We start from the raw sequence: 72,089 nt of genomic DNA on the forward strand, positions 1-72,089 counted from the left end.
TATACAGACTGTTTCAAGCATTGCTCCCCCTGGGCGTAAGTCGGCATTGTGCCTACTATATTCAATCCCGATGCAATTTCTGTGTTTCATCGTCAATATGAAGCTCCAAGGGTTACAGTAAAGACCCAGTGGTGCTTCGCAATCTAATACTGGCCTCTCAGTAACGGCACATATACAGACTGTTTGAGGCATTACTCCCCCTGGACGTAAGTCGGCATTGTGCCTAATATATTCAATCCCGATGAATTTTCTGTGTTTCATCGTCAATATGAAGCTCCAAGGGTTACAGTAAACACCCAGTGGTGCGTCGCAATCTAATACTGGAACCTCAGGAAAGGCACGTATACTACTATATGAAGCATTGCTCCCCCTGGACGTAAGTTTGCATTGTACCTACTATATTCAATCCCGATGCAATTTCTGTGTTTCATCATCAATATGAAGCTCCAAGGGTTACAGTAAACTCCCAGTGGTGCGTCGCAGTCTAATACTGGCCTCTCAGGAAAGGCACGTATACAGACTGTTTGAAGCATTGCTCCCCCTGGACGTAAGTCGGCATTGTGCCTACTAAATTCAATCCCGATGCAATTTCTGTGTTTCATAGTCAATATGAAGCTCCAAGGGTTACAGTAATCTTCCATTGGTGGGTCGCAATCTAATACTGGCCTCTCAGGAAAGGCACGTATACAGACTGTTTGAAGCATTGCTCCCCCTGGACGTAAGTCGGCATTGTGCCTACTAAATTAAATCCCGATGCAATTTCTGTATTTCATAGTCAATATGAAGCTCCAAGGGTTACAGTAACACCCAGTGGTGCGTCGCAATCTAATACTGGCCTCTCAGGAAAGGCACGTATACAGACTGTTTGAAGCATAGCTCCCCCTGAACGAAAGTCGGCATTGTGCTTCCTATATTCAATCCCGATGCAAATTCTGTGTTTCATCGTCAATATGAAGCTCCAAGGATTACAGTAAATTCCCAGTGGTGCGTCGCAGTCTAATACTGGCATCTCAGGAAAGGCACGTATACAGACTGTTTGAAGCATTACTCCCCCTGTACGTAAGTCGATCTTCTGCCTACTATATTCAATCCCGATGCAATTTCTGTGTTTCATCTTCAATATGAAGCTCCAAGGGTTACAGTAAACACCCAGTGGTGCGTCGCAATCTAATACTGGCCTCTCAGGAAAGGCACGTATACAGACTGTTTGAAGCATTGCTCCCCCTGAACGAAAGTCGGCATTCTGCCTACTATATTCAATCCCGATGCAATTTCTGTGTTTCATCGTCAATATGAAGCGCCAAGGGTTACAGTAAACAGCCAGTTCTGCGTCGCAATTAAATACTGGCCTCTCAGCAAAGGCAAATATACAGACTGATTGAAGCATTGCTCCCCCTGGACGTAAGTCGGCATTGTACCTACTATATTCAATCCCGATGCAATTTCTGTGTTTCATCGTCAATATGAAGCTCCAAGGGTTACAGCTAACTCCCAGTGGTGCGTCGCAATCTAATACTGGCCTCTCAGTAACGGCACATATACAGACTGTTTGAAGCATTGCTCCCCCTGGACGTAAGTCAGCATTGTGCCTACTATAATCAATCTCGATGCAATTTCTGTGTTTCATCGTCAATATGAAGCTCCAAGGGTTACAGTAAACTCCCAGTGGTGCGTCGCAGTCTAATACTGGCCTCTCAGGAAAGGCACGTATACTGACTGTTTGAAGCATTGCTCCCCCTGGACGTAAGTCGGCATTGTGCCTACTATATTCAATCCCGATGCAATTTCTGTGTTTCATCGTCAATAGTAAGCTCCAAGGGTTACAGTAAACACCCAGTGGTGCGTCGCAATTTAATACTGGCCACTCAGTAACGGCACATATACAGACTGTTTGTGCATTCCTCCCCCTGGACGTAAGTCGGCCTTCTGCCCACTATATTCAATCTCGATGCAATTTTTGTGTTTCATCGACAATATGAAGCTCCAAGGGTTACAGTAAACACCCAGTGGTACGTCGCAATCTAATACTGGCGTCTCAGGAAAGGCACGTATACAGACTGTTTGAAGCATTACTCCCCCTGGACGTAAGTCGGCATTGTGCCTACTATATTCACCTCGATGCAATTTCTGTGTTTCATTCTCAATATGAAGCTCCAAGGGTTACAGTAAAAACCCAGAGGTGCGTCGCAATTAAATACTGACCTCACAGTAACGGCACGTATACAGACAGTTTGAAGCATTGCTCCCCTGGGCGTAAGTCGGCATTGTGCCTACTATATTCAATCTCGATGCAATTTCTGTGTTTCATCGTCAATATGAAGCTCCAAGGGTTACAGTAAACACCCAGTGGTGCGTCGCAATCTAATACTGGCCTCTCAGGAAAGGCACGTATACAGACTGTTTGAAGCATTGCACCCCCTGAACGAAAGTCGGCATTGTGCCTACTAAATTAAATCCCGATGCAATTTCTGTATTTCATAGTCAATATGAAGCTCCAAGGGTTACAGTAACACCCAGTGGTGCGTCGCAATCTAATACTGGCCTCTCAGGAAAGGCACGTATACAGACTGTTTGAAGCATAGCTCCCCCTGAACGAAAGTCGGCATTGTGCTTCCTATATTATATCCCGATGCAAATTCTGTGTTTCATCGTCAATATGAAGCTCCAAGGATTACAGTAAATTCCCAGTGGTGCGTCGCAGTCTAATACTGGCATCTCAGGAAAGGCACGTATACAGACTGTTTGAAGCATTACTCCCCCTGTACGTAAGTCGATCTTCTGCCTACTATATTCAATCCCGATGCAATTTCTGTGTTTCATCTTCAATATGAAGCTCCAAGGGTTACAGTAAACACCAAGTGGTGCGTCGCAATCTAATACTGGCCTCTCAGGAAAGGCACGTATACAGACTGTTTGAAGCATTGCTCCCCCTGAACGAAAGTCGGCATTCTGCCTACTATATTCAATCCCGATGCAATTTCTGTGTTTCATCGTCAATATGAAGCGCCAAGGGTTACAGTAAACAGCCAGTTCTGCGTCGCAATTAAATACTGGCCTCTCAGCAAAGGCAAATATACAGACTGATTGAAGCATTGCTCCCCCTGGACGTAAGTCGGTATTGTACCTACTATATTCAATCCCGATGCAATTTCTGTGTTTCATCGTCAATATGAAGCTCCAAGGGTTACAGCTAACTCCCAGTGGTGCGTCGCAATCTAATACTGGCCTCTCAGTAACGGCACATATACAGACAGTTTGAAGCATTGCTCCCCCTGGACGTAAGTCAGCATTGTGCCTACTATATTCAATCTCGATGCAATTTCTGTGTTTCATCGTCAATATGAAGCTCCAAGGGTTACAGTAAACTCCCAGTGGTGCGTCGCAGTCTAATACTGGCCTCTTAGGAAAGGCACGTATACTGACTGTTTAAGCATTGCTCCCCCTGGACGTAAGTCGGCATTGTGCCTACTATATTCAATCCCGATGCAATTTCTGTGTTTCATCGTCAATATGAAGCTCTAAGGGTTACAGTAAACACCCAGTGGTGCGTCGTAATTTAATACTGGCCACTCAGTAACGGCACATATACAGACTGTTTGTGCATTCCTCCCCCTGGACGTAAGTCGGCCTTCAGCCTACTATATTCAATCTCGATCAAATTTTTGTGTTTCATCGACAATATGAAGCTCCAAGGGTTACAGTAAACACCCAGTGGTACGTCGCAATCTAATACTGGCGTCTCAGGAAAGGCACGTATACAGACTGTTTGAAGCATAACTCCCCCTGGACGTAAGTCGGCGTTGTGCCTACTATATTCACCCCGATGCAATTTCTGTGTTTCATTCTCAATATGAAGCTCCAAGGGTTACAGTAAACATCCAGAGGTGCGTCGCAATCTAATACTGACCTCACAGTAACGGCACGTAAACAGACTGTTTGAAGCATTGCTCCCCCTGGGCGTAAGTCGGCATTGTGCCTACCATATTCAATCCCGATGCAATTTCTGTGTTTCATCGTCAATATGAAGCTCCAAGGGTTACAGTAAAGACCCAGTGGTGCTTCGCAATCTAATACTGGCCTCTCAGTAACGGCACATATACAGACTGTTTGAGGCATTACTCCCCCTGGACGTAAGTCGGCATTGTGCCTAATATATTCAATCCCGATGCATTTTCTGTGTTTCATCGTCAATATGAAGCTCCAAGGGTTATAGTAAACACCCAGTGGTGCGTCGCAATCTAATACTGGAACCTCAGGAAAGGCTCGTATACTACTATATGAAGCATTGCTTCCCCTGGACGTAAGTTTGCATTGTACCTACTATATTCAATCCCGATGCAATTTCTGTGTTTCATCATCAATATGAAGCTCCAAGGGTTACAGTAAACTCCCAGTGGTGCGTCGCAGTCTAATACTGGCCTCTCAGGAAAGGCACGTATACAGACTGTTTGAAGCATTGCTCCCCCTGGACGTAAGTCGGCATTGTGCCTACTAAATTCAATCCCGATGCAATTTCTGTGTTTCATAGTCAATATGAAGCTCCATGGGTTACAGTAATCTTCCATTGGTGGGTCGCAATCTAATATTGGCCTCTCAGTAACGGCACATATACAGACTGTTTGAAGCATTTCTCCTCCTGGTCGTAAGTCGGCATTGTGCCTACTATATTCAATCCCGATGCAATTTCTTTGTTTCATCGTCAATATGAAGCTCCAAGGGTTACAGTAAACTCCCAGTGGTGCGTCGCAGTCTAATACTGGCCTCTCAGGAAAGGCACGTATACAGACTGTTTGAAGCATTGCTCCCCCTGGACGTAAGTCGGCATTGTGCCTACTAAATTAAATCCCGATGCAATTTCTGTATTTCATAGTCAATATGAAGCTCCAAGGGTTACAGTAACACCCAGTGGTGCGTCGCAATCTAATACTGGCCTCTCAGGAAAGGCACGTATACAGACTGTTTGAAGCATAGCTCCCCCTGAACGAAAGTCGGCATTGTGCTTCCTATATTCAATCCCGATGCAAATTCTGTGTTTCATCGTCAATATGAAGCTCCAAGGATTACAGTAAATTCCCAGTGGTGCGTCGCAGTCTAATACTTTCCTCTCAGGAAAGGCACGTATACAGACTGTTTGAAGCATTGCTCCCCCTGAACGAAAGTCGGCATTCTGCCTACTATATTCAATCCCGATGCAATTTCTGTGTTTCATCGTCAATATGAAGCGCCAAGGGTTACAGTAAACAGCCAGTTCTGCGTCGCAATTAAATACTGGCCTCTCAGCAAAGGCAAATATACAGACTGATTGAAGCATTGCTCCCCCTGGACGTAAGTCGGCATTGTACTTACTATATTCAATCCCGATGCAATTTCTGTGTTTCATCGTCAATATGAAGCTCCAAGGGTTACAGCTAACTCCCAGTGGTGCGTCGCAATCTAATACTGGCCTCTCAGTAACGGCACATATACAGACTGTTTGAAGCATTGCTCCCCCTGGACGTAAGTCAGCATTGTGCCTACTATATTCAATCTCGATGCAATTTCTGTGTTTCATCGTCAATATGAAGCTCCAAGGGTTACAGTAAACTCCCAGTGGTGCGTCGCAGTCTAATACTGGCCTCTTAGGAAAGGCACGTATACTGACTGTTTAAGCATTGCTCCCCCTGGACGTAAGTCGGCATTGTGCCTACTATATTCAATCCCGATGCAATTTCTGTGTTTCATCGTCAATATGAAGCTCCAAGGGTTACAGTAAACACCCAGTGGTGCGACGTAATTTAATACTGGCCACTCAGTAACGGCACATATACAGACTGTTTGTGCATTCCTCCCCCTGGACGTAAGTCGGCCTTCTGCCTACTATATTCAATCTCGATCAAATTTTTGTGTTTCATCGACAATATGAAGCTCCAAGGGTTACAGTAAACACACAGTGGTACGTGGCAATCTAATACTGGCGTCTCAGGAAAGGCACGTATACAGACTGTTTGAAGCATAACTCCCCCTGGACGTAAGTCGGCATTGTGCCTACTATATTCACCCCGATGCAATTTCTGTGTTTCATTCTCAATATGAAGCTCCAAGGGTTACAGTAAACACCCAGAGGTGCGTCGCAATCTAATGCTGACCTCACAGTAACGGCACGTATACAGACTGTTTGAAGCATTGCTCCCCCTGGGCGTAAGTCGGCATTGTGCCTACTATATTCAATCCCGATGCAATTTCTGTGTTTCATCGTCAATATGAAGCTCCAAGGGTTACAGTAAAGATCCAGTGTTGCTTCGCAATCTAATACTGGCCTCTCAGTAACGGCACATATACAGACTGTTTGAGGCATTACTCCCCCTGGACGTAAGTCGGCATTGTGCCTAATATATTCAATCCCGATGCATTTTCTGTGTTTCATCGTCAATATGAAGCTCCAAGGGTTACAGTAAACACCCAGTGGTGCGTTGCAATCTAATACTGGAACCTCAGGAAAGGCACGTATACTACTATATGAAGCATTGCTCCCCCTGGACGTAAGTTTGCATTGTACCTACTATATTCAATCCCGATGCAATTTCTGTGTTTCATCATCAATATGAAGCTCCAAGGGTTACAGTAAACCCCCAGTGGTGCGTCGCAGTCTAATACTGGCCTCTCAGGAAAGGCACGTATACAGACTGTTTGAAGCATTGCTCCCCCTGGACGTAAGTCGGCATTGTGCCTACTAAATTCAATCCCGATGCAATTTCTGTGTTTCATAGTCAATATGAAGCTCCAAGGGTTACAGTAATCTTACATTGGTGGGTCGCAATCTAATATTGGCCTCTCAGTAACGGCACATATACAGACTGTTTGAAGCGTTTGTCCCCTTGGTCGTAAGTCGGCATTGTGCCTACTATATTCAATCCCGATGCAATTTCTTTGTTTCATCGTCAATATGAAGCTCCAAGGGTTACAGTAAACTCCCAGTGGTGCGTCGCAGTCTAATACTGGCCTCTCAGGAAAGGCACGTATACAGACTGTTTGAAGCATTGCTCCCCCTGGACGTAAGTCTTCATTGTGCCTACTAAATTGAATCCCGATGCAATTTCTGTGTTTCATAGTCAATATGAAGCTCCAAGGGTTACAGTAACACCCAGTGGTGCGTCGCAATCTAATAATGGCCTCTCAGGAAAGGCACGTATACAGACTGTTTGAAGCATAGCTCCCCCTGAACGAAAGTCGGCATTGTGCTTCCTATATTCAATCCCGATGCAATTTCTGTGTTTCATCGTCAATATGAAGCTCCAAGGATTACAGTAAATTCCCAGTGGTGCGTCGCAGTGTAATACTGGCATCTCAGGAAAAGCACGTATACAGACTGTTTGAAGCATTCCTCCCCCTGTACGTAAGTCGATCTTCTGCCTACTATATTCAATCCCGATGCAATTTCTGTGTTTCATCATCAATATGAAGCTCCAAGGGTTACAGTAAACACCCAGTGGTGCGTCGCAATCTAATACTGGCCTCTCAGTAACGGCACATATACAGCCTGTTTGAAGCATTACTCCCCCTGGACGTAAGTCAGCATTGTGCCTACTATATTCAATCTCGATGCAATTTCTGTGTTTCATCGTCAATATGAAGCTCCAAGGGTTGCAGTAAACTCCCAGTGGTGCGTCGCAGTCTAATACTGGCCTCTCAGGAAAGGCACGTATACTGACTGTTTGAAGCATTGCTCCCCCTGGACGTAAGTCGGCATTGTGCCTACTATATTCAATCCCGATGCAATTTCTGTGTTTCATCGTCAATATTAAGCTCCATGGGTTACAGTAAACACCCAGTGGTGCGTCGCAATTTAATACTGGCCACTCAGTAACGGCACATATACAGACTGTTTGTGCATTCCTCCCCCTGGACGCAAGTCGGCCTTCTGCCTACTATATTCAATCTCGATGCAATTTTTGTGTTTCATCGACAATATGAAGCTCCAAGGGTTACAGTAAACACCCAGTGGTACGTCGCAATCTAATACTGGCGTCTCAGGAAAGGCACGTATACAGACTGTTTGAAGCATTACTCCCCCTGGACGTAAGTCGGCATTGTGCCTACTATATTCAATCCCGATGCAATTTCTGTGTTTCATCGTCAATATGAAGCTCCAAGGGTTACAGTAAACACCCAGTGGTGCGTCGCAATCTAATACTGGCCTCTCAGGAAAGGCACGTATACAGACTGTTTGAAGCATTGCTCCCCCTGAACGAAAGTCGGCATTGTGCCTACTATATTCTTTCCCGATGCAATTTCTGTGTTTCATCGTCAATATGAAGCTCCAAGGGTTCCAGTAAAGACCCAGTGGTGCGTCGCAATCTAAAACTGGCCTCTCAGTAACGGCACATATACAGACTGTTTGAAGCATTACTCCCCCTGGACGTAAGTCGGCATTGTGCCTACTATATTCAATCCCGATGCAATTTCTGTGTTTCATCGTCAATATGAAGCTCCAAGGGTTACATTAAACACCCAGTGGTACGTCGCAATCTAATACTGGCCTCTCAGGAAAGGCACGTATACAGACTGTTTGAAGCATTACTCCCCCTGGACGTAAGTCGGCATTGTGCCTACTATATTCACCCCGATGCAATTTCTGTGTTTCACTCTCAATATGAAGCTCCAAGGGTTACAGTAAACACCCAGTGGTGCGTCGCAATCTAATACTGACCTCACAGTAACGGCACGTATACAGAGTGTTTGAAGCATTGCTCCCCCTGGACGTAAGTCGGCATTGTGCCTACTATATTCAATCCCGATGCAATTTCTGTGTTTCATCGTCAATATGAAGCTCCAAGGGTTACAGTAAAGACCCAGTGGTGGGTCGCAATCTAATACTGGCCTCTCAGTAACTGCACATATACAGACTGTTTGAAGCATTACTCCCCCTGGACGTAAGTCGGCATTGTGCCTATTATATTCAATCTCGATGCAATTTCTGTGTTTCATCGTCAATATGAAGCTCCAAGGGTTACAGTAAACTCCCAGTGGTGCGTCGCAGTCTAATACTGGCCTCTCACGAAAGGCACGTATACAGACTGTTTGAAGCATTGCTTCCCCCTGAACGAAAGTCAGCATTGGTCCTACTATATTCAATCCCGATGCAATATCTGTGTTTCATCGTCAATATGAATTTCCAAGGGTTACAGTAAACACCCAGTGGTGCGTCGAAATCTAATTCTGGCCTCTCAGGAAAGGCAAGTATTCAGACTGTTTGAAGCATTGCTCCCCCTGAACGAAAGTCTGCATTGTGCCTACTATATTCAATCCCGATGCAACATCTGTGTTTCATCGTCAATATGAAGCTCCAAGGGTTACAGTAAACAGCCAGTGCTGCGTCGCAATCTAATACTGGCCTCTCAGGAAAGCGACGTATACAGACTGTTTGAAGCATTGCTCCCCCTGGACGTAAGTCGGCATTGTACCAACTATAATCAATCCCGATGCAATTTCTGTGTTTCATCGTCAATATGAAGCTCCAAGGGTTACAGTAAACCCCAAGTGGCGCGTCGCAATCTAATACTGGCCTCTCAGTAACGGCACATATACAGACTGTTTGAAGCATTTCTCCCCCTGTACGTAAGTCGGCCTTCTGCCTACTATATTCAATCCCGATGCAATTTCTGTGTTTCGTAGTCAATATGAAGCTCCAAGGGTTACAGTAAACTCCCAGTGGTGCGTCGCAATCTAATACTAGCCTCTCAGTAACGGCACATATACAGACTGTTTGAAGCATTACTCCCCCTGGACGTAAGTCAGCATTGTGCCTACTATATTCAATCCCGATGCAATTTCTTTGTTACATCGTCAATATGAACCTCCAAGGGTTACAGTAAACTCCCAGTGGTGCGTCACAGTCTAATACTGCCCTCTCAGGAAAGGCACGTATACAGACTGTTTGAAGCATTGCTCCCCCAGGACGTAAGTCGGCATTGTGCCTCCTATATACAATCCCGATGCAATTTCTGTGTTTCATCGTCAATATGAAGCTCCACGGGTTACAGTAAATTCCCAGTGGTGCGTCGCAGTCTAATATTGGCCTCTCAGGAAAGGTACGTATACAGACTGTTTGAAGCATTCCTCCCCCTGTACGTAAGTCGATCTTCTACCTACTATATTCAATCCCGATGCAATTTCTGTGTTTCATAGTCAATATGAAGCTCCAAGGGTTACAGTAAACTCCCAGTGGTGCGTCGCAATGCAATACTGGCCTCTCAGTAACGGCACATATACAGACTGTTTGAAGCATTACTCCCCCTGGACGTAAGTCGGCATTGTGCCTACTATATTCAATCCCGATGCAATCTCTGTGTTTCATCGTCAGTATGAAGCTCCAAGGGTTACAGTAAACACCCAGTGGTGCGTCGCAATCTAATACTGGCCTCTCTGTAACGGCACGTATACAGACTGTTTGAAGCATTGCTCCCCCTGGACGTAAGTCGGCATTGTGCCTACTATATTCAATCCCGATGCAATTTTTGTGTTTCATCGTCAATATGAAGCTATAAGAGTGGCAGTAAGCACCCAGAGATGCGTCGCTATCTAATACTGGCCTCTCAGGAAAGGCACGTATACAGACTGTTTGAAGCATTACTCCCCCTGGACGTAAGTAGGCATTGTGCCTATTATATTCAATCCCGATGCAATTTCTGTGTTTCATCGTCAATATGAAGCTCCAGGGGTTACAGTAAACACCCAGTGGTGCGTCGCAATCTAATACTGGAATCTCAGGAAAGGCACGTATACAGACTGTTTGAAGCATTCCTCCCCCTGTACGTAAGTCGGTCTTCTGCCTACTATATTCAATCCCGATGCAATTTCTGTGTTTCATCGTCCATATGAAGCTCCAAGGGTTACAGTAAACACCCAGTGGTGCGTCGCAGTCTAATACTGGACTCTCAAGAAAGGCACGTATACAGACTGTTTGAAGCATTACTCCCCCTGGACGTAAGTCGGCATTGTGCCTACTATATTCAATCCCGATGCAATTTTTGTGTTTCATCGTCAATATGAAGCTATAAGAGTGGCAGTAAGCACCCAGAGATGCGTCGCAATCTAATACTGGCCTCTCAGGAAAGGCACGTATACAGACTGTTTGAAGCATTACTCCCCCTGGACGTAAGTCGGCATTGTGCCTCCTATATACAATCCCGATGCAATTTCTGTGTTTCATCGTCAATATGAAGCTCCACGGGTTACAGTAAATTCCCAGTGGTGCGTCGCAGTCTAATATTGGCCTCTCAGGAAAGGTACGTATACAGACTGTTTGAAGCATTCCTCCCCCTGTACGTAAGTCGATCTTCTACCTACTATATTCAATCCCGATGCAATTTCTGTGTTTCATAGTCAATATGAAGCTCCAAGGGTTACAGTAAACTCCCAGTGGTGCGTCGCAATGTAATACTGGCCTCTCAGTAACGGCACATATACAGACTGTTTGAAGCATTACTCCCCCTGGACGTAAGTCGGCATTGTGCCTACTATATTCAATCCCGATGCAATTTCTGTGTTTCATCGTCAGTATGAAGCTCCAAGGATTACAGTAAACACCCAGTGGTGCGTCGCAATCTAATATTGGCCTCTCTGTAACGGCACGTATACAGACTGTTTGAAGCATTGCTCCCCCTGGACGTAGGTCGGCATTGTGCCTACTATATTCAATCCCGATGCAATTTTTGTGTTTCATCGTCAATATGAAGCGATAAGAGTGGCAGTAAGCACCCAGAGATGCGTCGCAATCTAATACTGGCCTCTCAGGAAAGGCACGTATACAGACTGTTTGGAGCATTACTCCCGCTGGACGTAAGTAGGCATTGTGCCTACTATATTCAATCCCGATGCAATTTCTGTGTTTCATCGTCAATATGAAGCTCCAGGGGTTACAGTAAACACCCAGTGGTGCGTCGCAATCTAATACTGGAATCTCAGGAAAGGCACGTATACAGACTGTTTGAAGCATTCCTCCCCCTGTACGTAAGTCGGTCTTCTGCCTACTATATTCAATCCCGATGCAATTTCTGTGTTTCATCGTCCATATGAAGCTCCAAGGGTTACAGTAAACACCCAGTGGTGCGTCGCAGTCTAATACTGGACTCTCAGGAAAGGCACGTATACAGACTGTTTGAAGCATTACTCCCCCTGGACGTAAGTCGGCATTGTGCCTACTATATTCAATCCCGATGCAATTTCTGTGTTTCATCGTCAATATGAAGCTCCAAGGGGTTACAGTAAACACCCAGTGGTGCGTCGCAATCTAATACTGGAATGTCAGGAAAGGCACGTATACAACTGTATGAAACATTGCTCCCCCTGGACGTAAGTCGTCATTGTGCCTACTATATTCAATCCCGATGCAAATTCTGTGTTCCATCGTCAGTATGAAGCTCCAAGGGTTACAGCAAAACACCCAGTGGTGCGTCGCAATCTAATACTGGACTCTCAGTAACGGCACATATACAGACCGTTTGAAGCATTACTCCCCCTGGACGTAAGTCGGCATTGTGCCTACTATATTCAATCCCGATGCAATTTCTGTGTCTTATCGTCAATATGAAGCTCCAAGGGGTTACAGTAAACACCCAGTGGTGCGTCGCAATCTAATACTGGAATCTCAGGAAAGGCACGTATACAACTGTATGAAGCATTGCTCCCCCTGGACGTAAGTCGGCATTGTGCCTACTATATTCAATCCCGATGCAATTTCTGTGTTTCATCGTCAATATGAAGCACCAAGGGTTACAGTAAACTCCCAGTGGTGCGTCGCAATCTAATACTGGCCTCTCACGAAAGGCACGTATACAGACTGTTTGAAGCATTGCTCCTCCTTGACGTAAGTCGGCATTGTGCCTACAATATTCAATCACGATGCAATTTCTGTGTTTTATCATCAATATGAAGCTACGAGGGTTACAGTAAACACCCAGTGGTGCTTCGCAATCTAGTACTGGCCTCTCAGTAACGGCACATATACAGACGGTTTGAAGCATTCCTCCCCCAGGACGCAAGTCGGCCTTCTGCCCACTATATTCAATCCCGATGCAATTTCTGTGTTTCATAGTCAATATAAAGCTCCAAGGGTTACAGTAAACACCCAGTGGTCCGTCGCAATCTAATACTGGCCTCTCAGTAACTGCACATATACAGACTGTTTGAAGCATTCTTCCCCCTGGACGTAAGTCGGCCTTCTGCCTACTATATTCAATCGTGATGAAATTTCTGTGTTTCATAGTCAATATGAAGCTCCAAGGGTTACAGTAAACACCCTGTGGTGCGTCGCAATCTAATACTGGAATCTCAGGAAAGGCACGTATACAACTGTATGAAGCATTGCTCCCCCTGGACGTAAGTTTGCATTGTGCCTACTATATTCAATCCCGATGCAATTTCTGTGTTTCATAGTCAATATGAAGCTCCAAGGGTTACAGTAAACACCCAGTGGTCCGTCGCAATCTAATACTGGCCTCTTAGTAACGGCACATATACAGACTGTTTAAAGCATTCGTCGCCCTGTACGTAAGTCGGCCTTCAGCTTACTATATTCAATCGCGATGCAATTTCTGTGTTTCATAGTCAATATGATGCTCCAAGGGTTACAGAAAACTCCCAGTGGTGCGTCGCAATCTAGTACTGGCCCCTCAGTAACGGCACATATACAGACTGTTTGAAGCATTACTCCCCATGGACGTAAGTCCGTATTGTGCCTAATATATTCAATCCCGATGCAATTTCTTTGTTTCCTCGTCAATATGAAGCTCCAAGAGTTACAGTAAACTCCCAGTGGTGCGTTGCAGTCTAATACTGGCCTCTCAGGAAAGGCACGTATACAGACTGTTTGAAGCATTGCTCTCCCTGGAAGTAAGTCGGCATTGTGCCTACTATATTCAATCCGGATACAATTTCTGTGTTTCATAGTCAATATGAAGCTCCCAGGGTTACAGTAAATTCCCAGTGGTGCGCCGCAATCTAATACTGGAATCTCAGGAAAGGCACGTATACAGACTGTTTGAAGCATAGCTCCCCGTGAACGAAAGTCGGCATTGTGCTTCCTATATTCAATCCCGATGCAATTTCTGTGTTTCATCATCAATATGAAGCTCCAAGGGTTACAGTAAATTCCCAGTGGTGCGTCGCAGTCTAATACTGGCCTCTCAGGAAAGGCTCGTATACAGACTGTTTGAAGCATTCCTCCCCCTGTACGTAATTCGATCTTCTGCCTACTATTTTCAATCCCGATGCAATTTCTGTGTTTCATCGTCAATATGAAGCTCCATGCGTTACAGTAAACACCCAGTGGTGCGTCGCAATTTAATACTGGCCACTCAGTAACGGCACATGTACAGACTGTTTGAAGCATTTCCCCCCTGGACGTAAGTCGGCATTGTGCCTACTATATTCAATCCCGATGCAATTTCTGTGTTTCATCGTCAATATGAAGCTCCAAGGGTTACAGTAAACACCCAGTGGTGCGTCGCAATCTAATACTGGCCTCTCAGGAAAGGCACGTATACAGACTGTTTGAAGCATTGCTCCCCCTGAACGAAAGTCGGCATTGTGCCTACTATATTCTTTCCCGATGCAATTTCTGTGTTTCATCGTCAATATAAAGCGCCAAGGGTGACAGTAAACAGCCAGTTCTGCGTCGCAATTAAATACTGGCCTCTCAGGAAAGGCACGTATTCAGACTGTTTGAAGCATTGCTCCCCCTGGACGTAAGTCGGCATTGTACCTACTATATTCAATCCCGATGCAATTTCTGTGTTTCATCGTCAATATGAAGCTCCAAGGGTTACAGTAAACTCCCAGTGGTGCGTCGCAATCTAATACTGGCCTCTCAGTAACGGCACATATACAGACTGTTTGAAGCATTACTCCCCCTGGACGTAAGTCAGCATTGTGCCTACTATATTCAATCCCGATGCAATTTCTGTGTTTCATCGTCAATATGAAGCTCCAAGGGTTACAGTAAACACCCAGTGGTGCGTCGCAATTTAATACTGGCCACTCAGTAACGGCACATATACAGACTGTTTGTGCATTCCTCCCCCTGGACGTAAGTCGGCCTTCTGCCTACTATATTCAATCTCGATGCAATTTTTGTGTTTCATCGTCAATATGAAGCTCCAAGGGTTACAGTAAACACCCAGTGGTACGTCGCAATCAAATACTGGCCTCCCAGGAAAGGCACGTATACAAGCTGTTTGAAGCATTGCTCCCCCTGGACGTACGTCGGCATTGTACTTACTATATTCAATCCCGATGCAATTTCTGTGTTTCATCGTCAGTATGAAGCTCCAAGGGTTACAGTAAACATCCAGTGGTGCGTCGCATTCTAATACTGGCCTCTCAGGAAAGGCACGTATACAGGCTGTTTGAAGCATAGCTCCCCCTGAACGAAAGTCGGCATTGTGCTTCCTATATTCAATCCCGATGCAATTTCTGTGTTTCATCGTCAATATGAAGCTCCAAGGATTACAGTAAATTCCCAGTGGTGCGTCGCAGTCTAATACAGGCATCTCAGGAAAGGCACGTATACAGACTGTTTGAAGCATTCCTCCCGCCGTACGTAAGTCGATCTTCTGCCTACTATATTCAATCCCGATGCAATTTCTGTGTTTCATAGTCAATATGAAGCTCCAAGGGTTACAGTAACACCCAGTGGTGCGTCGCAATCTAATACTGGCCTCTCAGGAAAGGCACGTATACAGGCTGTTTGAAGCATAGCTCCCCCTGAAAGAAAGTCGGCATTGTGCTTCCTATATTCATTCCCGATGCAATTTCTGTGTTTCATCGTCAATATGAAGCTCCAAGGATTACAGTAAATTCCCAGTGGTGCGTGGCAGTCTAATACTGGCATCTCAGGAAAGGCACGTATACAGACTGTTTGAAGCATTCCTCCCCCTGTACGTAAGTCGATCTTCTGCCTACTATATTCAATCCCGATGCAATTTCTGTGTTTCATCATCAATATGAAGCTCCAAGGGTTACAGTAAACACCCAGTGGTGCGTCGCAATCTAATACTGGCCTCTCAGGAAAGGCACGTATACAGACTGTTTGAAGCATTGCTCCCCCTGAACGAAAGTCGGCATTGTGCCTACTATATTCAATCCCGATGCAATTTCTGTGTTTCATCGTCAATATGAAGCGCCAAGGGTTACAGTAAACAGCCAGTTCTGCGTCGCAATTAAATACTGGCCTCTCAGCAAAGGCACGTATACAGACTGATTGAAGCATTGCTCCCCCTGGACGTAAGTCGGCATTGTACCTACTATATTCAATCCCGATGCAATTTCTGTGTTTCATCGTCAATATGAAGCTCCAAGGGTCACAGTAAACTCCCAGTGGTGCGTCGCAATCTAATACTGGCCTCTCAGTAACGGCACATATACAGACTGTTTGAAGCATTACTTCCCCTGGACGTAAGTCAGCATTGTGCCTACTACATTCAATCTCGATGCAATTTCTGTGTTTCATCGTCAATATGAAGCTCCAAGGGTTACAGTAAACTCCCAGTGGTGCGTCGCAGTCTAATACTGGCCTCTCAGGAAAGGCACGTATACTGACTGTTTGAAGCATTGCTCCCCCTGGACGTAAGTCGGCATTGTGCCTACTATATTCAATCCCGATGCAATTTCTGTGTTTCATCGTCAATATGAAGCTCCAAGCGTTACAGTAAACACCCAGTGGTACGTCGCAATCTAATACTGGCGTCTCAGGAAAGGCACGTATACAGACTGTTTGAAGCATTGCTCCCCCTGGACGTAAGTCGGCATTGTACCTACTATATTCAATCCCGATGCAATTTCTGTGTTTCATCGTCAATATGAAGCTCCAAGGGTTACAGTAAACTCCCAGTGGTGCGTCGCAATCTAATACTGGCCTCTCAGTAACGGCACATATACAGACTGTTTGAAGCATTACTCCCCCTGGACGTAAGTCAGCATTGTGCCTACTATATTCAATCCCGATGCAATTTCTGTGTTTCATCGTCAATATGAAGCTCCAAGGGTTACAGTAAACACCCAGTGGTGCGTCGCAATTTAATACTGGCCACTCAGTAACGGCACATATACAGACTGTTTGTGCATTCCTCCCCCTGGACGTAAGTCGGCCTTCTGCCTACTATATTCAATCTCGATGCAATTTTTGTGTTTCATCGTCAATATGAAGCTCCAAGGGTTACAGTAAACACCCAGTGGTACGTCGCAATCAAATACTGGCCTCCCAGGAAAGGCACGTATACAAGCTGTTTGAAGCATTGCTCCCCCTGGACGTACGTCGGCATTGTACTTACTATATTCAATCCCGATGCAATTTCTGTGTTTCATCGTCAGTATGAAGCTCCAAGGGTTACAGTAAACATCCAGTGGTGCGTCGCATTCTAATACTGGCCTCTCAGGAAAGGCACGTATACAGGCTGTTTGAAGCATAGCTCCCCCTGAACGAAAGTCGGCATTGTGCTTCCTATATTCAATCCCGATGCAATTTCTGTGTTTCATCGTCAATATGAAGCTCCAAGGATTACAGTAAATTCCCAGTGGTGCGTCGCAGTCTAATACAGGCATCTCAGGAAAGGCACGTATACAGACTGTTTGAAGCATTCCTCCCGCCGTACGTAAGTCGATCTTCTGCCTACTATATTCAATCCCGATGCAATTTCTGTGTTTCATAGTCAATATGAAGCTCCAAGGGTTACAGTAACACCCAGTGGTGCGTCGCAATCTAATACTGGCCTCTCAGGAAAGGCACGTATACAGGCTGTTTGAAGCATAGCTCCCCCTGAAAGAAAGTCGGCATTGTGCTTCCTATATTCATTCCCGATGCAATTTCTGTGTTTCATCGTCAATATGAAGCTCCAAGGATTACAGTAAATTCCCAGTGGTGCGTGGCAGTCTAATACTGGCATCTCAGGAAAGGCACGTATACAGACTGTTTGAAGCATTCCTCCCCCTGTACGTAAGTCGATCTTCTGCCTACTATATTCAATCCCGATGCAATTTCTGTGTTTCATCATCAATATGAAGCTCCAAGGGTTACAGTAAACACCCAGTGGTGCGTCGCAATCTAATACTGGCCTCTCAGGAAAGGCACGTATACAGACTGTTTGAAGCATTGCTCCCCCTGAACGAAAGTCGGCATTGTGCCTACTATATTCAATCCCGATGCAATTTCTGTGTTTCATCGTCAATATGAAGCGCCAAGGGTTACAGTAAACAGCCAGTTCTGCGTCGCAATTAAATACTGGCCTCTCAGCAAAGGCACGTATACAGACTGATTGAAGCATTGCTCCCCCTGGACGTAAGTCGGCATTGTACCTACTATATTCAATCCCGATGCAATTTCTGTGTTTCATCGTCAATATGAAGCTCCAAGGGTCACAGTAAACTCCCAGTGGTGCGTCGCAATCTAATACTGGCCTCTCAGTAACGGCACATATACAGACTGTTTGAAGCATTACTTCCCCTGGACGTAAGTCAGCATTGTGCCTACTACATTCAATCTCGATGCAATTTCTGTGTTTCATCGTCAATATGAAGCTCCAAGGGTTACAGTAAACTCCCAGTGGTGCGTCGCAGTCTAATACTGGCCTCTCAGGAAAGGCACGTATACTGACTGTTTGAAGCATTGCTCCCCCTGGACGTAAGTCGGCATTGTGCCTACTATATTCAATCCCGATGCAATTTCTGTGTTTCATCGTCAATATGAAGCTCCAAGCGTTACAGTAAACACCCAGTGGTACGTCGCAATCTAATACTGGCGTCTCAGGAAAGGCACGTATACAGACTGTTTGAAGCATTACTCCCCCTGGACGTAAGTCGGCATTGTGCCTACTATATTCACCCCGATGCAATTTCTGTGTTTCATTCTCAATATGAAGCTCCAAGAGTTACAGTAAACACCCAGAGGTGCGTCGCAATCTAATACTGACCTCACAGTAACGGCACGTATACAGACTGTTTGAAGCATTGCTCCCCCTGGGCGTAAGTCGGCATTGTGCCTACTATATTCAATCCCGATGCAATTTCTGTTTTTCATCGTCAATATGAAGCTCCAAGGGTTACAGTAAACAGCCAGTTCTGCATCGCAATTAAATACTGGCCTCTCAGGAAAGGCACGTATTCAGACTGTTTGAAGCATTGCTCCCCCTGGACGTAAGTCGGCATTGTACCTACTATATTCAATCCCGATGCAATTTCTGTGTTTCATCGTCAATATGAAGCTCCAAGGATTACAGTAAACTCCCAGTGGTGCGTCGCAATCTAATACTGGCCTCTCAGTAACGGCACATATACAGACTGTTTGAAGCATTACTCCCCCTGGACGTAAGTCAGCATTGTGCCTACTATATTCAATCCCGATGCAATTTCTGTGTTTCATCGTCAATATGAAGCTCCACGGATTACAGTAAACTCCCAGTGGTGCGTCGCAATCTAATACTGGCCTCTCAGTAACGGCACATATACAGACTGTTTGAAGCATTACTCCCCCTGGACGTAAGTCAGCATTGTGCCTACTATATTCAATCCCGATGCAATTTCTGTTTTTCATCGTCAATATGAAGCTCCAAGGGTTACAGTAAACAGCCAGTTTTGCATCGCAATTAAATACTGGCCTCTCAGGAAAGGCACGTATTCAGACTGTTTGAAGCATTGCTCCCCCTGGACGTAAGTCGGCATTGTGCCTACTATATTCACTCCCGATGCAATTTCTGTGTTTCATCGTCAATATGAAGCTCCAAGGGTTACAGTAAAGACCCAGTGGTGCGTCGCAATCTAATACTGGCCTCTCAGTAACGGCACATATACAGACTGTTTGAAGCATTACTCCCCCTGGACGTAAGTCGGCATTGTGCCTAATATATTCAATCCCGATGCATTTTCTGTGTTTCATCGTCAATATGAAGCTCCAAGGGTTACAGTAAACACCCAGTGGTGCGTCGCAATCTAATACTGGAACCTCAGGAAAGGCACGTATACAACTATATGAAGCATTGCTCCCCCTGGAAGTAAGTTTGCATTGTACCTACTATATTCACCCCGATGCAATTTCTGTGTTTCATTCTCAATATGAAGCTCCAAGGGTTACAGTAAACACCCAGAGGTGCGTCGCAATCTAATACTGACCTCACAGTAACGGCACGTATACAGACTGTTTGAAGCATTGCTCCCCCTGGGCGTAAGTCGGCATTGTGCCTACTATATTCAATCCCGATGCAATTTCTGTTTTTCATCGTCAATATGAAGGTCCAAGGGTTACAGTAAACACCCAGTGGTGCGTCGCAATCTAATACTGGCCTCTCAGGAAAGGCACGTATACAGACTGTTTGAAGCATTGCTCCCCCTGAACGAAAGTCGGCATTGTGCCTACTATATTCTTTCCCGATGCAATTTCTGTGTTTCATCGTCAATATGAAGCGCCAAGGGTTACAGTAAACAGCCAGTTCTGCGTCGCAATTAAATACTGGCCTCTCAGGAAAGGCACGTATACAGACTGATTGAAGCATTGCTCCCCCTGAACGAAAGTCTGCATTGTGCCTACTATATTCAATCCCGATGCAATTTCTGTGTTTCATCGTCAATATGAAGCTCCAAGGGTTACAGTAAACAGCCAGTGCTGCGTCGCAATCTAATACTGGCCTCTCAGGAAAGGCACGTATACAGACTGTTTGAGGCATTGCTCCCCCTGGACGTAAGTCGGCATTGTACCTACTATATTCAATCCCGATGCAATTTCTGTGTTTCATCGTCAATATGAAGCTCCAAGGGTTACAGTAAACTATAAGTGGTGCGTCGCAATCTAATACTGGCCTCTCAGTAACGGCACATATACAGACTGTTTGAAGCATTTCTCCCCCTGTACGTAAGTCGGCCTTCTGCCTACTATATTCAATCCCGATGCAATTTCTGTGTTTCATAGTCAATATGAAGCTCCAAGGGTTACAGTAAACTCCCAGTGGTGCGTCGCAATCTAATACTGGCCTCTCAGTAACGGCATATATACAGACTGTTTGAAGCATTGCTCCCCCTGGACGTAAGTCGGCATTGTGCTTCCTATATACAATCCCGATGCAATTTCTGTGTTTCATCGTCAATATGAAGCTCCACGGGTTACTGTAAATTCCCAGTGGTGCGTCGCAGTCTAATACTGGCCTCTCAGTAACGGCACATATACAGACTGTTTGAAGCATTGCTCCCCCTGAACGAAAGTTTGCATTGTGCCTACTATATTCAATCCCGATGCAATTTCTGTGTTTCATCGTCCATATGAAGCTCCAAGGGTTACAGTAAACACCCAGTGGTGCGTCGCAATCTAATACTGGAATGTCAGGAAAGGCACGTATACAACTGTATGAAACATTGCTCCCCCTGGACGTAAGTCGGCATTGTGCCTACTATGTTCAATCCCGATGCAATTTCTGTGTTTCATCGTCAATATGAAGCTCCAAGAGTGGCAGTAAACACCCAGAGATGCGTCGCAATCTAATACTGGCCTCTCAGGAAAGGCACGTATACAGACTGTTTGAAGCATTGCTCCCCCTGAACGAAAGTCGGCATTGTGCCTACTATATTCTTTCCCGATGCAATTTCTGTGTTTCATCGTCAATATGAAGCGCCAAGGGTTACAGTAAACAGCCAGTTCTGCGTCGCAATTAAATACTGGCCTCTCAGGAAAGGCACGTATACAGACTGATTGAAGCATTGCTCCCCCTGAACGAAAGTCTGCATTGTGCCTACTATATTCAATCCCGATGCAATTTCTGTGTTTCATCGTCAATATGAAGCGCCAAGGGTTACAGTAAACAGCCAGTTCTGCGTCGCAATTAAATACTGGCCTCTCAGGAAAGGCACGTATACAGACTGTTTGAAGCATTACTCCCCCTGGACGTAAGTCGGCATTGTGCCTACTATATTCAATCCCGATGCAATTTCTGTGTTTCATCGTCAATATGAAGCTCCAGGGGTTACAGTAAACACCCAGTGGTGCGTCGCAATCTAATACTGGAATCTCAGGAAAGGCACGTATACAGACTGTTTGAAGCATTCCTCCCCCTGTACGTAAGTCGGTCTTCTGCCTACTATATTCAATCCCGATGCAATTTCTGTGTTTCATCGTCCATATGAAGCTCCAAGGGTAACAGTAAACACCCAGTGGTGCGTCGCAGTCTAATACTGGACTCTCAGGAAAGGGACGTATACAGACTGTTTGAAGCATTACTCCCCCTGGACGTAAGTCGGCATTGTGCCTACTATATTCAATCCCGATGCAATTTCTGTGTTTCATCGTCAATATGAAGCTCCAAGGGTTACAGTAAACACCCAGTGGTGCGTCGCAATCTAATACTGGAATGTCAGGAAAGCCACGTATACAACTGTATGATACATTGCTCCCCCTGGACGTAAGTCGTCATTGTGCCTACTATATTCAATCCCGATGCAATTTCTGTGTTTCATCGTCAGTATGAAGCTCCAAGGGTTACAGTAAACAGCCAGTGTTGCGTCGCAATCTAAAACTGGACTCTCAGTAACGGCACATATACAGACCGTTTGAAGCATTACTCCCCCTGGACGTAAGTCGGCATTGTGCCTACTATATTCAATCCCGATGCAATTTCTGTGTTTCATCGTCAATATGAAGCTCCAAGGGGTTACAGTAAACACCCAGTGGTGCGTCGCAATCTAATACTGGAATCTCAGGAAAGGCAAGTATACAACTGTATGAAGCATTGCTCTCCCTGGAAGTAAGTCGGCATTGTGCCTACTATATTCAATCCCGATACAATTTCTGTGTTTCATAGTCAATATGAAGCTCCCAGGGTTACAGTAAACATCCAGTGCTGCGTCGCAATCTAATACTGGCCTCTCAGGAAAGGCACGTATACAGGCTGTTTGAAGCATTGCTCCCCCTGGACGTAAGTCGGCATTGTGCCTACAATATTCAATCACGATGCAATTTCTGTGTTTTATCGTCAATGTGAAGCCACGAGGGTTACAGTAAACACCCAGTGGTGCGTCGCAATCTAGTACTGGCCTCTCAGTAACGGCACATATACAGACGGTTTGAAGCATTCCTCCCCCTGGACGTAAGTCGGCCTTCTGCGTACTATATTCAATCCCGATGCAATTTCTGTGTTTCATAGTCAATATGAAGCTCCAAGGGTACAGTAAACACCCAGTGGTCCGTCGCAATCTAATACTGGCCTCTCAGTAACGGCACATATACAGACTGTTTGAAGCATTCCTCCCCCTGGACGTAAGTCGGCCTTCTGCCTACTATATTCAATCGCGATGAAATTTCTGTGTTTCATAGTCAATATGAAGCTCCAAGGGTTGCAGTAAACACCCAGTGGTGCGTCGCAATCTAATACTGGAATCTCAGGAAAGGCACGTATACAACTGTATGAAGCATTGCTCCCCCTGGACGTAAGATTGCATTGTGCCTACTATATTCAATCCCGATGCAATTTCTGTGTTTCATCGTCAATATGAAGCTCCAAAGGTTACAGTAAACTCCCAATGGTGCGTCGCAATCTAATACTGGCCTCTCAGTATCGGCACATATACAGACTGTTTAAAGCATTCGTCGACCTGTACGTAAGTCGGCCTTCTGCCTACTATATTCAATCCCGATGCAATTTCTGTGTTTCATAGTCAATATGAAGCTCCAAGGCTTACAGAAAACTCCCAGTGGTGCGTCGCAATCTAATACTAGCCCCTCAGTAACGGCACATATACAGACTGTTTGAAGCATTACTCCCCCTGGACGTAAGTCCGTATTGTGCCTAATATATTCAATTCCGATGCCATTTCTTTGTTTCATCGTCAATATGAAGCTCCAAGAGTTACAGTGAACTCCCAGTGGTGCGTTGCAGTCTAATACTGGCCTCTCAGGAAAGGCACGTATACAGACTGTTTGAAGCATTGCTCTCCCTGGAAGTAAGTCGGCATTGTGCCTACTATATTCAATCCCGATACAATTTCTGTGTTTCATAGTCAATATGAAGCTCCCAGGGTTACAGTAAACACCCAGTGCTGCGTAGCAATCTAATACTGGCCTCTCAGGAAAGGCATGTATACAGGCTGTTTGAAGCATTGCTCCCCCTGGACGTAAGTCGGCATTGTACTTACTATATTCAATCCCGATGCAATTTCTGTGTTTCATCGTCAATATGAAGCTCCAAGGGTTACAGTAAACTCCCAGTGGTGCGTCGCAATCTAATACTGGCCTCTCCGTAACGGCACATATACAGACTGTTTGAAGCATTACTCCCCCTGGACGTAAGTCAGCATTGTGCCTACTATACTCAAACTCGATGCAATTTCTGTGTTTCATCGTCAATATGAAGCTCCAAGGGTTACAGTAAACTCCCAATGGTGCGTCGCAGTCTAATACTGGCCTCTCAGGAAAGGCACGTATACAGACTGTTTGAAGCATTGCTCCCCCTGGATGTAAGTCGGCATTGTGCCTACTATATTCAATCCCGATGGAATTTCTGTGTTTCATCGTCAATATGAAGCTCCAAGGGTTACAGTAAATTCCCAGTGGTGCGTCGCAGTCTAATACTGGCCTCTCAGGAAAGGCATGTATACAGACTGTTTGAAGCATTCCTCCCCCTGTACGTAAGTCGATCTTCTGCCTACTATATTCAATCCCGATGCAATTTCTGTGTTTCATCGTCAATATGAAGCTCCAAGGGTAACAGTAAACCCCCAGTGGTGCATCACAATCTAATACTGGCCTCTCAGTAACGGCACGTATACAGACTGTTTGAAGCATTGTTCCCCCTGGACGTAAGTCGGCATTGTGCCTACTATAATCAATCCCGATGCAACTTCTGTGTTTCATCGTCAATATGAAGCTCCAAGGGTTACAGTAAACACCCAGTGGTGCGTCGCAATCTAATACTGGCCTCTCTGTAACGGCACGTATACAGACTGTTTGAAGCATTGTTCCCCCTGGACGTAAGTCGGCATTGTGCCTACTATATTCAATCCCGATGCAATTTCTGTGTTTCATCGTCAATATGAAGCTCCAAGGGTTACAGTAAACACCCAGTGGTGCGTCGCAGTCTAATACTGGCCTCTCAGGAAAGGCACGTATACAGACTGTTTGAAGCATTACTCTCCTGGACGTAAGTCGGCATTGTGCCTATTATATTCAATCCCGAAGCAATTTCTGGGTTTCATCGTCAATATGAAGCTCCAAGGGTTACAGTTAACACCCAGTGGTGCGTCGCAATCTAATACTGGAATCTCAGGAAAGGCACGTATACAACTGTATGAAGCATTGCTTCCCCTGGACGTAAGTCGGCCTTGTGCCTACTATATTCAATCCCGATGCAATTTCTGTGTTCCATCGTCAGTATGAAGCTCCAAGGGTTACAGTAAACACCCAGTGGTGCGTCGCAATCTAATACAGGCCTCTCAGTAACGGCACATATACAGACTGTTTGAAGCATTACTCCCCATGGACGTAAGTCTGCATTGTGCCTACTATATTCAATCCCGATGCAATTTCTGTGTTTCATAGTCAATATGAAGCTCCAAGGGTTACAGTAAACACCCAGTGGTGCGTCGCAATCTAATACTGATCTCTCTGTAACGGCACGTATACAGATTGTTTGAAGCATTGCTCCCCCTGGACGTAAGTCGGCATTGTGCCTACTATATTCAATCCCGATGCAATTTCTGTGTTTCATCGTCAATATGAAGCTCCAAGTGTTACAGTAAACACCCAGTGGTGCGTCGCAATCTAATACTGATATCTAAGGAAAGGCACGTATACAGACGGTTTGAAGCATTGCTCCACCTGAACGTAAGTCGACATTGTGCCTACTATATTCAATTCCGATGCAATTTCTGTGTTTCGTCGTCAATATGAAGCTCCAAGGGTTACAGTAAACTCCCAGTGGTGCGTCGCAATCTAATACTGGCCTCTCAGTAACGGCACATATACAGACTGTTTGAAACATTCCTCCCCCTGTACGTAAGTCGGCCTTCTGCCTACTATATTCAATCCCGATGCAATTTCTGTGTTTCATAGTCAATATGAAGCTCCAAGGGTTACAGTAAACTCCCAGTGGTGCGTCGCAATCTAATACTGGCCTCTCAGTAACGGCACATATACAGACTGTTTGAAGCATTACTCCCCCTGGACGTAAGTCGGCATTGTGCCTACTATATTCAATCCCGATGCAATTTCTTTGTTTCATCGTCAATATGAAGCTCCAAGGGTTACAGTAAACTCCCAGTGGTGCGTCGCAGTCTAATACTGGCCTCTCAGGAAAGGCACGTATACAGACTGTTTGAAGCATTGCTCCCCCTGGACGTATGTCGGCTTTGTGCCTACTATATTCAATCCCGGTGCAATTTCTGTGTTTCATAGTCAATATGAAGCTCCAAGGGTTACAGTAAACTCCCAGTGGTGCGTCGCAATCTAATACTGGCCTCTCAGTAACGGCACATATACAGACTGTTTGAAACATTCCTCCCCCTGTACGTAAGTCGGCCTTCTGCCTACTATATTCAATCCCGATGCAATTTCTGTGTTTCATAGTCAATATGAAGCTCCAAGGGTTACAGTAAACTCCCAGTGGTGCATCGCAATCTAATACTGGCCTCTCAGTAACGGCACATATACAGACTGTTTGAAGTATTACTCCCCCTGGACGTAAGTCGGCATTGTGCCTACTATATTCAATCCCGATGCAATTTCTGTGTTTCATAGTCAATATGAAGCTCCAAGGGTTACAGTAAACACCCAGTGGTGCATCGCAATCTAACACTGGCCTCTCAGGAAAGGCACGTATACAGGCTGTTTGAAGCATAGCTCCCCCTGAACGAAATACGGCATTGTGCTTCCTATATTCAATCCAGATGCAATTTCTGTGTTTCATCGTCAATATGAAGCTCCAAGGGTTACAGTAAATTCCCAGTGGTGCGTCGCAGTCTAATACTGGCCTCTCAAGAAAGGCACGTATACAGACTGTTTGAAGCATTCCTCCCCCTGTACGTAAGTCGATCTTCTGCCCACTATATCCAATCCCGATGCAATTTATGTGTTTCATAATCAATATGAAGCTCCAAGGGTTACAGTAAACACCCAGTGGTTCGTCGCAATCTAATACTGGAATCTCAGGAAAGGTACGTATACAACTGTATGAAGCATTGCTCCCCCTGGACGTAAGTCGGCATTGTGCCTGCTATATTCAATCCCGATGCAATATCTGTGTTTCATCGTCAGTATGAAGCTCCAAGGAATACAGTAAACATCCAGTGGTGCGTCGCAATCTAATACTGACCTCACAGTAACGGCACGTATACAGACTGTTTGAAGCATTGCTCCCCCTAGACGTAAGTCGGCATTGTGCCTACTATATTCAATCCCGATGCAATTTCTGTGTTTCATCGTCAATATGAAGCTCCAAGGGTTACAGTTAACATCCAGTGGTGCGTCGCAATCTAATACTGACCTCATAGTAACGGCACGTATACAGACTGTTTGAAGCATTGCTCCCCCTGGACGTAAGTCGGGATTGTGCCTACTATATTAAATCCCGATGCAATTTCTGTGTTTCATAGTCAATATGAAGCACCAAGGGTTACAGTAAGCTCCCAGTGGTGCGTCGCAATCTAATACTGGCCTCTCAGTACCGGCACATATACAGACTGTTTGAAGCATTACTCCCCCTAGACGTAAGTCGGCATTGTGCCTACTATATTCAATCCCGATGCAATTTCTTTGTTTCATCGTCAATATGAAGCTCCAAGGGTTACAGTAAACTCCCAGTGGTGCGACGCAGTCTAATACTGGCCTCTCAGGAAAGGCACGTATACAGACTGTTTGAAGCATTGCTCCCCCTGGACGTAAGTCGGCGTTGTGCCTACTAAATTCAATCCCGATGCAATTTCTGTGTTTCATAGTCAATATAAAGCTCCAAGGGTTACAGTAAACACCCAGTGGTACATCACAATCTAACACTGGCCTCTCAGGAAAGGCACGTATACAGACTGTTTGAAGCATAGCTCCCCCTGAACGAAATACGGCATTGTGCTTCCTATATTCAATCCCGATGCAAATTCTGTGTTTCATCGTCAATATGAAGCTCCTAGGGTTACAGTAAACTATCAGTGGTGCGTCGAAGTCTAATACTGGCCTCTCAGGAAAGGCACGTATACAGACTGTTTGAAGCATTGCTCCCCCTGGTTGTAAGTCGGCATTGTGCCTACTATATACAATCCAGATGCAATCTCTGTGTTTCATAGTCAATATGAAGTTCCAAGGGTTACAGTAAACACCCAGTGGTGCGTCGCAATCTAATACTGGCCTCTCAGGAAAGGCACGTATACAGACCGTTTGAAGCATAGCACCCCCTGAACGAAAGTCGGCATTGTGGTTCCTATATTGAATCCCGATGCAATTTCTGTGTTTCATCGTCAATATGAAGCTCCAAGGGTTACATTAAATTCCCAGTGGTGCGTCGCAGTCTAATACTGGCCTCTCAGGAAAGGCACGTATACAGACTGTTTGAAACATTCCTCCAACTGTACGTAAGTCGATCTTCTGCCTACTATATTCAATCCCGATGCAATTTCTGTGTTTCATCGTCAATATGAAGCTCCAAGGGTTACAGTAAACACCCAGTTTTGCGTCGCAATCTAATACTGGCCTCTCAGGAAAGGCAAGTATACAGAATGTATGAAGCATTGCTCTCCCTGAACGAAAGTCAGCAATGTGTCAACTATATTCAATCCCGATGCAATTTCTGTGTTTCATCGTCAGTATGAAGCTCCAAGGGTTACAGTAAACAGCCAGTGCTGCGTCGCATTCTAATACTGGCCTCTCAGGAAAGGCACGTATACAGACTGTTTGAAGCATTGTTCCCCCTGGACATAAGTCGGCATTGTAACTACTATATTCAATCCCGATGCAATTTCTGTGTTTCATCGTCAATATGAAGCTCCAAGGGTTACAGTAAACTCCCAGTGGTGTGTTGCAGTCTAATACTGGCCTCTCTGGAAAGGCACATATACAGAATGTTTGAAGCATTGCTCCCCCTGGACGTAAGTCAGCATTGAGCCCACTAAATTCAATCCCGATGCAATTTCTGTGTTTCATCGTCAATATGAAGCTCCAAGGGTTACAGTAAACACCCAGTGGTGCGTCGCAATCTAATACTGGCCTCCCACGAAAGGCAAGTATACAGACTGTCTGAAGCATTACTAACCCTGGACGTAAGTCGGCATTGTGCCCACTATATTCACGCCGATGCAATTTCTGTGTTTCATTCTCAATATGAAGCTCCAAGGGTTAAAGTAAACACCCAGTGGTGCGTCGCAATCTAATACTGACCTCACAGTAACGGCACGTATACAGACTGTTTGAAGCATTGCTCCCCCTGGACGTAAGTCGGCATTGTGCCTACTATATTCAATCCCGATGCAATTTCTGTGTTTCATCGTCAATATGAAGCTCCAAGCGTTACAGTAAACACCCAGTGGTGCGTCGCAATCTAATACTGGCCTCTCAGTAACGGCACATATAAAGACTGTTTGAAGCATTACTCCCCCTGGACGTAAGTCGGCATTGTGCCTACTATATTCAATCCCGTTGCAATTTCTGAGTTTCATCGTCAATATGATGCTCCAAGGGTTACAGTAAACACCCAGTGGTGCGTCGCAATCTAATACTGGCCTCTCTGTAACGGCACGTATACATACTGTTTGAAGCATTGCTCCCCCTGGACGTAAGTCGGCATTGTGCCTACTATATTCAATCCAGATGCAATTTCTGTGTTTCATCGTCAATATGAAGCTCCACGGGTTACAGTAAACACCCAGAGGTGCGTCGCAATCTAATACTGGCCTATCAGTAACGGCACATATACAGACTGTTTGAAGCATTCCTCCCCCCGGACGTAAGTCAGCCTTCTACCAACTATATTCAATCCTGATGCAATTTCTCTGTTTCATAGTCAATATGAAGCTCCAAGGGTTACAGTAAACTCCCAGTGGTGCGTCGCAATCTAATACTGGCCTCTCAGTAACGGCACAAATACAGACTGTTTGAAGCATTACTCCCCCTGGACGTAAGTCGGCATTGTGCTAACTATATTCAATCCCGATGCAATTTCTTTGTTTCATCGTCAATATGAAGCTCCAAGGGTTACAGTAAACACCCAGTGGTGCGTCGCAATCTAATACTGGCCTCTCAGTAACGGCACATATACAGACTGTTTGAAGCATTCCTCCCCCTGGACGTAAGTCAGACTTCTACCTACTAAATTCAATCCTGATGCAATTTCTGTGTTTCATAGTCAATATGAAGCTCCAAGGGTTACAGTAAACTCCCAGTGGTGCGTCGCAATCTAATACTGGCCTCTCAGTAACGGCACATATACAGACTGTTTGAAGCATTACTCCCCCTGGATTTAAGTCGGCATTGTGCTTACTATATTCTATCCCGATGCAATATCTTTGTTTCATCGTCAATATGAAGCTCCAAGCGTTACAGTAAACTCCCAGTGGTGCGTCGCAGTCTAATTCTGGCCTCTCAGGAAAGGCACGTATACAGACTGTTTGAAGCATTCCTCCCCCTGTACGTAAGTCAGACTTCTACCTACTAAATTCAATCCTGATGCAATTTCTGTGTTTCATAGTCAATATGAAGCTCCAAGGGTTACAGTAAACTCCCAGTGGTGCGTCGCAATCTAATACTGGCCTATCAGTAACGGCACATATACAGACTGTTTGCAGCATTCCTCCCCCTGGACGTAAGTCAGACTTCTACCTACTAAATTCAATCCTGATGCAATTTCTGTGTTTCATAGTCAATATGAAGCTCCAAGGGTTACAGTAAACTCCCAGTGGTGCGTCGCAATCTAATACTGGCCTCTCAGTAACGGCACATATACAGACTGTTTGCAGCATTACTCCCCCTGGACGTAAGTCAGTTTTGTGCCTACTGTATTCACTCTCGATGCAGTTTCTGTGTTTTATCGTCAATATGAAGCTCCAAGGGTTACAGTAAATTCCCAGTGGTGCGTCGCAGTCTAATACTGGCCTCTCAGGAAAGGCACGTATACAGAATGTTTGAAGCATTGCTCCCCCTGGACGTAAGTCGGCATTGTGCCTACTATATTCAATCCCGATACAATATCTGTGTTTCATCGTCAATATGAAGCTCGAAGGGTTACAGTAAACACCCAGTGGTGCGTCGCAATCTAATACTGACCTCTCAGTAACGGCACATATGCTGACTGTTTGAAGCATTCTTCCCCCTGGACGTAAGTCGGCCTTCTGCCCACTATTTTCAATCGCGATGCAATTTCTGTGTTTCATCGTCAATATGAAGCTCCAAGGGTTACAGTAAACACCCAGTGGTGCGTCGCAGTCTAATACTGGCCTCTCAGGAAAGGCACGTATACAGACTGTTTGAAGCATTGCTCCCCCTGGACGTAAGTCGGCATTGTGCCTACTATATTCATACCCGATGCAATTTCTTTGTTTCTTCGTCAACATTAAGCTCCAAGGGTTACAGTAAACACCCAGTGGTGCGTCGCAATCTAATACTGGCCTATCAGTAACGGCACACATACAGACTGATTGAAGCATTCCTCCCCCTGGACGTATGTCAGCGTTCTACCTACTATATTCAATCCTGATGCAATTTCTGTGTTTCATAGTCAATATGAAGCTCCAAGGGTTACAGTAAACTCCCAGTGGTGCGTCGCAATCTAATACTGGCCTCTCAGTAACGAAACATATACAGACTGTTTGAAGCATTACTCCCCCTTCACGTAAGTCGGCATTGTGCTTACTATATTCAATCCCGATGCAATTTCTTTGTTTCATCGTCAATATGAAGCTCCAAGGGTTACAGTAATCTCCCAGTGGTGCGTCGCAGTCTAATACTGGCCTCTCAGGAAAGGCACGTATACAGACTGTTTGAAGCATTCCTCCCCCTGTACGTAAGTCGATCTTCTGCCTACTATATTCAATACCGATGCAATTTCTTTGTTTCATCGTCAATATGAAGCTCCAAGGGTTACAGTAAACACCCAGTGGTGCGTCGCAATCTAATACTGGCCTCTCAGTAACGGCACATATACAGACTGTTGGAAGCATTACTCCCCCTGGACGTAAGTTAGCATTGTGCCTACTGTATTCAATCTCGATGCAATTTCTGTGTTTCATCGTCAATATGAAGCTCCAAGGGTTACAGTAAAGTCCCAGTGGTGCGTCGCAGTCTAATACTGGCCTCTCAGGAAAGGCACGTATACAGACTGTTTGAAGCACTGCTCCCCCTGGGCGTAAGTCGGCATTCTGCCTACTATATTCAATCCCGATGCAATTTCTGTGTGTCATCGTCAATATGAAGCTCCAAGGGTTACAGTAAACACCCAGTGGTGCGTCGCAATCTAATACTGGCCTCTCTGTAACGGCACGTATACAGACTGTTTGCAGCATTCCTCCCCCTGTACGTAAGTCGATCTTCTGCCTACTATATTCAATACCGATGCAATTTCTGTGTTTCATCGTCAATATGAAGCTCCGAGGGTTACAGTAAACACCCAGTGGTGCGTCGCAATCTAATACTGGCCTATCAGTAACGGCACATATACAGACTGTTTGAAGCATTCCTCCCCCTGGACGTAAGTCAGACTTCTACCTACTAAATTCAATCCTGATGCAATTTCTGTGTTTCATAGTCAATATGAAGCTCCAAGGGTTACAGTAAACTCCCAGTGGTGCGTCGCAATCTAATACTGGCCTCTCAGTAACGGCACATATACAGACTGTTTGCAGCATTACTCCCCCTGGACGTAAGTCAGTTTTGTGCCTACTGTATTCACTCTCGATGCAGTTTCTGTGTTTTATCGTCAATATGAAGCTCCAAGGGTTACAGTAAATTCCCAGTGGTGCGTCGCAGTCTAATACTGGCCTCTCAGGAAAGGCACGTATACAGAATGTTTGAAGCATTGCTCCCCCTGGACGTAAGTCGGCATTGTGCCTACTATATTCAATCCCGATACAATATCTGTGTTTCATCGTCAATATGAAGCTCGAAGGGTTACAGTAAACACCCAGTGGTGCGTCGCAATCTAATACTGACCTCTCAGTAACGGCACATATGCTGACTGTTTGAAGCATTCTTCCCCCTGGACGTAAGTCGGCCTTCTGCCCACTATTTTCAATCGCGATGCAATTTCTGTGTTTCATCGTCAATATGAAGCTCCAAGGGTTACAGTAAACACCCAGTGGTGCGTCGCAGTCTAATACTGGCCTCTCAGGAAAGGCACGTATACAGACTGTTTGAAGCATTGCTCCCCCTGGACGTAAGTCGGCATTGTGCCTACTATATTCATACCCGATGCAATTTCTTTGTTTCTTCGTCAACATTAAGCTCCAAGGGTTACAGTAAACACCCAGTGGTGCGTCGCAATCTAATACTGGCCTATCAGTAACGGCACACATACAGACTGATTGAAGCATTCCTCCCCCTGGACGTATGTCAGCGTTCTACCTACTATATTCAATCCTGATGCAATTTCTGTGTTTCATAGTCAATATGAAGCTCCAAGGGTTACAGTAAACTCCCAGTGGTGCGTCGCAATCTAATACTGGCCTCTCAGTAACGAAACATATACAGACTGTTTGAAGCATTACTCCCCCTTCACGTAAGTCGGCATTGTGCTTACTATATTCAATCCCGATGCAATTTCTTTGTTTCATCGTCAATATGAAGCTCCAAGGGTTACAGTAATCTCCCAGTGGTGCGTCGCAGTCTAATACTGGCCTCTCAGGAAAGGCACGTATACAGACTGTTTGAAGCATTCCTCCCCCTGTACGTAAGTCGATCTTCTGCCTACTATATTCAATACCGATGCAATTTCTTTGTTTCATCGTCAATATGAAGCTCCAAGGGTTACAGTAAACACCCAGTGGTGCGTCGCAATCTAATACTGGCCTCTCAGTAACGGCACATATACAGACTGTTGGAAGCATTACTCCCCCTGGACGTAAGTTAGCATTGTGCCTACTGTATTCAATCTCGATGCAATTTCTGTGTTTCATCGTCAATATGAAGCTCCAAGGGTTAGAGTAAAGTCCCAGTGGTGCGTCGCAGTCTAATACTGGCCTCTCAGGAAAGGCACGTATACAGACTGTTTGAAGCACTGCTCCCCCTGGGCGTAAGTCGGCATTCTGCCTACTATATTCAATCCCGATGCAATTTCTGTGTGTCATCGTCAATATGAAGCTCCAAGGGTTACAGTAAACACCCAGTGGTGCGTCGCAATCTAATACTGGCCTCTCTGTAACGGCACGTATACAGACTGTTTGAAGCATTGCTCCCCCAGGACGTAAGTCGGCATTGTGCCTACTATATTCACTCCCGATATAATTTCTGTGTTTCATCGTCAATATGGAGCTCCAAAGGTGGCAGTAAACACCCAGTGATGCGTCGCAATCTAATACTGGCATCTCAGGAAAGGCACGTATACAGACTGTTTGAAGCATTACTCCCCCTGGGCGTAAGTCGGCATTGTGCCTACTATATTCAATCCCGATGCAATTTCTGTGTTTCATCGTCAATACGAAGCTCCAAGGGTTACAGTAAACACCCAGTGGTGCGTCGCAATCTAATACTGGAATCTCAGGAGAGGCACGTATACAACTGTATGAAGCATTGCTCCCCCTGGACGTTAGTTTGCATTGTGCCTACCATATTCAATCCCGATGCAGTTTCTTTGTTTCATAGTCAATATGAAGTTCCAAGGGTTACAGTAAACACCCAGTGGTGCGTCGCAATCTAATACTGGCGTCTCAGGAAAGGCACGTATACGGACTGTTTGAAGCATAGCTCCCCCTGAACGAAAGTCGGCATTGTGGTTCCTATATTCAATCCCGATGCAATTTCTGTGTTTCATCGTCAATATGAAGCTCCAAGGGTTACATTAAATTCCCAGTGGCGCGTCGCAGTCTAATACTGGCCTCTCAGGAAAGGCACGTATACAGACTGTTTGAAGCATTCCTCCACCCGTACGTAAGTCGATCTTCTGCCTACTATATTCAATCCCGATGCAATTTCTGTGTTTCATCGTCAATATGAAGCTCCAAGAGTTACAGTAAACACCCAGTGGTGCGTCGCAATCTAATACTGACCTCTCAGTAACGGCACATATGCAGACTGTTTGAAGCATTCTTCCCCCTGGACGTAAGTCGGCCTTCTGCCTACTATATTCAATCGCGATGCAATTTCTGTGTTTCATCGTCAATATGAAGCTCCAAGGGTTACAATAAACACCCAGTGGTGCGTCGCAATCTAATACTGGCCTCCCAGGAAAGGCACGTATATAGACTGTTTGAAGCATTGCTCCCCCTGGACGTATGTCGGCATTGTGCCTACTATATTCAATCCCGATGCAATTTCTGTGTTTCATCGTCAATATGAAGCTCCAAGCGTTACAGTAAACACCCAGTGGTGCGTCGCAATCTAATACTGGCCTCTCAGTAACGGCACATATAAAGACTGTTTGAAGCATTACTCCCCCTGGACGTAAGTCGGCATTGTGCCTACTATATTCAATCCCGATGCAATATCTGTGTTTCATCGTCAATATGATGCTCCAAGGGTTACGGTAAACAACCAGTGCTGCGTCGCAATCTAATACTGGCCTCTCTGTAACGGCACGTATACATACTGTTTGAAGCATTGCTCCCCCTGGACGTAAGTCGGCATTGTGCCTACTATATTCAATACAGATGCAATTTATATGTTTCATCGTCAATATGAAGCTCCAAGGGTTACAGTAAACACCCAGTGGTGCGTCGCAGACTAATACTGGCCTCTCAGGAAAGGCACGTATACAGACTGTTTGAAGCATTGCTCCCCCTGGACGTAAGTCGGCATTGTGCCTACTGTATTCAATCCCGATGCAATTTCTGTGTTTCATCGTCAATATGAAGCTCCGAGGGTTACAGTAAACACCCAGTGGGGCGTCGCAATCTAATACTGGCCTATCAGTAACGGCACATATACAGACTGTTTGAAGCATTCCTCCCCCTGGACGTAAGTCAGACTTCTACCTACTAAATTCAATCCTGATGCAATTTCTGTGTTTCATAGTCAATATGAAGCTCCAAGGGTTACAGTAAACTCCCAGTGGTGCGTCGCAATCTAATACTGGCCTCTCAGTAACGGCACATATACAGACTGTTTGAAGCATTACTCCCCCTGGATTTAAGTCGGCATTGTGCTTACTATATTCTATCCCGATGCAATATCTTTGTTTCATCGTCAATATGAAGCTCCAAGCGTTACAGTAAACTCCCAGTGGTGCGTCGCAGTCTAATTCTGGCCTCTCAGGAAAGGCACGTATACAGACTGTTTGAAGCATTCCTCCCCCTGGACGTAAGTCAGACTTCTACCTACTAAATTCAATCCTGATGCAATTTCTGTGTTTCATAGTCAATATGAAGCTCCAAGGGTTACAGTAAACTCCCAGTGGTGCGTCGCAATCTAATACTGGCCTCTCAGTAACGGCACATATACAGACTGTTTGCAGCATTACTCCCCCTGGACGTAAGTCAGCATTGTGCCTACTGTATTCACTCTCGATGCAGTTTCTGTGTTTTATCGTCAATATGAAGCTCCAAGGGTTACAGTAAAGTCCCAGTGGTGCGTCGCAGTCTAATACTGGCCTCTCAGGAAAGGCACGTATACAGACTGTTTGAAGCACTGCTCCCCCTGGGCGTAAGTCGGCATTCTGCCTACTATATTCAATCCCGATGCAATTTCTGTGTGTCATCGTCAATATGAAGCTCCAAGGGTTACAGTAAACACCCAGTGGTGCGTCGCAATCTAATACTGGCCTCTCTGTAACGGCACGTATACAGACTGTTTGAAGCATTGCTCCCCCAGGACGTAAGTCGGCATTGTGCCTACTATATTCACTCCCGATATAATTTCTGTGTTTCATCGTCAATATGGAGCTCCAAAGGTGGCAGTAAACGCCCAGTGATGCGTCGCAATCTAATACTGGCATCTCAGGAAAGGCACGTATACAGACTGTTTGAAGCATTACTCCCCCTGGGCGTAAGTCGGCATTGTGCCTACTATATTCAATCCCGATGCAATTTCTGTGTTTCATCGTCAATACGAAGCTCCAAGGGTTACAGTAAACACCCAGTGGTGCGTCGCAATCTAATACTGGAATCTCAGGAGAGGCACGTATACAACTGTATGAAGCATTGCTCCCCCTGGACGTTAGTTTGCATTGTGCCTACCATATTCAATCCCGATGCAGTTTCTTTGTTTCATAGTCAATATGAAGTTCCAAGGGTTACAGTAAACACCCAGTGGTGCGTCGCAATCTAATACTGGCGTCTCAGGAAAGGCACGTATACGGACTGTTTGAAGCATAGCTCCCCCTGAACGAAAGTCGGCATTGTGGTTCCTATATTCAATCCCGATGCAATTTCTGTGTTTCATCGTCAATATGAAGCTCCAAGGGTTACATTAAATTCCCAGTGGCGCGTCGCAGTCTAATACTGGCCTCTCAGGAAAGGCACGTATACAGACTGTTTGAAGCATTCCTCCACCCGTACGTAAGTCGATCTTCTGCCTACTATATTCAATCCCGATGCAATTTCTGTGTTTCATCGTCAATATGAAGCTCCAAGAGTTACAGTAAACACCCAGTGGTGCGTCGCAATCTAATACTGACCTCTCAGTAACGGCACATATTCAGACTGTTTGAAGCATTCTTCCCCCTGGACGTAAGTCGGCCTTCTGCCTACTATATTCAATCGCGATGCAATTTCTGTGTTTCATCGTCAATATGAAGCTCCAAGGGTTACAATAAACACCCAGTGGTGCGTCGCAATCTAATACTGGCCTCCCAGGAAAGGCACGTATATAGACTGTTTGAAGCATTGCTCCCCCTGGACGTATGTCGGCATTGTGCCTACTATATTCAATCCCGATGCAATTTCTGTGTTTCATCGTCAATATGAAGCTCCAAGCGTTACAGTAAACACCCAGTGGTGCGTCGCAATCTAATACTGGCCTCTCAGTAACGGCATATATAAAGACTGTTTGAAGCATTACTCCCCCTGGACGTAAGTCGGCATTGTGCCTACTATATTCAATCCCGATGCAATATCTGTGTTTCATCGTCAATATGATGCTCCAAGGGTTACGGTAAACAACCAGTGGTGCGTCGCAATCTAATACTGGCCTCTCTGTAACGGCACGTATACATACTGTTTGAAGCATTGCTCCCCCTGGACGTAAGTCGGCATTGTGCCTACTATATTCAATACAGATGCAATTTATATGTTTCATCGTCAATATGAAGCTCCAAGGGTTACAGTAAACACCCAGTGGTGCGTCGCAGACTAATACTGGCCTCTCAGGAAAGGCACGTATACAGACTGTTTGAAGCATTGCTCCCCCTGGACGTAAGTCGGCATTGTGCCTACTGTATTCAATCCCGATGCAATTTCTGTGTTTCATCGTCAATATGAAGCTCCGAGGGTTACAGTAAACACCCAGTGGTGCGTCGCAATCTAATACTGGCCTATCAGTAACGGCACATATACAGACTGTTTGAAACATTCCTCCCCCTGGACGTAAGTCAGACTTCTACCTACTAAATTCAATCCTGATGCAATTTCTGTGTTTCATAGTCAATATGAAGCTCCAAGGGTTACAGTAAACTCCCAGTGGTGCGTCGCAATCTAATACTGGCCTCTCAGTAACGGCACATATACAGACTGTTTGAAGCATTACTCCCCCTGGATTTAAGTCGGCATTGTGCTTACTATATTCTATCCCGATGCAATATCTTTGTTTCATCGTCAATATGAAGCTCCAAGCGTTACAGTAAACTCCCAGTGGTGCGTCGCAGTCTAATTCTGGCCTCTCAGGAAAGGCACGTATACAGACTGTTTGAAGCATTCCTCCCCCTGGACGTAAGTCAGACTTCTACCTACTAAATTCAATCCTGATGCAATTTCTGTGTTTCATAGTCAATATGAAGCTCCAAGGGTTACAGTAAACTCCCAGTGGTGCGTCGCAATCTAATACTGGCCTCTCAGTAACGGCACATATACAGACTGTTTGCAGCATTACTCCCCCTGGACGTAAGTCAGCATTGTGCCTACTGTATTCACTCTCGATGCAGTTTCTGTGTTTTATCGTCAATATGAAGCTCCAAGGGTTACAGTAAATTCCCAGTGGTGCGTCGCAGTCTAATACTGGCCTCTCAGGAAAGGCATGTATACAGAATGTTTGAAGCATTGCTCCCCCTGGACGTAAGTCGGCATTGTGCCTACTATATTCAATCCCGATACAATATCTGTGTTTCATCGTCAATATGAAGCTCCAAGGGTTACAGTAAACACCCAGTGGTGCGTCGCAATCTAATACTGACCTCTCAGTAACGGCACATATGCTGACTGTTTGAAGCATTCTTCCCCCTGGACGTAAGTCGGCCTTCTGCCCACTATTTTCAATCGCGATGCAATTTCTGTGTTTCATCGTCAATATGAAGCTCCAAGGGTTACAGTAAACACCCAGTGGTGCGTCGCAGTCTAATACTGGCCTCTCAGGAAAGGCACGTATACAGACTGTTTGAAGCATTGCTCCCCCTGGACGTAAGTCGGCATTGTGCCTACTATATTCATACCCGATGCAATTTCTTTGTTTCTTCGTCAACATGAAGCTCCAAGGGTTACAGTAAACACCCAGTGGTGCGTCGCAATCTAATACTGGCCTATCAGTAACGGCACACATACAGACTGATTGAAGCATTCCTCCCCCTGGACGTATGTCAGCGTTCTACCTACTATATTCAATCCTGATGCAATTTCTGTGTTTCATAGTCAATATGAAGCTCCAAGGGTTACAGTAAACTCCCAGTGGTGCGTCGCAATCTAATACTGGCCTCTCAGTAACGAAACATATACAGACTGTTTGAAGCATTACTCCCCCTTCACGTAAGTCGGCATTGTGCTTACTATATTCAATCCCGATGCAATTTCTTTGTTTCATCGTCAATATGAAGCTCCAAGGGTTACAGTAATCTCCCAGTGGTGCGTCGCAGTCTAATACAGGCCTCTCAGGAAAGGCACGTATACAGACTGTTTGAAGCATTCCTCCCCCTGTACGTAAGTCGATCTTCTGCCTACTATATTCAATACCGATGCAATTTCTTTGTTTCATCGTCAATATGAAGCTCCAAGGGTTACAGTAAACACCCAGTGGTGCGTCGCAATCTAATACTGGCCTCACAGTAACGGCACATATACAGACTGTTGGAAGCATTACTCCCCCTGGACGTAAGTTAGCATTGTGCCTACTGTATTCAATCTCGATGCAATTTCTGTGTTTCATCGTCAATATGAAGCTCCAAGGGTTACAGTAAAGTCCCAGTGGTGCGTCGCAGTCTAATACTGGCCTCTCAGGAAAGGCACGTATACAGACTATTTGAAGCACTGCTCCCCCTGGGCGTAAGTCGGCATTCTGCCTAATATATTCAATCCCGATGCAATTTCTGTGTTTCATCGTCAATATGAAGCTCCAAGGGTTACAGTAAACACCCAGTGTTGCGTTGCAATCTAATACTGGCCTCTCAGTAACGGCACACATACAGACTGTTTGAAGCATTCCTCCCCCTGGACGTAAGTCGGCCTTCTGCCTACTATATTCAATACCGATGCAATTTCTGTGTTTCATCGTCAGTATGAAGCTCCAAGGGTTACAGTAAACACCCAGTGGTGCGTCGCAATCTAATACTGGCCTCTCAGTAACGGCACATATACAGACTGTTTGAAGCATTACTCCCCCTGGACGTAAGTCGGCATTGTGCCTACTATATCAATACCGATGCAATTTCTGTGTGTCATCGTCAATATGAAGCTCCAAGGGTTACAGTAAACACCCAGTGGTGCGTCGCAATCTAATACTGGCCTCTCTGTAACGGCACGTATACAGACTGTTTGAAGGATTGCTCCCCCAGGACGTAAGTCGGCATTGTGCCTACTATATTCAATCCCGATGCAATTTCTGTGTTTTATCGTCAATATGGAGCTCCAAAGGTGTCAGTAAACACCCAGTGATGCGTCGCAATCTAATACTGGCATCTCAGGAAAGGCACGTATACAGACTGTTTGAAGCATTACTCCCCCTGGACGTAAGTCGGCATTGTGCCTACTATATTCAATCCCGAAGCAATATCTGTGTTTCATCGTCAATACGAAGCTCCAGGGGTTAAAGTAAACACCCAGTGGTGTGTCGCAATCTAATACTGGAATCTCAGGAGAGGCACGAATACAACTGTATGAAGCATTGCTCCCCCTGGACGTAAGTTTGCATTGTGCCTACTATATTCAATCCCGATGCAATTTCTTTATTTCATCGTCAATATGAAGCTCCAAGGGTTACAGTAACCTCTCAGTGGTGCGTCGCAATCTAATACTGGCCTCTCAGTAACGGCACATATACAGACTGTTTGAAGCATTCCTCCCCCTGGACGTAAGTCGGTTTTGTGACTACTATATTCAATCCCGATGCAATTTCTTTGTTTCATCGTCAATATGAAGCTCCAAGGGTTACAGTAAACTCCCAGTGGTGCATCGCCATCTAACACTGGCCTCTCAGGAAAGGCACGTATACAGATCGTTTGAAGCATAGCTCCCCCTGAACGAAAGTCGGCATTGTGCTTCTTATATTCGATCCCGATGCAATTTATGTGTTTCATCGTCACTATGAAGCTCCAAGGGTTAAGGTAAATTCCCAGTTGTACGTCGCAGTCTAATACTGGCCTCTCAGGAAAGGCACGTATACAGACTGTTTGAAGCATTCCTCCCCCTGTACGTAAGTCGATCTTCTGCCTACTATATTCAATCCCGATGCAATTTCTGTGTTTCATAGTCAATATGAAGCTCCAAGGGTTATAGTAAACTCCCAGTGGTGCGTCGCAATCTAATACTGGCCTCTCAGTAACGGCACATATACAGACTGTTGGAAGCATTACTCCCCCTGGACGTAAGTCGGCATTGTGCCTACTATATTCAATCCCGATGCAATTTCTTTGTTTCATCGTCAATTTGAAGCTCCAAGGGTTACAGTAAACTCCCAGTGGTGCGTCGCAGTCTAATACTGGCCTCTCAGGAAAGGTACGTATACAGTATGTTTGAAGCATTGCTCCCCCTGGACGTAACTCGGCAATGTGCCTACTATATTCAATCCCGATGCAATTTCTGTGTTTCATAGTCAATATGAAGCTCCAAGGGTTACAGTAAACACCCAGTGGTGCATCGTAATCTAACACTGGCCTCTCAGGAAAGGCACGTATACAGACTGTTTGAAGCATTACTCCCCCTGGACGTAAGTCGGCATTGTGCCTACTATATTCAATCCCGATGCAATTTCTGTGTTTCATCGTCAATATGAAGCTCGAAGGATTACAGTAAACACCCAGTGGTGCGTCGCAATCTAATACTGGCCTCTCACGAAAGGCACGTATACAGACTGTTTGAAGCATTACTCCCCCTGGAAGTAAGTCGGCATTGTGCCTACTATATTCACCCCGATGCAATTTCTGTGTTTCATTCTCAATATGAAGCTCCAAGGGTTACAGTATACACCCAGTGGTGCGTCGCAATCTAATACTGACCTCACAGTAACGGCACGTATACAGACTGTTTGAAGCATTGCTCCCCCTACACGTAAGTCGGCATTGTGCCTACTATATTCAATCCCGATGCAATTTCTGTGTTTCATCGGCAATATGAAGCTCCAAGGGTTACAGTAAACACCCAGTGGTGCGTCGCAATCTAATACTGGCCTCTCAGTTACGGCACATATACAGACTGTTTGAAGCATTACTCCCCCTGGACGTAAGTCGGCATTGTGCCTACTATATTCACCCCGATGCAATTTCTGTGTTTCATTCTCAATATGAAGCTCCAAGGGTTACAGTAAACACCCAGTGGTGCGTCGCAATCTAATACTGACCTCACAGTAACGGCACGTATACAGACTGTTTAAAGCATTGCTCCCCCTAAACGTAAGTCGGCATTGTGCCTACTATATTCAATCCCGATGCAATTTCTGTGTTTCATCGTCAATATGAAGCTCCAAGGGTTACAGTAAACACCCAGTGGTGCGTCGCAATCTAATACTGGCCTCTCAGGTACGGCACATATACAGACTGTTTGAAGCATTACTCCCCCTGGACGTAAGTCATCATTGTGCCTACTATATTCAATCCCGATGCAATTTCTGTGTTTCATCGTCAATATGAAGCTCCAAGGGTTACAGTAAACACCCAGTGGTGCGTCGCAATCTTATACTGGCCTCTCTGTAACGGCACGTATACAGACTGTTTGAAGCATTGCTCCCCCTGGACGCAAGTCGGCATTGTGCCTACTATATTCAATCCCGATGCAATTTCTGTGTTTCATCGTCAATATGAAGCTCCAAGGGGTACAGTAAACACCCAGTGGTACGTCGCAGTCTAATACTGGCCTCTGAGGAAAGGCACGTATACAGACTGTTAGAAGCATTACTCCCGCCGGACGTAAGTCGGCATTGTGCCTACTATATTCAATCCCGATGCAATTTCTGTGTTTCATCGTCAATATGAAGCTCCAAGGGTTACAGTAAACACCCAGTGGTGCGTCGCAATCTAATACTGGCCTCTCTGTAACGGCACGTATACAGACTGTTTGAAGCATTGCTCCCCCAGGACGTAAGTCGGCATTGTGCCTACTATATTCAATCCCGATGCAATTTCTGTGTTTCATCGTCAATACGAAGCTCCAGGGGTTACAGTAAACTCCCAGTGGTGCGTCGCAGTCTAATACTGGCCTCTCAGGAAAGGCACGTATACAGTATATTTGAAGCATTGCTCCCCCTGGACGTAAGTCGGCATTGTGCCTACTATATTCAATCCCGATGCAATTTCTGTGTTTCATAGTCAATATGAAGCACCAAGGGTTACAGTAAACACCCAGTGGTGCATCGCAATCTAACACTGGCCTCTCAGGAAAGGCACGTATACAGACCGTTTCAAGCATAGCTCCCCCTGAACGAAAGCGGGCATTGTGTTTCTTATATTCAATCCCGATGCAATTTCTGTGTTTCATCGTCAATATGAAGCTCCAAGGGTTACAGTAAATTCCCAGTGGTGCGTCGCAGTCTAATACTGGCCTCTCAGGAAAGGCACGTATACAGACTGTTTGAAGCATTCCTCCCCCTGTACGTAAGTCGATCTTCTGCCTACTATATTCAATCCCGATGCAATTTCTGTGTTTCATAGTCAATATGAAGCTCCAAGGGTTATAGTAAACTCCCAGTGGTGCGTCGCAATCTAATACTGGCCTCTCAGTAACGGCACATATACAGACAGTTGGAAGCATTACTCCCCCTGGACGTAAGTCGGCATTGTGCCTACTATATTCAATCCCGATGCAATTTCTTTGTTTCATCGTCAATATGAAGCTCCAAGGGTTACATTAAACTCCCAGTGGTGCGTCGCAGTCTAATACTGGCCTCTCAGGAAAGGCACGTATACAGACTGTTTAAAGAATTGCTCCCCCTGGACGTAAGTCGGCATTGTACCTACTATATTCAATCCCGATGCAATTTCTGTGTTTCATCGTCAATATGTAGCTCCAAGGGTTACAGTAACCTCCCAGTGGTGCGTCGCAATCTAATACTGGCCTCTCAGGTAAGGTACGTATACAGACTGTTTGAAGCATTGCTCCCCCTGGACGTAAGTCGACATTGTGCCTACTATATTCAATCCCGATGCAATTTCTGTGTTCCATCGTCAATATAAAGCTCCAAGGGTTACAGTAAACACCCAGTGGTGCGTCGCAATCTAATACTGGCCTCTCAGTAACGGCACATATACAGACTGTTTGAAGCATTCTTCCCCCTGGACGTAAGTCGGCCTTCTGCCTACTATATTCAATCCCGATGCAATTTCTGTGTTTCATCGTCAATATGTAGCTCCAAGGGTTACAGTAACCTCCCAGTGGTGCGTCGCAATCTAATACTGGCCTCTCAGGTAAGGTACGTATACAGACTGTTTGAAGCATTGCTCCCCCTGGACGTAAGTCGGCATTGTGCCTACTGCATTCAATCTCGATGCAATTTCTGTGTTTCATCGTCAATATGAAGCTCCAAGGGTTACAGTAAACTCCCAGTGGTGCGTCGCAGTCTAATACTGGCCTCTCAGGAAAGGTACGTATACAGACTGTTTGAAGCATTGCTCCCCCTGGACGTAAGTCGACATTGTGACTACTATATTCAAGCCCGATGTAATTTCTGTGTTTCATCGTCAATATAAAGCTCCAAGGGTTACAGTAAACACCCAGTGGTGCGTCGCAATCTAATACTGGCCTCTCAGTAACGGCACATATACAGACTGTTTGAAGCATTCCTACCCCTGGACGTATGTCGGCCTTCTGCCTACTATATTCAATCCCGATGCAATTTCTGTGTTTCATCGTCAATATGAAGCTCCATGGGTTACAGTAAACACCCAGTGGTGCGTCGCAATCTAATACTGACCTCACAGTAACGACACGTATACAGACTGTTTGAAGCATTGCTCCCCCTGGACGTAAGTCGACATTGTGCCTACTATATTCAATCCCGATGCAGTTTCTGTGTTTCATCGTCAATATGAAGCTCCAAGGGTTACAGTAAACACCAAGTGGTGCGTCGCAATCTAATACTGGAATCTCAGGAAAGGCACGTATACAACTGTAAGAAGCATTGCTCCCCCTGGACATAAGGCGGCATTGTGCCTACTATATTCAATCCCGATGCAATTTCTGTGTTTCATCGTCAGTATGAAGCTCCAAGGGTTACAGTAAACACCCAGTGGTGCGTCGCAATCTAATACTGGCCTCTCAGTAACGGCACATATACAGACTGTTTGAAGCATTCCTCCCCCTGGACGTAAGTCGGCATTGTGCCTACTATATTCAATCCCGATGCAATTTCTGTGTTTCATAGTCAATATGAAGCTCCAAGGGTTACAGTAAACACCCAGTGGTGCATCGCAATCTAACACTGGCCTCTCAGGAAAGGCACGTATACAGACCGTTTCAAGCATAGCTCCCCCTGAACGAAAGTCGGCATTGTGTTTCTTATATTCAATCCCGATGCAATTTCTGTGTTTCATCGTTAATATGAAGCTCCAAGGGTTACAGTAAATTCCCAGTGGTGCGTCGCAGTCTAATACTGGCCTCTCAGGAAAGGCACGTATACAGACTGTTTGAAGCATTCCTCCCCCTGTACGTAAGTCGATCTTCTGCCTACTATATTCAATCCCGATGCAATTTCTGTGTTTCATAGTCAATATGAAGCTCCAAGGGTTATAGTAAACTCCCAGTGGTGCGTCGCATCCTAATACTGGCCTCTCAGTAACGGCACATATACAGACTGTTGGAAGCATTACTCCCCCTGGACGTAAGTCGGCATTGTGCCCACTATATTCAATCCCGATGCAATTTCTTTGTTTCATCGTCAATATGAAGCTCCAAGGGTTACATTAAACTCCCAGTGGTGCGTCGCAGTCTAATACTGGCCTCTCAGGAAAGGCACGTATACAGACTGTTTGAAGCATTGCTCCCCCTGGACGTAAGTCGGCATTGTACCTACTATATTCAATCCCGATGCAATTTCTGTGTTTCATCGTCAATATGTAGCTCCAAGGGTTACAGTAACCTCCCAGTGGTGCGTCGCAATCTAATACTGGCCTCTCAGGTAAGGTACGTATACAGACTGTTTGAAGCATTGCTCCTCCTGGACGTAAGTCGGCATTGTGCCTACTGTATTCAATCTCGATGCAATTTCTGTGTTTCATCGTCAATATGAAGCTCCAAGGGATACAGTAAACTCCCAGTGGTGCGTCGCAGTCTAATACTGGCCTCTCAGGAAAGGTACGTATACAGACTGTTTGAAGCATTGCTCCCCCTGGACGTAAGTCGACATTGTGCCTACTATATTCAATCCCGATGCAATTTCTGTGTTTCATCGTCAATATAAAGCTCCAAGGGTTACAGTAAACACCCAGTGGTGCGTCGCAATCTAATACTGGCCTCTCAGTAACGGCACATATACAGACTGTTTGAAGCATTCCTCCCCCTGGACGTAAGTCGGCCTTCTGCCTACTATATTCAATCCCGATGCAATTTCTGTGTTTCATCGTCAATATGTAGCTCCAAGGGTTACAGTAACCTCCCAGTGGTGCGTCGCAATCTAATACTGGCCTCTCAGGTAAGGTACGTATACAGACTGTTGGAAGCATTGCTCCCCCTGGACGTAAGTCGGCATTGTGCCTACTGCATTCAATCTCGATGCAATTTCTGTGTTTCATCGTCAATATGAAGCTCCAAGGGTTACAGTAAACTCCCAGTGGTGCGTCGCAGTCTAATACTGGCCTCTCAGGAAAGGTACGTATACAGACTGTTTGAAGCATTGCTCTCCCTGGACGTAAGTTGATATTGTGCCTACTATATTCAATCCCGATGCAATTTCTGTGTTTCATCGTCAATATAAAGCTCCAAGTTTTACAGTAAACACCCAGTGGTGCGTCGCAATCTAATACTGGCCTCTCAGTAACGGCACATATACAGACTGTTTGAAGCATTCCTCCCCCTGGACGTAAGTCGGCCTTCTGCCTGCTATATTCAATCCCGATGCAATTTCTGTGTTTCATCGTCAATATGAAGCTCCATGGGTTACAATAAACACCCAGTGGTGCGTCGCAATCTAATACTGACCTCACAGTAACGGCACGTATACAGACTGTTTGAAGAATTGCTCCCCCAGGACGTAAGTCGGCATTGTGCCTACTATATTCAATCCCGATGCAATATCTGTGTTTCTACGTCAATATGGAGCTCCAAAGGTGGCAGAAAACACCCAGTGATACGTCGCAATCTAATACTGGCATCTCAGGAAAGGCACGTATACAGACTGTTTGAAGCATTCCTCCCCCTGGACGTAAGTCGGCTTTGTGCCTACTATATACAATCCCGATGTAATTTCTTTGTTTCATCGTCAATATGAAGCTCCAAGGGTTACAGTAAACTCACAGTGGTGCGTCGCAGTCTAATACATGCCTCTCAGGAAAGGCACGTATACAGTATGTTTGAAGCATTGCTCCCCCTGGACGTAAGTCGGCATTGTGCCTACTATATTCAATCCCGATGCAATTTCTGTGTTTCATAGTCAATATGAAGCTCCAAGGGTTACAGTAAACACCCAGTGGTGCATCGCAATCTAACACTGGCCTCTCAGGAAAGGCACGTATACAGACTGTTTGAAGCATTCCTCCCCCTGAACGAAAGTCGGCATTGTGTTTCTTATATTCAATCCCGATGCAATTTCTGTGTTTCATCGTCAATATGAAGCTCCAAGCGTTACAGTAAACTCCCAGTGGTGCGTCGCAGTCTAATACTGGCCTCTCAGGAAAGGCACGTATACAGACTGTTTAAAGCATTCCTCCCCCTGTACGTAAGTCGATCTTCTGCCTACTATATTCAATCCCGATGCACTTTCTGTGTTTCATAGTCAATATGAAGCTCCAAGGGTTATAGTAAACTCCCAGTGGTGCGTCGCAATCTAATACTGGCCTCTCAGTAACGGCACATATACAGACTGTTGGAAGCATTACTCCCCCTGGACGTAAGTCGGCATTGTGCCCACTATATTCAATCCCGATGCAATTTCTATGTTTCATCGTCAATATGAAGCTCCTAGGGTTACATTAACCTCCCAGTGGTGCGTCGCAGTCTAATACTAACCTCTCAGGAAAGGCACGTATACAGACTGTTTGAAGCATTGCTCCCCCTGGAGGTAAGTCGGCATTGTACATACTATATTCAATCCCGATGCAATTTCTGTGTTTCATCGTCAATATGTAGCTCCAAGGGTTACAGTAACCTCCCAGTGGTGCGTCGCAATCTAATACTGGCATCTCAGGAAAGGCACGCATACAGACTGTTTGAAGCATTACTCCCCCTGGACGTAAGTCGGCATTGTGCCTACTATATTCAATCCCGATGCAATATCTGTGTTTCATCGTCAATACGAAGCTCCAGGGGTTACAGTAAACACCCAGTGGTGCGTCGCAATCTAATACTGGAATCTCAGGAGAGGCATGTATACAACTGTATGAAGCATTGCTCCCCCTGGACGTAAGTTTGCATTGTGCCTACTATATTCAATCCCGATGCAATTTCTTTATTTCATCGTCAATATGAAGCTCCAAGGGTTACAGTAAACTCTCAGTGGTGCGTCGCAATCTAATACTGGCCTCTCAGTAACGGCACATATACAGACTGTTTGAAGCATTCCTCCCCCTGGACGTAAGTCGGCTTTGTGCCTACTATATTCAATCCCGATGCAATTTCTTTGTTTCATCGTCAATATGAAGCTCCAAGGGTTACAGTAAACTCCCAGTGGTGCGTCGCAGTCTAATACTGGCCTCTCAGGAAAGGCACTTATACAGTATGTTTGAAGCATTGCTCCCCCTGGACGTAAGTCGGCATTGTGCCTACTATATTCAATCCCGATGCAATTTCTGTGTTTCATAGTCAATATGACGCTCCAAGGGTTACAGTAAACACCCAGTGGTGCGTCGCAATCTAACACTGGCCTCTCAGGAAAGGCACGTATACAGATCGTTTGAAGCATAGCTCCCCCTGAACGAAAGTCGGCATTGTGCTTCTTATTTTCGATCCCGATGCAATTTCTGTGTTTCATCGTCAATATGAAGCTCCAAGGGTTGCAGTAAATTCCCAGTTGTGCGTTGCAGTCTAATACTGGCCTCTCAGGAAAGGCACGTATACAGACTGTTTGAAGCATTACTCCCCCTGGACGTAAGTCGGCATTGTGCCTACTATATTCAATACCGATGCAATTTCTGTGTTTCATCGTCAATATGAAGCTCCAAGGGTTACAGTAAACACCCAGTGGTGCGTCGCAATCTAATACTGGCCTCTCAGTGACGGCACATATACAGACTGTTTGAAGCATTCCTCCCCCTGGACGTAAGTCGGCGTTCTGCCTACTATATTCAATCCCGATGCAATTTCTGTGTTTCATCGTCAATATGAAGCTCGAAGGATTACAGTAAACACCCAGTGGTGCGTCGCAATCTAATACTGACCTCACAGTAACGGCACGTATACAGACTGTTTGAAGCATTGCTCCCCCTAAACGTAAGTCGGCATTGTGCCTACTATATTCAATCCCGATGCAATTTCTGTGTTTCATCGTCAATATGAAGCTCCAAGGGTTACAGTAAACACCCAGTGGTGCGTCGCAATCTAATACTGGCCTCTCAGGTACGGCACATATACAGACTGTTTGAAGCATTACTCCCCCTGGGCGTAAGTCATCATTGTGCCTACTATATTCAATCCCGATGCAATTTCTGTGTTTCATCGTCAATATGAAGCTCCAAGGGTTACAGTAAACACCCAGTGGTGCGTCGCAATCTTATACTGGCCTCTCTGTAACAGCACGTATACAGACTGTTTGAAGCATTGCTCCCCCTTGACGCAAGTCGGCATTGTGCCTACTATATTCAATCCCGATGCAATTTCTGTGTTTCATCGTCAATATGAAGCTCCAAGGGATACAGTAAACACCCAGTGGTACGTCGCAGTCTAATACTGGCATCTGAGGAAAGGCACGTATACAGACTGTTAGAAGCATTACTCCCGCTGGACGTAAGTCGGCATTGTGCCTACTATATTCAATCCCGATGTAATTTCTGTGTTTCATCGTCAATATGAAGCTCCAAGGGTTACAGTAAACACCCAGTGGTGCGTCGCAATCTAATACTGGCCTCTCTGTAACGGCACGTATACAGACTGTTTGAAGCATTGCTCCCCCAGGACGTAAGTCGGCATTGTGCCTACTATATTCAATCCCGATGCAATTTCTGTGTTTCATCGTCAATACGAAGCTCCAGGGGTTACAGTAAACTCCCAGTGGTGCGTCGCAGTCTAATACTGGCCTCTCAGGAAAGGCACGTATACAGTATATTTGAAGCATTGCTCCCCCTGGACGTAAGTCGGCATTGTGCCTACTATATTCAATCCCGATGCAATTTCTGTGTTTCATAGTCAATATGAAGCACCAAGGGTTACAGTAAACACCCAGTGGTGCATCGCAATCTAACACTGGCCTCTCAGGAAAGGCACGTATACAGACCGTTTGAAGCATTGCTCCCCCTGGACGTAAGTCGGTATTGTGCCTACTGCATTCAATCTCGATGCAATTTCTGTGTTTCATCGTCAATATGAAGCTCCAAGGGTTACAGTAAACTCCCAGTGGTGCGTCGCAGTCTAATACTGGCCTCTCAGTAACGGCACATATACAGACTGTTTGAAGCATTCCTCCCCCTGGACGTATGTCGGCCTTCTGCCTACTATATTCAATCCCGATGCAATTTCTGTGTTTCATCGTCAATATGAAGCTCCATGGGTTACAGTAAACACCCAGTGGTGCGTCGCAATCTAATACTGACCTCACAGTAACGACACGTATACAGACTGTTTGAAGCATTGCTCCCCCTGGACGTAAGTCGACATTGTGCCTACTATATTCAATCCCGATGCAATTTCTGTGTTTCATCGTCAATATGAAGCTCCAAGGGTTACAGTAAACACCCAGTGGTGCGTCGCAATCTAATACTGGAATCTCAGGAAAGGCACGTATACAACTGTAAGAAGCATTGCTCCCCCTGGACGTAAGGCGGCATTGTGCCTACTATATTCAATCCCGATGCAATTTCTGTGTTTCATCGTCAGTATGAAGCTCCAAGGGTTACAGTAAACACCCAGTGGTGCGTCGCAATCTAATATTGGCCTCTCAGTAACGGCACATATACAGACTGTTTGAAGCATTCCTCCTCCTGGACGTAAGTCGGCATTGTGCCTACTATATTAAATCCCGATGGAATTTCTGTGTTTCATAGTCAATATGAAGCTCCAAGGGTTACAGTAAACACCCAGTGGTGCATCGCAATCTAACACTGGCCTCTCAGGAAAGGCACGTATACAGACCGTTTCAAGCATAGCTCCCCCTGAACGAAAGTCGGCATTGTGTTTCTTATATTCAATCCCGATGCAATTTCTGTGTTTCATCGTCAATATGTAGCTCCAAGGGTTACAGTAACCTCCCAGTGGTGCGTCGCAATCTAATACTGGCCTCTCAGGTAGGGTACGTATACAGACTGTTTGAAGCATTGCTCCTCCTGGACGTAAGTCGGCATTGTGCCTACTGTATTCAATCTCGATGCAATTTCTGTGTTTCATCGTCAATATGAAGCTCCAAGGGTTACAGTAAACTCCCAGTGGTGCGTCGCAGTCTAATACTGGCCTCTCAGGTAAGGTACGTATACAGACTGTTTGAAGCATTGCTCCCCCTGGACGTAAGTCGACATTGTGCCTACTATATTCAATCCCGATGCAATTTCTGTGTTTCATCGTCAATTTAAAGCTCCAAGGGTTACAGTAAACACCCAGTGGTGCGTCGCAATCTAATACTGGCCTCTCAGTAACGGCACATATACAGACTGTTTGAAGCATTCCTCCCCCTGGACGTAAGTCGGCCTTCTGCCTGCTATATTCAATCCCGATGCAATTTCTGTGTTTCATCGTCAATATGAAGCTCCATGGGTTACAGTAAACACCCAGTGGTGCGTCGCAATCTAATACTGACCTCACAGTAACGGCACGTATACAGACTGTTTGAAGCATTGCTCCCCCAGGACGTAAGTCGGCATTGTGCCTACTATATTCAATCCCGATGCAATTTCTGTGTTTCTACGTCAATATGGAGCTCCAAAGGTGGCAGAAATCACCCAGTGATACGTCGCAATCTAATACTGGCATCTCAGGAAAGGCACGTATACAGACTGTTTGAAGCATTCCTCCCCCTGGACGTAAGTCGGCTTTGTGCCTACTATATACAATCCCGATGTAATTTCTTTGTTTCATCGTCAATATGAAGCTCCAAGGGTTACAGTAAACTCACAGTGGTGCGTCGCAGTCTAATACATGCCTCTCAGGAAAGGCACGTATACAGTATGTTTGAAGCATTGCACCCCCTGGACGTAAGTCGGCATTGTGCCTACTATATTCAGTCCCGATGCACTTTCTGTGTTTCATAGTCAATATGAAGCTCCAAGGGTTATAGTAAACTCCCAGTGGTGCGTCGCAATCTAATACTGGCCTCTCAGTAACGGCACATATACAGACTGTTGGAAGCATTACTCCCCCTGGACGTAAGTCGGCATTGTGCCCACTATATTCAATCCCGATGCAATTTCTTTGTTTCATCGTCAATATGAAGCTCCTAGGGTTACATTAAACTCCCAGTGGTGCGTCGCAGTCTAATACTGGCCTCTCAGGAAAGGCACGTATACAGACTGTTTGAAGCATTGCTCCCCCTGGACGTAAGTCGGCATTGTACATACTATATTCAATCCCGATGCAATTTCTGTGTTTTATCGTCAATATGTAGCTCCAAGGGTTACAGTAACCTCGCAGTGGTGCGTCGCAATCTAATACTGGCCTCTCAGGTAAGGTACGTATACAGACTGTTTGAAGCATTGCTCCTCCAGGACGTAAGTCGGCATTGTGCCTACTGTATTCAATCTCGATGCAATTTCTGTGTTTCATCGTCAATATGAAGCTCCAAGGGTTACAGTACACTCCCAGTGGTGCGTCGCAGTCTAATACTGGCCTCTCAGGAAAGGTACGTATACAGACTGTTTGAAGCATTGCTCCCCCTGGACGTAAGTCGACATTGTGCCTACTATATTCAATCCCGATGCAATTTCTGTGTTTCATCGTCAATATAAAGCTCCAAGGTTTACAGTAAACTCCCAGTGGTGCGTCGCAATCTAATACTGGTCTCTCAGTAACGGCACATATACAGACTGTTTGAAGCATTCCTCCCCCTGGACGTAAGTCGGCCTTCTGCCTGCTATATTCAATCCCGATGCAATTTCTGTGTTTCATCGTCAATATGAAGCTCCATGGGTTACAGTAAACACCCAGTGGTGCGTCGCAATCTAATACTGACCTCACAGTAACGGCACGTATACAGACTGTTTGAAGCATTGCTCCCCCTGGACGTAAGTCGATATTGTGCCTACTGCATTCAATCTCGATGCAATTTCTGTGTTTCATCGTCAATATGAAGCTCCAAGGGTTACAGTAAACTCCCAGTGGTGCGTCGCAATCTAATACTGGCCTCTCAGTAACGGCACATATACAGACTGTTTGAAGCATTACTCCCCCTGGACGTATGTCGGCATTGTGCCTACTATATTCAATCCCGATGCAATTTCTGTGTTTCATCGTCAATATGAAGCTCCAAGGGTTACAGTAAACACCCAGTGGTGCGTCGCAATCTAATACTGGCAACTCTGTAACGGCACGTATACAGACTGTTTGAAGCATTGCTCCCCCTGGACGTTAGTCGGCATTGTGCCTACTATATTCAATCTCGATGCAATTTCTGTGTTTCATCTTCAATATGAAGCTCCAAGGGTTACAGTAAACACCCAGTGGTGCGTCGCAGTCTAATACTGGCCTCTCTGGAAAGGCACGTATACAGACTGTTTGAAGCATTACTCCCCCTGGACGTAAGTCGTCATTGTGCCTACTATATTCAATCCCGATGCAATTTCTGTGTTTCATCGTCAATATGTAGCTCCAGGGGTTACAGTAAACACCCAGTGGTGCGTCGCAATCTAATACTGGAATCTCAGGAAAGGCACGTATACAACTGTATGAAGCATTGCTCCCCCTGGACGTAAGTAGGCATTGTGCCTACTATATTCAATCCCGATGCAATTTCTGTGTTTCATCGTCAGTATGAAGCTCAAAGGGTTTCAGTAAACACCCAGTGGTGCGTCGCAATCTAATACTGGCCTCTCAGTAAGGGCACATATACAGACTGTTTCAAGCATTACTCCCCCTGGACGTAAGTCGGCATTGTGCCTACTATATTCAATCCCGATGCAATTTATGTGTATCATCGTCAATATGATGTTCCAAGGGTTACAAAAAACACCCAGTGGTGCGTCGCAATCTAATACTGGCCTCTCTGTAACGGCACGTATACAGACTGTTTGAAGCATTGCTACCCCAGGACGTAAGTCGGCGTTGTGCCTACTATATTCAATCCCGATGCAATTTCTGTGTTTCACCGTCAATATGAAGAACAAAAGGTGGCAGTAAACACCCAGTGATGCGTCGCAATCTAATACTGGCCGCTCAGGAAAGGCACGTATACAGACCGTTTGAAGCATTGCTCCCCCTGGACGTAAGTCGGCATTGTGCCTTCTATATTCAATCCCGATGCAATTTCTGTGTTTCATCGACAATATGAAGCTCCAAGGGTTACAGTAAACACCCAGTCGTGCGTCGCAATCTAATACTGACCTCACAGTAACGGCACGTATACAGACTGTTTGAAGCAGTGCTCCCCCTGGACGTAAGTCGGCATTGTGCCTACTATATTCAATCCCGATGCAATTTCTATGTTTCATCGTCAATATGAAGCTCCAAGGGTTACAGTAAACACCCAGTGGTGCGTCGCAATCTAATACTGACCTCTCAGTAACGGCACATATACAGACTGTTTGAAGCATTACTCCCCCTGGACGTATGTCGGCATTGTGCCTACTATATTCAATCCCGATGCAATTTCTGTGTTTCATCGTCAATATGAAGCTCCAAGGGTTTCAGTAAACACCCAGTGGTGCGTCACAATCTAATACTGGCAACTCTGTAACGGCACGTATACAGACTGTTTGAAGCATTGCTCCCCCTGGACGTTAGTCGGCATTGTGCCTACTATATTCAATCCCGATGCAATTTCTGTGTTTCATCTTCAATATGAAGCTCCAAGGGTGACAGTAAACACCCAGTGGTGCGTCGCAGTCTAATACTGGCCTCTCAGGAAAGGCACGTATACAGACTGTTTGAAGCATTACTCCCCCTGGACGTAAGTCGTAATTGTGCCTACTATATTCAATCCCGATGCAATTTCTGTGTTTCATCGTCAATATGTAGCTCCAGGGGTCACAGTAAACACCCAGTGGTGCGTCGCAATCTAATACTGGAATCTCAGGAAAGGCACGTATACATCTGTATGAAGCATTGATCCCCCTGGACGTAAGTAGGCATTGTGCCTACTATATTCAATCCCGATGCAATTTCTGTGTTTCATCGTCAGTATGAAGCTCCAAGGGTTTCAGTAAACACCCAGTGGTGCGTCGCAATCTAATACTGGCCTCTCAGTAACGGCACATATACAGACTGTTTGAAGCATTACTCCCCCTGGACGTAAGTCGGCATTGTGCCTACTATATTCAATCCCGATGCAATTTATGTGTATCATCGTCAATATGATGTTCCAAGGGTTACAGTAAACTCCCAGTGGTGCGTCGCAATCTAATACTGGCCTCTCCGTAACGGCACGTATACAGACTGTTTGAAGCATTGCTACCCCAGGACGTAAGTCGGCATTGTGCCTACTATATTCAATCCCGATGCAATTTCTGTGTTTCACCGTCAATATGAAGAACAAAAGGTGGCAGTAAACACCCAGTGATGCGTCGCAATCTAATACTGGCCGCTCAGGAAAGGCACGTATACAGACCGTTTGAAGCATTACTCCCCCTGGACGTAAGTCGGCATTGTGCCTTCTATATTCAATCCCGATGCAATTTCTGTGTTTCATCGACAATATGAAGCGCCAAGGGTTACAGTAAATCCCCAGTGGTGCGTCGCAATCTAATACTGGCCTCTCAGTAACGGTACATGTACAGACTGTTTGAAGCATTACTCCCCCTGGACGTAAGTCGGCATTGTGCTACTATATTCAATCCCGATGCAATTTCTTTGTTTCATCGTCAATATGAAGCTCCAAGGGTTACAGTAAACACCCAGTGGTGCGTCGCAATCTAATACTGACCTCACAGTAACGGCACGTATACAGACGGTTTGAAGCATTGCTCCCCCTGGACGTAAGGCGGCATTGTGCCTACTATATTCAATCCCGATGCAATTTCTGTGTTTCATCGTCAATATGAAGCTCCAAGGGTTACAGTAAACACCCAGTGGTGCGTCGCAATCTAATACTGGCCTCTCAGTAACGGCACATATTAAGACTATTTGAAGCATTACTCCCCCTGGACGTATGTCGGCATTGTGCCTACTATATTCAATCCCGATGCAATTTTTGTGTTTCATCGTCAATATGAAGCTCCAAGGGTTACAGTAACCTCCCAGTGGTGCGTCGCAATCTAATACTGGCCTCTCAGGTAAGGTACGTATACAGACTGTTGGAAGCATTGCTCCCCCTGGACGTAAGTCGGCATTGTGCCTACTGCATTCAATCTCGATGCAATTTCTGTGTTTCATCGTCAATATGAAGGTCCAAGGGTTACAGTAAACTCCCAGTGGTGCGTCGCAGTCTAATACTGGCCTCTCAGGAAAGGTACGTATACAGACTGTTTGAAGCATTGCTCTCCCTGGACGTAAGTCGATATTGTGCCTACTATATTCAATCCCGATGCAATTTCTGTGTTTCATCGACAATATAAAGCGCCAGGGGTTACAGTAAACCCCCAGTGGTGCGTCGCAATCTAGTACTGGCCTCTCAGTAACGGTACATATACAGACTGTTTGAAGCATTCCTCCCCCTGGACGTAAGTCGGCATTGTGCTACTATATTCAATCCCGATGCAATTTCTTTGTTTCATCGTCAATATGAAGCTCCAAGGGTTACAGTAAACACCCAGTGGTGCGTCGCAGTCTAATACTGGCCTCTCAGGAAAGGCACGTATACAGACTGTTTGAAGCATTACTCCCCCTGGACGTAAGTCGTAATTGTGCCTACTATATTCAATCCCGATGCAATTTCTGTGTTTCATCGTCAATATGTAGCTCCAGGGGTTACAGTAAACACCCAGTGGTGCGTCGCAATCTAATACTGGAATCTCAGGAAAGGCACGTATACATCTGTATGAAGCATTGCTCCCCCTGGACGTAAGTAGGCATTGTGCCTACTATATTCAATCCCGATGCAATTTCTGTGTTTCATCGTCAGTATGAAGCTCCAAGGGTTTCAGTAAACACCCAGTGGTGCGTCGCAATCTAATACTGGCCTCTCAGTAACGGCACATATACAGACTGTTTGAAGCATTACTCCCCCTGGACGTAAGTCGGCATTGTGCCTACTATATTCAATCCCGATGCAATTTATGTGTATCATCGTCAATATGATGTTCCAAGGGTTACAGTAAACTCCCAGTGGTGCGTCGCAATCTAATACTGGCCTCTCCGTAACGGCACGTATACAGACTGTTTGAAGCATTGCTACCCCAGGACGTAAGTCGGCATTGTGCCTACTATATTCAATCCCGATGCAATTTCTGTGTTTCACCGTCAATATGAAGAACAAAAGGTGGCAGTAAACACCCAGTGATGCGTCGCAATCTAATACTGGCCGCTCAGGAAAGGCACGTATACAGACCGTTTGAAGCATTACTCCCCCTGGACGTAAGTCGGCATTGTGCCTTCTATATTCAATCCCGATGCAATTTCTGTGTTTCATCGACAATATGAAGCGCCAAGGGTTACAGTAAACCCCCAGTGGTGCGTCGCAATCTAATACTGGCCTCTCAGTAACGGTACATGTACAGACTGTTTGAAGCATTACTCCCCCTGGACGTAAGTCGGCATTGTGCTACTATATTCAATCCCGATGCAATTTCTTTGTTTCATCGTCAATATGAAGCTCCAAGGGTTACAGTAAACACCCAGTGGTGCGTCGCAATCTAATACTGACCTCACAGTAACGGCACGTATACAGACTGTTTGAAGCATTGCTCCCCCTGGACGTAAGGCGGCATTGTGCCTACTATATTCAATCCCGATGCAATTTCTGTGTTTCATCGTCAATATGAAGCTCCAAGGGTTACAGTAAACACCCAGTGGTGCGTCGCAATCTAATACTGGCCTCTCAGTAACGGCACATATACAGACTGTTTGAAGCATTACTCCCCCTGGACGTATGTCGGCATTGTGCCTACTATATTCAATCCCGATGCAATTTTTGTGTTTCATCGTCAATATGAAGCTCCAAGGGTTACAGTAACCTCCCAGTGGTGCGTCGCAATCTAATCCTGGCCTCTCAGGCAAGGTACGTATACAGACTGTTGGAAGCATTGCTCCCCCTGGACGTAAGTCGGCATTGTGCCTGCTGCATTCAATCTCGATGCAATTTCTGTGTTTCATCGTCAATATGAAGGTCCAAGGGTTACAGTAAACTCCCAGTGGTGCGTCGCAGTCTAATACTGGCCTCTCAGGAAAGGTACGTATGCAGACTGTTTGAAGCATTGCTCTCCCTGGACGTAAGTCGATATTGTGCCCACTATATTCAATCCCGATGCAATTTCTGTGTTTCATCGACAATATAAAGCGCCAGGGGTTACAGTAAACCCCCAGTGGTGCGTCGCAATCTAATACTGGCCTCTCAGTAACGGTACATATACAGACTGTTTGAAGCATTACTCCCCCTGGACGTAAGTCGGCATTGTGCTACTATATTCAATCCCGATGCAATTTCTTTGTTTCATCGTCAATATGAAGCTCCAAGGGTTACAGTAAACACCCAGTGGTGCGTCGCAATCTAATACTGACCTCACAGTAACGGCACGTATACAGACTGTTTGAAGCATTGCTCCCCCTGGACGTAAGGCGGCATTGTGCCTACTATATTCAATCCCGATGCAATTTCTGTGTTTCATCGTCAATATGAAGCTCCAAGGGTTACAGTAAACACCCAGTGGTGCGTCGCAATCTAATACTGACCTCACAGTAACGGCACGTATACAGACTGTTTGAAGCATTGCTCCCCCTGGACGTAAGGCGGCATTGTGCCTACTATATTCAATCCCGATGCAATTTCTGTGTTTCATCGTCAATATGAAGCTCCAAGGGTTACAGTAAACACCCAGTGGTGCGTCGCAATCTAATACTGGCCTCTCAGTAACGGCACATATACAGACTGTTTGAAGCATTACTCCCCCTGGACGTATGTCGGCATTGTGCCTACTATATTCAATCCCGATGCAATTTTTGTGTTTCATCGTCAATATGAAGCTCCAAGGGTTACAGTAACCTCCCAGTGGTGCGTCGCAATCTAATACTGGCCTCTCAGGTAAGGTACGTATACAGACTGTTGGAAGCATTGCTCCCCCTGGACGTAAGTCGACATTGTGCCTACTGCATTCAATCTCGATGCTATTTCTGTGTTTCATCGTCAATATGAAGGTCCAAGGGTTACAGTAAACTCCCAGTGGTGCGTCGCAGTCTAATACTGGCCTCTCAGGAAAGGTACGTATACAGACTGTTTGAAGCATTGCTCTCCCTGGACGTAAGTCGATATTGTGCCTACTATATTCAATCCCGATGCAATTTCTGTGTTTCATCGACAATATAAAGCGCCAGGGGTTACAGTAAACCCCCAGTGGTGCGTCGCAATCTAATACTGGCCTCTCAGTAACGGTACATATACAGACTGTTTGAAGCATTACTCCCCCTGGACGTAAGTCGGCATTGTGCTACTATATTCAATCCCGATGCAATTTCTTTGTTTCATCGTCAATATGAAGCTCCAAGGGTTACAGTAAACACCCAGTGGTGCGTCGCAATCTAATACTGACCTCACAGTAACGGCACGTATACAGACTGTTTGAAGCATTGCTCCCCCTGGACGTAAGGCGGCATTGTGCCTACTATATTCAATCCCGATGCAATTTCTGTGTTTCATCGTCAATATGAAGCTCCAAGGGTTACAGTAAACACCCAGTGGTGCGTCGCAATCTAATACTGACCTCACAGTAACGGCACGTATACAGACTGTTTGAAGCATTGCTCCCCCTGGACGTAAGGCGGCATTGTGCCTACTATATTCAATCCCGATGCAATTTCTGTGTTTCATCGTCAATATGAAGCTCCAAGGGTTACAGTAAACACCCAGTGGTGCGTCGCAATCTAATACTGGCCTCTCAGTAACGGCACATATACAGACTGTTTGAAGCATTACTCCCCCTGGACGTATGTCGGCATTGTGCCTACTATATTCAATCCCGATGCAATTTTTGTGTTTCATCGTCAATATGAAGCTCCAAGGGTTACAGTAACCTCCCAGTGGTGCGTCGCAATCTAATACTGGCCTCTCAGGTAAGGTACGTATACAGACTGTTTGAAGCATTGCTCCCCCTGGACGTAAGTCGACATTGTGCCTACTGCATTCAATCTCGATGCAATTTCTGTGTTTCATCGTCAATATGAAGGTCCAAGGGTTACAGTAAACTCCCAGTGGTGCGTCGCAGTCTAATACTGGCCTCTCAGGAAAGGTACGTATACAGACTGTTTGAAGCATTGCTCTCCCTGGACGTAAGTCGATATTGTGCCTACTATATTCAATCCCGATGCAATTTCTGTGTTTCATCGACAATATAAAGCGCCAGGGGTTACAGTAAACCCCCAGTGGTGCGTCGCAATCTAATACTGGCCTCTCAGTAACGGTACATATACAGACTGTTTGAAGCATTACTCCCCCTGGACGTAAGTCGGCATTGTGCTACTATATTCAATCCCGATGCAATTTCTTTGTTTCATCGTCAATATGAAGCTCCAAGGGTTACAGTAAACACCCAGTGGTGCGTCGCAATCTAATACTGACCTCACAGTAACGGCACGTATACAGACTGTTTGAAGCATTGCTCCCCCTGGACGTAAGGCGGCATTGTGCCTACTATATTCAATCCCGATGCAATTTCTGTGTTTCATCGTCAATATGAAGCTCCAAGGGTTACAGTAAACACCCAGTGGTGCGTCGCAATCTAATACTGGACTCTCAGTAACGGCACATATACAGACTGTTTGAAGCATTCCTCCCCCTGGACGTAAGTCGGCTTTGTGCCTACTATATACAATCCCGATGCAATTTCTTTGTTTCATCGTCAATATGAAGCTCCAAGGGTTACAGTAAACTCCCAGTGGTGCGTCGCAGTCTAATACTGGCCTCTCAGGAAAGGCACGTATACTGTATGTTTGAAGCATTGCTCCCCCTGGACGTAAGTATGCATTGTGCCTACTATATTCAATCCCGATGCAATTTCTGTGTTTCATCGTCAATATGAAGCTCCAAGGGTTACAGTAAACACCCAGTGGTGCATCGCAATCTAACACTGGCCTCTCAGGAAAGGCACGTATACAGACCGCTTCAAGCATAGCTCCCCCTGAACGAAAGTCGGCATTGTGTTTCTTATATTTAATCCCGATGCAATTTCTGTGTTTCATCGTCAATATGAAGCTCCAAGGGTTACAGTAAATTCCCAGTGGTGCGTCGCAGTCTAATACTGGCCTCTCAGGAAAGGCACGTATACAGACTGTTTGAAGCATTCCTCCCCCTGTACGTAAGTCGATCTTCTGCCTACTATATTCAATCCCGATGCAATTTCTGTGTTTCATAGTCAATATGAAGCTCCAAGGGTTATAGTAAACTCCCAGTGGTGCGTCGCAATCTAATACTGGCCTCTCAGTAACGGCACATATACAGACTGTTGGAAGCATTACTCCCCCTGGACGTAAGTCGGCATTGTGCCAACTATATTCAATCCCGATGCAATTTCTTTGTTTCATCGTCAATATGAAGCTCCAAGCGTTACATTAAACTCCCAGTGGTGCGTCGCAGTCTAATACTGGCCTCTCAGGAAAGGCACGTATACAGACTGTTTGAAGCATTGCTCCCCCTGGACGTAAGTCGGCATTGTACCTACTATATTCAATCCCGATGCAATTTCTGTGTTTCATGGTCATTATGTAGCTCCAAGGGTTACAGTAACCTCCCAGTGGTGCGTCGCAATCTAATACTGGCCTCTCAGGTAAGGTACGTATACAGACTGTTTGAAGAATTGCTCCCCCTGGACGTAAGTCGACATTGTGCCTACTATATTCAATCCCGATGCAATTTCTGTGTTTCATCGTCAATATAAAGCTCCAAGGGTTACAGTAAACACCCAGTGGTGCGTCGCAATCTAATACCGGCCTCTCAGTAACGGCACATATACAGACTGTTTGAAGCATTCCTCCCCCTGGACGTAAGTCGGCCTTCTGCCTACTATATTCAATCCCGATGCAATTTCTGTGTTTCATAGTCAATATGAAGCTCCAAGGGTTATAGTAAACTCCCAGTGGTGCGTCGCAATCTAATACTGGCCTCTCAGTAACGGCACATATACAGACTGTTGGAAGCATTACTCCCCCTGGACGTAAGTCGGCATTGTGCCAACTATATTCAATCCCGATGCAATTTCTTTGTTTCATCGTCAATATGAAGCTCCAAGGGTTATATTAAACTCCCAGTGGTGCGTCGCAGTCTAATACTGGCCTCTCAGGAAAGGCACGTATACAGACTGTTTGAAGCATTGCTCCCCCTGGACGTAAGTCGGCATTGTACCTACTATATTCAATCCCGATGCAATTTCTGTGTTTCATGGTCATTATGTAGCTCCAAGGGTTACAGTAACCTCCCAGTGGTGCGTCGCAATCTAATACTGGCCTCTCAGGTAAGGTACGTATACAGACTGTTGGAAGCATTGCTCCCCCTGGACGTAAGTCGGCATTGTGCCTACTGCATTCAATCTCGATGCAATTTCTGTGTTTCATCGTTAATATGAAGCTCCAAGGGTTACAGTAAACTCCCAGTGGCGCGTCGCAGTCTAATACTGGCCTCTCAGGAAAGGTACGTATACAGACTGTTTGAAGCATTGCTCTCCCTGGACGTAAGTCGATATTGTGCCTACTATATTCAATCCCGATGCAATTTCTGTGTTTCATCGTCAATATAAAGCTCCAAGGGGTACAGTAAACACCCAGTGGTGCGCCGCAATCTAATATTGGCCTCTCAGTAACGGCACATATACAGACTGTTTGAAGCATTCCTCCCCCTGGACGTAAGTCGGCCTTTTGCCTGCTATATTCAATCCCGATGCAATTTCTGTGTTTCATCGTCAATATGAAGCTCCATGGGTTACAGTAAACACCCAGTGGTGCGTCGCAATCTAATACTGACCTCACAGTAACGGCACGTATACAGACTGTTTGAAGCATTGCTCCCCCTGGACGTAAGTCGGCATTGTGCCTACTATATTCAATCCCGATGCAATTTCTGTGTTTCATCGTCAATATGAAGCTTCAAGGGTTACAGTAAACACCCAGTGGTGCGTCGCAATCTAATACTGGCCTCTCAGTAACGGCACATATACAGACTGTTTGAACCATTACTCCCCCTGGACGTATGTCGGCATTGTGCCTACTATATTCAATCCCGATGCAATTTCTGTGTTTCATCGTCAATATGAAGCTCCAAGGGTTACAGTAAACACCCAGTGGTGCGTCGCAATCTAATACTGGCAACTCTGTAGCGGCACGTATACAGACTGTTTGAAGCATTGTTCCCCCTGGACGTTAGTCGGCATTGTGCCTACTATATTCAATCTCGATGCAATTTCTGTGTTTCATCTTCAATATGAAGCTCCAAGGGTTACAGTAAACACCCAGTGGTGCGTCGCAGTCTAATACTGGCCTCTCAGGAAAGGCACGTATACAGACTGTTTGAAGCATTACTCCCCCTGGACGTAAGTCGTCATTGTGCCTACTATATTCAATCCCGATGCAATTTCTGTGTTTCATCGTCAATATGTAGCTCCAGGGGTTACAGTAAACACCCAGTGGTGCGTCGCAATCTAATACTGGAATCTCAGGAAAGGCACGTATACAACTGTATGAAGCATTGCTCCCCCTGGACGTAAGTAGGCATTGTGCCTACTATATTCAATCCCGATGCAATTTCTGTGTTTCATCGTCAGTATGAAGCTCCAAGGGTTTCAGTAAACACCCAGTGGTGCGTCGCAATCTAATACTGGCCTCTCAGTAACGGCACATATACAGACTGTTGGAAGCATTACTCCCCCTGGACGTAAGTCGGCATTGTGCCTACTATATTCAATCCCGATGCAAATTATGTGTATCATCGTCAATATGATGTTCCAAGGGTTACAGTAAACACCCAGTGGTGCGTCGCAATCTAATACTGGCCTCTCTGTAACGGCACGTATACAGACTGTTTGAAGCATTGCTACCCCAGGACGTAAGTCGGCATTGTGCCTACTATATTCAATCCCGATGCAATTTCTGTGTTTCACCGTCAATATGAAGAACAAAAGGTGGCAGTAAACACCCAGTGATGCGTCGCAATCTAATACTGGCCGCTCAGGAAAGGTACGTATACAGACCGTTTGAAGCATTACTCCCCCTGGACGTAAGTCGGCATTGTGCCTTCTATATTCAATCCCGATGCAATTTCTGTGTTTCATCGACAATATAAAGCGCCAAGGGTTACAGTAAACCCCCAGTGGTGCGTCGCAATCTAATACTGGCCTCTCAGTAACGGTACATATACAGACTGTTTGAAGCATTACTCCCCCTGGACGTAAGTCGGCATTGTGCTACTATATTCAATCCCGATGCAGTGTCTTTGTTTTATCGTCAATATGAAGCTCCAAGGGTTACAGTAAACACCCAGTGGTGCGTCGCAATCTAATACTGACCTCACAGTAACGGCACGTATACAGACTGTTTGAAGCATTGCTCCCCCTGGACGTAAGTCGGCATTGTGCCTACTATATTCAATCCCGATGCAATTTCTGTGTTTCATCGTCAATATGAAGCTCCAAGGGTTACAGTAAACACCCAGTGGTGCGTCGCAATCTAATACTGGCCTCTCAGTAACGGCACATATACAGACTGTTTGAAGCATTACTCCCCCTGGACGTATGTCGGCATTGTGCCTACTATATTCAATCCCGATGCAATTTCTGTGTTTCATCGTCAATATGAAGCTCCAAGGGTTACAGTAAACACCCAGTGGTGCGTCGCAATCTAATACTAGCAACTCTGTAACGGCACGTATACAGACTGTTTGAAGCATTGCTCCCCCTGGACGTTAGTCGGCATTGTGCCTACTATATTCAATCCCGATGCAATTTCTCTGTTTCGTCTTCAATATGAAGCTCCAAGGGTTACAGTAAACACCCAGTGGTGCGTCGCAGTCTAATACTGGCCTCTCAGGAAAGGCACGTATACAGACTGTTTGAAGCATTACTCCCCCTGGACGTAAGTCGGCATTGTGCCTACTATATTCAATCCCGATGCAATTTCTGTGTTTCATCGTCAATATGTAGCTCCAGGGGTTACAGTAAACACCCAGTGGTGCGTCGCAATCTAATACTGGCATCTCAGGAAAGGCACGAATACAACTGTATGAAGCATTGCTCCCTTTGGACGTAAGTAGGCATTGTGCCTACTATATTCAATCCAGATGCAATTTCTGTGTTTCATCGTCAATATGAAGGTCCAAGGGTTACAGTAAACTCCCAGTGGTGCGTCGCAGTCTAATACTGGCCTCTCAGGAAAGGTACGTATACAGACTGTTTGAAGCATTGCTCTCCCTGGACGTAAGTCGATATTGTGCCTACTATATTCAATCCCGATGCAATTTCTGTGTTTCATCGACAATATAAAGCGCCAGGGGTTACAGTAAACCCCCAGTGGTGCGTCGCAATCTAATACTGGCCTCTCAGTAACGGTACATATACAGACTGTTTGAAGCATTACTCCCCCTGGACGTAAGTCGGCATTGTGCTACTATATTCAATCCCGATGCAATTTCTTTGTTTCATCGTCAATATGAAGCTCCAAGGGTTACAGTAAACACCCAGTGGTGCGTCGCAATCTAATACTGACCTCACAGTAACGGCACGTATACAGACTGTTTGAAGCATTGCTCCCCCTGGACGTAAGGCGGCATTGTGCCTACTATATTCAATCCCGATGCAATTTCTGTGTTTCATCGTCAATATGAAGCTCCAAGGGTTACAGTAAACACCCAGTGGTGCGTCGCAATCTAATACTGGACTCTCAGTAACGGCACATATACAGACTGTTTGAAGCATTCCTCCCCCTGGACGTAAGTCGGCTTTGTGCCTACTATATACAATCCCGATGCAATTTCTTTGTTTCATCGTCAATATGAAGCTCCAAGGGTTACAGTAAACTCCCAGTGGTGCGTCGCAGTCTAATACTGGCCTCTCAGGAAAGGCACGTATACTGTATGTTTGAAGCATTGCTCCCCCTGGACGTAAGTATGCATTGTGCCTACTATATTCAATCCCGATGCAATTTCTGTGTTTCATCGTCAATATGAAGCTCCAAGGGTTACAGTAAACACCCAGTGGTGCATCGCAATCTAACACTGGCCTCTCAGGAAAGGCACGTATACAGACCGTTTCAAGCATAGCTCCCCCTGAACGAAAGTCGGCATTGTGTTTCTTATATTCAATCCCGATGCAATTTCTGTGTTTCATCGTCAATATGAAGATCAAAAGGTGGCAGTAAACACCCAGTGATGCGTCGCAATCTAATACTGGTCTCTCAGGAAAGGCACGTATACAGACCGTTTGAAGCATTACTCCCCCTGGACGTAAGTCGGCATTGTGCCTTCTATATTCAATCCCGATGCAATTTCTGTGTTTCATCGACAATATGAAGCGCCAAGGGTTACAGTAAACTCCCAGTGGTGCGTCGCAATCTAATACTGGCCTCTCAGTAACGGTACATATACAGACTGTTTGAAGCATTACTCCCCCTGGACGTAAGTCGGCATTGTGCTACTATATTCAATCCCGATGCAATTTCTTTGTTTCATCGTCAATATGAAGCTCCAAGGGTTACAGTAAACACCCAGTGGTGCGTCGCAATCTAATACTGACCTCACAGTAACGGCACGTATACAGACTGTTTGAAGCATTGCTCCCCCTGGACGTAAGTCGGCATTGTGCCCACTATATTCAATCCCGATGCAATTTCTGTGTTTCATCGTCAATATGAAGCTCCAAGGGTTACAGTAAACACCCAGTGGTGCGTTGCAATCTAATACTGGCCTCTCAGTAACGGCACATATACAGACTGTTTGAAGCATTACTCCCCCTGGACGTATGTCGGCATTGTTCCTACTATATTCAATCCCGATGCAATTTCTGTGTTTCATCGTCAATATGAAGCTCCAAGGGTTACAGTAAACACCCAGTGGTGCGTCGCAATCTAATACTGGCAACTCTGTAACGGCACGTATAAAGACTGTTTGAAGCATTGCTCCCCCTGGACGTAAGTCGGCATTGTGCCTACTATATTCAAACCCGTTGCAATTTCTGTGTTTCATCTTCAATATGAAGCTCCAAGGGTTACAGTAAACACCCAGTGGTGCGTCGCAGTCTAATACTGGCCTCTCAGGAAAGGCACGTATACAGACTGTATGAAGCATTACTCCCCCTGGACGTAAGTCGGCATTGTGCCTACTATATTCAATCCCGATGCAATTTCTGTGTTTCATCGTCAATATGTAGCTCCAGGGGTTACAGTAAACACCCAGTGGTGCGTCGCAATCTAATACTGGAATCTCAGGAAAGGCACGTATACAACAGTATGAAGCATTGCTCCCCCTGGACGTAAGTAGGCATTGTGCCTACTATATTCAATCCCGATGCAATTTCTGTGTTTCATCGTCTGTATGAAGCTCCAAGGGTTACAGTAAACACCCAGTGGTGCGTCGCAATCTAATACTGGCCTCTCAGTAACGGCACATATACAGACTGTTTGAAGCATTACTCCCGCTAGACGTAAGTCGGCATTGTGCCTACTATATTCAATCCCGATGCAATTTCTGTGTTTCATCGTCTGTATGAAGCTCCAAGGGTTACAGTAAACACCCAGTGGTGCGTCGCAATCTAATCCTGGCCTCTCTGTAACGGCACGTATACAGACTGTTTGAAGCATTGCTACCCCAGGACGTAAGTCAGCATTGTGCCTACTATATTCAATCCCGATGCAATTTCTGTGTTTCATCGTCAATATGAAGATCAAAAGGTGGCAGTAAACACCCAGTGATGCGTCGCAATCTAATACTGGTCTCTGAGGAAAGGCACGTATACAGACCGTTTGAAGCATTACTCCCCCTGGACGTAAGTCGGCATTGTGCCTTCTATATTCAATCCCGATGCAATTTCTGTGTTTCATCGACAATATGAAGCGCCAAGGGTTACAGTAAACTCCCAGTGGTGCGTCGCAATCTAATACTGGCCTCTCAGTAACGGTACATATACAGACTGTTTGAAGCATTACTCCCCCTGGACGTAAGTCGGCATTGTGCTACTATATTCAATCCCGATGCAATTTCTTTGTTTCATCGTCAATATGAAGCTCCAAGGATTACAGTAAACACCCAGTGGTGCGTCGCAATCTAATACTGACCTCACAGTAACGGCACGTATACAGACTGTTTGAAGCATTGCTCCCCCTGGACGTAAGACGACATTGTGCCTACTATATTCAATCCCGATGCAATTTCTGTGTTACATCGTCAATATGAAGCCCCAAGGGTTACAGTAAACACCCAGTGGTGCGTCGCAATCTAATACTGGCCTCTCAGTAACGGCACATATACAGACTGTTTGAAGCATTACTCCCCCTGGACGTATGTCGGCATTGTGCCTACTATATTCAATCCCGATGCAATTTCTGTGTGTCATCGTCAATATGAAGCTCCAAGGGTTACAGTAAACACCCAGTGGTGCGTCGCAATCTAATACTGGCAACTCTGTAACGGCACGTATACAGACTGTTTGAAGCATTGCTCCCCCTGGACGTTAGTCGGCTTTGTGCCTACTATATTCAAACCCGATGCAATATCTGTGTTTCATCTTCAATATGAAGCTCCAAGGGTTACAGTAAACACCCAGTGGTGCGTCGCAGTCTAATACTGGCCTCTCAGGAAAGGCACGTATACAGACTGTTTGAAGCATTACTCCCACTGGACGTAAGTCGGCATTGTGCCTACTATATTCAATCCCGATGCAATTTCTGTGTTTCATCGTCAATATGTAGCTCCAGGGGTTACAGTAAACACCCAGTGGTGCGTCGCAATCTAATACTGGAATCTCAGGAAAGGCACGTGTACAACTGTATGAAGCATTGCTCCCCCTGGACGTAAGTAGGCATTGTGCCTACTATATTCAATTCCGATGCAATTTCTGTGTTTCATCGTCTGTATGAAGCTCCAAGGGTTACAGTAAACACCCAGTGGTGCGTCGCAATCTAATACTGGAATCTCAGGAAAGGCACGTATACAACTGTATGAAGCATTGCTCCCTTTGGACGTAAGTAGGCATTGTGCCTACTATATTCAATCCCGATGCAATTTCTGTGTTTCATCGTCTGTATGAAGCTCCAAGGGTTACAGTAAACACCCAGTGGTGCGTCGCAATCTAATACTGGCCTCTCTGTAACGGCACGTATACAGACTGATTGAAGCATTGCTACCCTAGGACGTAAGTCAGCATTGTGCCTACTATATTCAATCCCGATGCAATTTCTGTGTTTCATCGTCAATATGAAGATCAAAAGGTGGCAGTAAACACCCAGTGATGCGTCGCAATCTAATACTGGTCTCTCAGGAAAGGCACGTATACAGACCGTTTGAAGCATTACTCCCCCTGGACGTAAGTCGGCATTGTGCCTTCTATATTCAATCCCGATGCAATTTCTGTGTTTCATTGACAATATGAAGCGCCAAGGGTTACAGTAAACTCCCAGTGGTGCGTCGCAATCTAATACTGGCCTCTCAGTAACGGTACATATACAGACTGTTTGAAGCATTACTCCGCCTGGACGTAAGTCGTCATTTTGCTACTATATTCACTCCCGATGCAATTTCTGTGTTTCATCGTCAATATGAAGCTCCAAGGGTTACAGTAAACACCCAGTGGTGCGTCGCAATCTAATACTGGAATCTCAGGAAAGGCACGTATACAACTGTATGAAGCATTGCTCCCCCTGGACGTAAGTCGGCATTGTGCCCACTATACTCAATCCCGATGCAATTTCTGTGTTTCACCGTCAATATGAAGCTCCAAGGGTTACAGTAAATTCCCAGTGATGCGTCGCAGTCTAATACTGGCCTCTCATGAAAGGCACGTATACAACTGTATCAAGCATTGCTCCTCGTGCCTACTATATTCAATCCCAATGCTATTTCTGTGTTTCATCGTCAATTGTGCCTACTACATTCAATCCCGATGCAATTTCTGTGTTTCATCGTCAGTATGAAGCTCCAAGGGTTACAGTAAACACCCAGTGGTGCATCGCAATCTAATACTGGCCTCTCAGTAACGGCACATATACAGACTGTTTGAAGCATTACTCCCCCTGGACGTATGTCGGCATTGTGCCTACTATATTCAATCCCGATGCAATTTCTGTGTTTCATCGTCAATATGAAGCTCCAAGGGTTACAGTAAACACCCAGTGGTGCGTCGCAATCTAATACTGGCAACTCTGTAACGGCACGTATACAGACTGTTTGAAGCATTGCTCCCCCTGGACGTTAGACGGCATTGTGCCTACTATATTCAATCCCGATGCAATTTCTGTGTTTCGTCTTCAATATGAAGCTCCAAGGGTTACAGTAAACACCCAGTGGTGCGTCGCAGTCTAATACTGGCCTCTCAGGAAAGGCACGTATACAGACTGTTTGAAGCATTACTCCCCCTGGACGTAAGTCGGCATTGTGCCTACTATATTCAATCCCGATGCAATTTCTGTGTTTCATCGTCAATATGTAGCTCCAGGGGTTACAGTAAACACCCAGTGGTGCGTCGCAATCTAATACTGGCCTCTCTGTAACGGCACGTATACAGACTGTTTGAGGCATTGCTACCCCAGGACGTAAGTCAGCATTGTGCCTACTATATTCAATCCCGATGCAATTTCTGTGTTTCATCGCCAATATGAAGATCAAAAGGTGGCAGTAAACACCCAGT

The sequence above is a fragment of the Schistocerca cancellata genome, chromosome 9 (assembly GCF_023864275.1).
Source record: "Schistocerca cancellata isolate TAMUIC-IGC-003103 chromosome 9, iqSchCanc2.1, whole genome shotgun sequence".
Classification (NCBI taxonomy): Eukaryota; Metazoa; Arthropoda; class Insecta; order Orthoptera; family Acrididae; genus Schistocerca; species Schistocerca cancellata.